We start from the raw sequence: 71,708 nt of genomic DNA on the forward strand, positions 1-71,708 counted from the left end.
AAAATCGGCGAGAAATCGTCGTTTTGCATCGAAATATGCGGTTTTCTGTAAGAATTTTGATGATTTCGTGCAGAATTCTGCTGTTTTCTTGCAATTCAGCCGTTGAATCTTGGTAAAAAGTCATGATTTTGTAGATTTCGTGCTCTTCTTTGCGAATTCAAGCCAGAAAACAACGAAAATCGGCGAGAAATCGTCGTTTTGCATCGAAATATGCGGTTTTCTGTAAGAATTTTGATGATTTCGTGCAGAATTCTGCTGTTTTCTTGCAATTCAGCCGTTGAATCTAGGTAAAAAGTCATGATTTTGTAGATTTCGTGCTCTTCTTGGCGAATTCAAGATAGAAAACAACGAAAATCGGCGAGAAATCGTTGTTTCGCATCGAAATATGCAGTTTTCTCTAAGAATTTTGATGATTTCGTGCAGAATTCTGCTGTTTTCTTGCAATTCAGCCGTTGAATCTTGGTAAAAAGTCATGATTTTGTAGATTTCGTGCTCTTCTTTGCGAATTCAAGCCAGAAAACAACGAAAATCGGCGAGAAATCGTCGTTTTGCATCGAAATATGCGGTTTTCTCTAAGAATTTTGATGATTTCGTGCAGAATTCTGCTGTTTTCTTGCAATTCAGCCGTTGAATCTTGGTAAAAAGTGATGATTTTGTAGATTTCGTGCTCTTCTTTGCGAATTCAAGCCAGAAAACAACGAAAATCGGCGAGAAATCGTCGATTTGCATCGAAATATGCGGTTTTCTCTAAGAATTTTGATAATTTCGTGCAGAATTCTACTGTTTTCTTGCAATTCAGCCGTTGAATCTTGGTAAAAAGTGATGATTTTGTAGATTTCGTGCTCTTCTTTGCGAATTCAAGCCAGAAAACAACGAAAATCGCCGAGAAATCGTCGTTTTGCATCGAAATATGCGGTTTTCTCTAAGAATTTTGATGATTTCGTGCAGAATTCTGCTGTTTTCTTGCAATTCAGCCGTTGAATCTTGGTAAAAAGTCATGATTTTGTAGATTTCGTGCTCTTCTTTGCGAATTCAAGATAGAAAACAACGAAAATCAGCGAGAAATCGTCGTTTTGCATCGAAATATGCGGTTTTCTCTAAGAATTTTGATGATTTCGTGCAGAATTCTGCTGTTTTCTTGCAATTCAGCCGTTGAATCTTGGTAAAAAGTCATGATTTTGTAGATTTCGTGCTCTTCTTTGCAAATTCATGCCAGAAAACAACGAAAATCGGCGAGAAATCGTCGTTTTGCATCGAAATATGCGGTTTTCTGTAAGAATTTTGATGATTTCGAGCAGAATTCTGCTGTTTTCTTGCAATTCAGCCGTTGAATCTTGGTAAAAAGTCATGATTTTGTACATTTCGTGCTCTTCTTTGCGAATTCAAGCGAGAAAACAACGAAAATCAGCGAGAAATCGTCGTTTTGCATCAAAATATGCGGTTTTCTCTAAGAATTTTGATGATTTCGAGCAGAATTCTGCTGTTTTCTTGCAATTCAGCCGTTGAATCTCGGTAAAAAGTCATGATTTTGTAGATTTCGTGCTCTTCTTTGCAAATTCATGCCAGAAAACAAGTAAAATCGGCGAGAAATCGTCGTTTTGCATCGAAATATGCGGTTTTCTGTAAGAATTTTGATGATTTCGTGCAGAATTCTGCTGTTTTCTTGCAATTTAGCCGTTGAATCTTGGTAAAAAGTCATGATTTTGTAGATTTCGTGCTCTTCTTTGCGAATTCAAGCGAGAAAACAACGAAAATCGGCGAGAAATCGTTGTTTTGCATCGAAATATGCGGTTTTCTGTAAGAATTTTGATGATTTCGTGCAGTATTCTGCTGTTTTCTTGCAATTCAGCCGTTGAATCTAGGTAAAAAGTCATGATCTTGTAGATTTCGTGCTCTTCTTGGCGAATACAAGATAGAAAACAACGAAAATCGGCGAGAATTCGTTGTTTTGCATCGAAATATGCAGTTTTCTCTAAGAATTTTGACCATTTCGGGCAGAATTCTGCTGTTTTCTTGCAATTCAGCCGTTGAATCTTGGTAAAAAGTCATGATTTTGTAGATTTCGTGCTCTATTTTGCGAATTCAAGCCAGAAAACCACAAAAATCGGCGAGAAATCGTCGTTTTGCATCGAAATATGCGGTTTTCTCTGAGAATTTTGATGATTTCGTGCAGAATTCTGCTGTTTTTTTGCAATTCAGCCGTTGAATCTTGGTAAAAAGTGATGATTTTGTAGATTTCGTGCTCTTCTTTGCGAATTCAAGCCAGAAAACAACGAAAATCGGCGAGAAATCGTCGTTTTGCATCGAAATATGCGGTTTTCTCTAAGAATTTTGACGATTTCGTGCAGAATTCTGCTGTTTTCTTGCAATTCAGCCGTTGAATCTTGGTAAAAAGTCATGATTTTGTAGATTTCGTGCTTTTCTTGGCGAATTCAAGATAGAAAACAACGAAAATCGGCGAGAAATCGTTGTTTTGCATCGAAATATGCAGTTTTCTCTAAGAATTTTGATGATTTCGTGCAGAATTCTGCTGTTTTCTTGCAATTCAGCCGTAGAATCTTGGTAAAAAGTGATGATTTTGTAGATTTCGTGCTCTTCCTTGCGAATTCAAGCCAGAAAACAACGAAAATCGGCGAGAAATCGTCGTTTTGCATCGAAATATGCGGTTTTCTCCAAGAATTTTGACGATTTCGTGCAGAATTCTGCTGTTTTCTTGCAATTCAGCCGTTGAATCTTGGTAAAAAGTAATGATTTTGTAGATTTCGTGCTTTTCTTGGCGAATTCAAGATAGAAAACAACGAAAATCGGCGAGAAATCGTTGTTTTGCATCGAAATATTCAGTTTTCTCTAAGAATTTTGATGATTTCGTGCAGAATTCTGCTGTTTTCTTGCAATTCAGCCGTAGAATCTTGGTAAAAAGTGATGATTTTGTAGATTTCGTGCTCTTCTTTGCGAATTCTAGCCAGAAAACAACGAAAATCGGCGAGAAATCGTCGTTTTGCATCGAAATATGCGGTTTTCTCTATGAATTTTGACGATTTCGTGCAGAATTCTGCTGTTTTCTTGCAATTCAGCCGTAGAATCTTGGTAGAAAGTGATGATTTTGTAGATTTCGTGCTCTTCTTTGCGAATTCAAGCGAGAAAACAACGAAAATCAGCGAGAAATCGTCGTTTTGCATCAAAATATGCGGTTTTCTCTAAGAATTTTGATGATTTCGAGCAGAATTCTGCTGTTTTCTTGCAATTCAGCCGTTGAATCTCGGTAAAAAGTCATGATTTTGTAGATTTCGTGCTCTTCTTTGCAAATTCATGCCAGAAAACAAGTAAAATCGGCGAGAAATCGTCGTTTTGCATCGAAATATGCGGTTTTCTGTAAGAATTTTGATGATTTCGTGCAGAATTCTGCTGTTTTCTTGCAATTTAGCCGTTGAATCTTGGTAAAAAGTCATGATTTTGTAGATTTCGTGCTCTTCTTTGCGAATTCAAGCGAGAAAACAACGAAAATCGGCGAGAAATCGTTGTTTTGCATCGAAATATGCGGTTTTCTGTAAGAATTTTGATGATTTCGTGCAGTATTCTGCTGTTTTCTTGCAATTCAGCCGTTGAATCTAGGTAAAAAGTCATGATCTTGTAGATTTCGTGCTCTTCTTGGCGAATACAAGATAGAAAACAACGAAAATCGGCGAGAATTCGTTGTTTTGCATCGAAATATGCAGTTTTCTCTAAGAATTTTGACCATTTCGGGCAGAATTCTGCTGTTTTCTTGCAATTCAGCCGTTGAATCTTGGTAAAAAGTCATGATTTTGTAGATTTCGTGCTCTATTTTGCGAATTCAAGCCAGAAAACCACAAAAATCGGCGAGAAATCGTCGTTTTGCATCGAAATATGCGGTTTTCTCTGAGAATTTTGATGATTTCGTGCAGAATTCTGCTGTTTTTTTGCAATTCAGCCGTTGAATCTTGGTAAAAAGTGATGATTTTGTAGATTTCGTGCTCTTCTTTGCGAATTCAAGCCAGAAAACAACGAAAATCGGCGAGAAATCGTCGTTTTGCATCGAAATATGCGGTTTTCTCTAAGAATTTTGACGATTTCGTGCAGAATTCTGCTGTTTTCTTGCAATTCAGCCGTTGAATCTTGGTAAAAAGTCATGATTTTGTAGATTTTGTGCTTTTCTTGGCGAATTCAAGATAGAAAACAACGAAAATCGGCGAGAAATCGTTGTTTTGCATCGAAATATGCAGTTTTCTCTAAGAATTTTGATGATTTCGTGCAGAATTCTGCTGTTTTCTTGCAATTCAGCCGTAGAATCTTGGTAAAAAGTGATGATTTTGTAGATTTCGTGCTCTTCCTTGCGAATTCAAGCCAGAAAACAACGAAAATCGGCGAGAAATCGTCGTTTTGCATCGAAATATGCGGTTTTCTCCAAGAATTTTGACGATTTCGTGCAGAATTCTGCTGTTTTCTTGCAATTCAGCCGTTGAATCTTGGTAAAAAGTAATGATTTTGTAGATTTCGTGCTTTTCTTGGCGAATTCAAGATAGAAAACAACGAAAATCGGCGAGAAATCGTTGTTTTGCATCGAAATATTCAGTTTTCTCTAAGAATTTTGATGATTTCGTGCAGAATTCTGCTGTTTTCTTGCAATTCAGCCGTAGAATCTTGGTAAAAAGTGATGATTTTGTAGATTTCGTGCTCTTCTTTGCGAATTCTAGCCAGAAAACAACGAAAATCGGCGAGAAATCGTCGTTTTGCATCGAAATATGCGGTTTTCTCTATGAATTTTGACGATTTCGTGCAGAATTCTGCTGTTTTCTTGCAATTCAGCCGTAGAATCTTGGTAGAAAGTGATGATTTTGTAGATTTCGTGCTCTTCTTTGCGAATTCAAGCCAGAAAACAACGAAAATCGGCGAGAAATCGTTGTTTTGCATCGAAATATGCGGTTTTCTGTAAGAATTTTGATGATTTCGTGCAGAAATCTGCTGTTTTCTTGCAATTCAGCCGTTGAATCTTGGTAAAAAGTCATGATTTTGTAGATTTCGTGCTCTTCTTTGCAAATTCATGCCAGAAAACAACGAAAATCGGCGAGAAATCGTCGTTTTGCATCGAAATATGCGGTTTTCTGTAAGAATTTTGATGATTTCGTGCAGAATTCTGCTGTTTTCTTGCAATTCAGCCGTTGAATCTTGGTAAAAAGTCATGATTTTGTAGATTTCGTGCTCTTCTTTGCGAATTCAAGCGAGAAAACAACGAAAATCGGCGAGAAATCGTTGTTTTGCATCGAAATATGCGGTTTTCTGTAAGAATTTTGATGATTTCGTGCAGAATTCTGCTGTTTTCTTGCAATTCAGCCGTTGAATCTAGGTAAAAAGTCATGATTTTGTTGATTTCGTGCTCTTCTTGGCGAATTCAAGATAGAAAACAACGAAAATCGGCGAGAAATCGTTGTTTTGCATCGAAATATGCAGTTTTCTCTAAGAATTTTGACCATTTCGGGCAGAATTCTGCTGTTTTCTTGCAATTCAGCCGTTGAATCTTGGTAAAAAGTCATGATTTTGTAGATTTCGTGCTCTTCTTTGCAAATTCAAGCCAGAAAACAACGAAAATCGGCGAGAAATCGTCGTTTTGCATCGAAATATGCGGTTTTCTGTAAGAATTTTGATGATTTCGTGCAGAATTCTGCTGTTCAGCCGTAGACTCTTGGTAAAAAGTGATGATTTTGTAGATTTCGTGCTTTTCTTTGCGAATTCAAGCCAGAAAACAACGAAAATCGGCGAGAAATCGTTGTTTTGCACCGAAATATGCGGTTTTCTGTAAGAATTTTGATGATTTCGTGCAGAATTCTGCTGTTTTCTTGCAATTCAGCGGTTGAATCTTGGTAAAAGGTCATGATTTTGTAGATTTCGTGCTCTTCTTTACGAATTCTAGCCAGAAAACAACGAAAATCGGCGAGAAATCGTCGTTTTGCATCGAAATATGCGGTTTTCTCCAAGAATTTTGACGATTTCGTGCAGAATTCTGCTGTTTTCTTGCAATTCAGCCGTTGAATCTTGGTAAAAAGTAATGATTTTGTAGATTTCGTGCTTTTCTTGGCGAATTCAAGATAGAAAACAACGAAAATCGGCGAGAAATCGTTGTTTTGCATCGAAATATTCAGTTTTCTCTAAGAATTTTGATGATTTCGTGCAGAATTCTGCTGTTTTCTTGCAATTCAGCCGTAGAATCTTGGTAAAAAGTGATGATTTTGTAGATTTCGTGCTCTTCTTTGCGAATTCTAGCCAGAAAACAACGAAAATCGGCGAGAAATCGTCGTTTTGCATCGAAATATGCGGTTTTCTCTATGAATTTTGACGATTTCGTGCAGAATTCTGCTGTTTTCTTGCAATTCAGCCGTAGAATCTTGGTAGAAAGTGATGATTTTGTAGATTTCGTGCTCTTCTTTGCGAATTCAAGCCAGAAAACAACGAAAATCGGCGAGAAATCGTTGTTTTGCATCGAAATATGCGGTTTTCTGTAAGAATTTTGATGATTTCGTGCAGAAATCTGCTGTTTTCTTGCAATTCAGCCGTTGAATCTTGGTAAAAAGTCATGATTTTGTAGATTTCGTGCTCTTCTTTGCAAATTCATGCCAGAAAACAACGAAAATCGGCGAGAAATCGTCGTTTTGCATCGAAATATGCGGTTTTCTGTAAGAATTTTGATGATTTCGTGCAGAATTCTGCTGTTTTCTTGCAATTCAGCCGTTGAATCTTGGTAAAAAGTCATGATTTTGTTGATTTCGTGCTCTTCTTGGCGAATTCAAGATAGAAAACAACGAAAATCGGCGAGAAATCGTTGTTTTGCATCGAAATATGCAGTTTTCTCTAAGAATTTTGACCATTTCGGGCAGAATTCTGCTGTTTTCTTGCAATTCAGCCGTTGAATCTTGGTAAAAAGTCATGATTTTGTAGATTTCGTGCTCTTCTTTGCAAATTCAAGCCAGAAAACAACGAAAATCGGCGAGAAATCGTCGTTTTGCATCGAAATATGCGGTTTTCTGTAAGAATTTTGATGATTTCGTGCAGAATTCTGCTGTTCAGCCGTAGACTCTTGGTAAAAAGTGATGATTTTGTAGATTTCGTGCTTTTCTTTGCGAATTCAAGCCAGAAAACAACGAAAATCGGCGAGAAATCGTTGTTTTGCACCGAAATATGCGGTTTTCTGTAAGAATTTTGATGATTTCGTGCAGAATTCTGCTGTTTTCTTGCAATTCAGCGGTTGAATCTTGGTAAAAGGTCATGATTTTGTAGATTTCGTGCTCTTCTTTACGAATTCAAGCCAGAAAACAACGAAAATCGGTGAGAAATCGTCGATTTGCATCGAAAAATGCGGTTTTCTGTAAGAATTTTGATGATTTCGTGCAGAAATCTGCTGTTTTCTTGCAATTCAGCCGTTGAATCTTGGTAAAAAGTCATGATTTTGTAGATTTCGTGCTCTTCTTTGCAAATTCATGCCAGAAAACAACGAAAATCGGCGAGAAATCGTCGTTTTGCATCGAAATATGCGGTTTTCTGTAAGAATTTTGATGATTTCGTGCAGAATTCTGCTGTTTTCTTGCAATTCAGCCGTTGAATCTTGGTAAAAAGTCATGATTTTGTAGATTTCGTGCTCTTCTTTGCGAATTCAAGCGAGAAAACAACGAAAATCGGCGAGAAATCGTCGTTTTGCATCGAAATATGCGGTTTTCTGTAAGAATTTTGATGATTTCGTGCAGAATTCTGCTGTTTTCTTGCAATTCAGCCGTAGAATCTTGGTAGAAAGTGATGATTTTGTAGATTTCGTGCTCTTCTTTGCGAATTCAAGCCAGAAAACAACGAAAATCGGCGAGAAATCGTTGTTTTGCATCGAAATATGCGGTTCTCTGTAAGAATTTTGATGATTTCGTGCAGAATTCTGCTGTTTTCTTGCAATTCAGCCGTAGAATCTTGGTAAAAAGTGATGATTTTGTAGATTTCGTGCTCTTCTTTGCGAATTCAAGCCAGAAAACAACGAAAATCGGCGAGAAATCGTCGTTTTGCATCGAAATATGCTGTTTTCTGTAAGAATTTTGATGATTTCGTGCAGAATTCTGCTGTTTTCTTGCAATTCAGCCGTTGAATCTTGGTAAAAAGTGATGATTTTGTAGATTTCGTGCTCTTCTTTGCGAATTCAAGCCAGAAAACAACGAAAATCGGCGAGAAATCGTCGTTTTGCATCGAAATATGCGGTTTTCTGTAAGAATTTTGATCATTTCGTGCAGAATTCTGCTGTTTTCTTGCAATTCAGCGGTTGAATCTTGGTAAAAGGTCATGATTTTGTAGATTTCGTGCTCTTCTTTACGAATTCTAGCCAGAAAACAACGAAAATCGGCGAGAAATCGTCGTTTTGCATCGAAATATGCGGTTTTCTCCAAGAATTTTGACGATTTCGTGCAGAATTCTGCTGTTTTCTTGCAATTCAGCCGTTGAATCTTGGTAAAAAGTAATGATTTTGTAGATTTCGTGCTTTTCTTGGCGAATTCAAGATAGAAAACAACGAAAATCGGCGAGAAATCGTTGTTTTGCATCGAAATATTCAGTTTTCTCTAAGAATTTTGATGATTTCGTGCAGAATTCTGCTGTTTTCTTGCAATTCAGCCGTAGAATCTTGGTAAAAAGTGATGATTTTGTAGATTTCGTGCTCTTCTTTGCGAATTCTAGCCAGAAAACAACGAAAATCGGCGAGAAATCGTCGTTTTGCATCGAAATATGCGGTTTTCTCTATGAATTTTGACGATTTCGTGCAGAATTCTGCTGTTTTCTTGCAATTCAGCCGTAGAATCTTGGTAGAAAGTGATGATTTTGTAGATTTCGTGCTCTTCTTTGCGAATTCAAGCCAGAAAACAACGAAAATCGGCGAGAAATCGTTGTTTTGCATCGAAATATGCGGTTTTCTGTAAGAATTTTGATGATTTCGTGCAGAAATCTGCTGTTTTCTTGCAATTCAGCCGTTGAATCTTGGTAAAAAGTCATGATTTTGTAGATTTCGTGCTCTTCTTTGCAAATTCATGCCAGAAAACAACGAAAATCGGCGAGAAATCGTCGTTTTGCATCGAAATATGCGGTTTTCTGTAAGAATTTTGATGATTTCGTGCAGAATTCTGCTGTTTTCTTGCAATTCAGCCGTTGAATCTTGGTAAAAAGTCATGATTTTGTAGATTTCGTGCTCTTCTTTGCGAATTCAAGCGAGAAAACAACGAAAATCGGCGAGAAATCGTTGTTTTGCATCGAAATATGCGGTTTTCTGTAAGAATTTTGATGATTTCGTGCAGAATTCTGCTGTTTTCTTGCAATTCAGCCGTTGAATCTAGGTAAAAAGTCATGATTTTGTTGATTTCGTGCTCTTCTTGGCGAATTCAAGATAGAAAACAACGAAAATCGGCGAGAAATCGTTGTTTTGCATCGAAATATGCAGTTTTCTCTAAGAATTTTGACCATTTCGGGCAGAATTCTGCTGTTTTCTTGCAATTCAGCCGTTGAATCTTGGTAAAAAGTCATGATTTTGTAGATTTCGTGCTCTTCTTTGCAAATTCAAGCCAGAAAACAACGAAAATCGGCGAGAAATCGTCGTTTTGCATCGAAATATGCGGTTTTCTGTAAGAATTTTGATGATTTCGTGCAGAATTCTGCTGTTCAGCCGTAGACTCTTGGTAAAAAGTGATGATTTTGTAGATTTCGTGCTTTTCTTTGCGAATTCAAGCCAGAAAACAACGAAAATCGGCGAGAAATCGTTGTTTTGCACCGAAATATGCGGTTTTCTGTAAGAATTTTGATGATTTCGTGCAGAATTCTGCTGTTTTCTTGCAATTCAGCGGTTGAATCTTGGTAAAAGGTCATGATTTTGTAGATTTCGTGCTCTTCTTTACGAATTCAAGCCAGAAAACAACGAAAATCGGTGAGAAATCGTCGATTTGCATCGAAAAATGCGGTTTTCTGTAAGAATTTTGATGATTTCGTGCAGAAATCTGCTGTTTTCTTGCAATTCAGCCGTTGAATCTTGGTAAAAAGTCATGATTTTGTAGATTTCGTGCTCTTCTTTGCAAATTCATGCCAGAAAACAACGAAAATCGGCGAGAAATCGTCGTTTTGCATCGAAATATGCGGTTTTCTGTAAGAATTTTGATGATTTCGTGCAGAATTCTGCTGTTTTCTTGCAATTCAGCCGTTGAATCTTGGTAAAAAGTCATGATTTTGTAGATTTCGTGCTCTTCTTTGCGAATTCAAGCGAGAAAACAACGAAAATCGGCGAGAAATCGTCGTTTTGCATCGAAATATGCGGTTTTCTGTAAGAATTTTGATGATTTCGTGCAGAATTCTGCTGTTTTCTTGCAATTCAGCCGTAGAATCTTGGTAGAAAGTGATGATTTTGTAGATTTCGTGCTCTTCTTTGCGAATTCAAGCCAGAAAACAACGAAAATCGGCGAGAAATCGTTGTTTTGCATCGAAATATGCGGTTCTCTGTAAGAATTTTGATGATTTCGTGCAGAATTCTGCTGTTTTCTTGCAATTCAGCCGTAGAATCTTGGTAAAAAGTGATGATTTTGTAGATTTCGTGCTCTTCTTTGCGAATTCAAGCCAGAAAACAACGAAAATCGGCGAGAAATCGTCGTTTTGCATCGAAATATGCTGTTTTCTGTAAGAATTTTGATGATTTCGTGCAGAATTCTGCTGTTTTCTTGCAATTCAGCCGTTGAATCTTGGTAAAAAGTGATGATTTTGTAGATTTCGTGCTCTTCTTTGCGAATTCAAGCCAGAAAACAACGAAAATCGGCGAGAAATCGTCGTTTTGCATCGAAATATGCGGTTTTCTGTAAGAATTTTGATCATTTCGTGCAGAATTCTGCTGTTTTCTTGCAATTCAGCTGTTGAATCTTGGTAAAAATCATGATTTTGTAGATTCCGTGCTCTTCTTTGCGAATTCAAGATAGAAAACAACGAAAATCAGCGAGAAATCGTCGTTTTGCATCGAAATATGCGGTTTTCTCTAAGAATTTTGATGATTTCGTGCAGAATTCTGCTGTTTTCTTGCAATTCAGCCGTTGAATCTTGGTAAAAAGTGATGATTTTGTAGATTTCGTGCTCTTCTTTGCGAATTCAAGCCAGAAAACAACGAAAATCGGCGAGAAATCGTCGTTTTGCATCGAAATATGCGGTTTTCTCTAAGAATTTTGACGATTTCGTGCAGAATTCTGCTGTTTACTTGCAATTCAGCCGTTGAATCTTGGTAAAAAGTCATGATTTTGTAGATTTCGTGCTCTTCTTTGCGAATTCATGATAGAAAACAACGAAAATCAGCGAGAAATCGTCGTTTTGCATCGAAATATGCGGTTTTCTCTAAGAATTTTGATGATTTCGTGCAGAATTCTGCTGTTGTCTTGCAATTCAGCCGTTGAATCTTGGTAAAAAGTCATGATTTTGTAGATTTCGTGCTCTTCTTTGCGAATTCAAGCCAGAAAACAACGAAAATCGGCGAGGAATCGTCGTTTTGCATCGAAATATGCGGTTTTCTGTAAGAATTTTGATGATTTCGTGCAGAATTCTGCTGTTTTCTTGCAATTCAGCTGTTGAATCTTGGTAAAAAGTCATGATTTTGTAGATTTCGTGCTCTTCTTTGCGAATTCAAGCCAGAAAACAACGAAAATCGGCGAGAAATCGTCGTTATGCATCGAAATATGCGGTTTTCTGTAAGAATTTTGATGATTTCGTGCAGAATTCTGCTGTTTTCTTGCAATTCAGCCGTTGAATCTAGGTAAAAAGTCATGATTTTGTAGATTTCGTGCTCTTCTTGGCGAATTGAAGATAGAAAACAACGACAATCGGCGAGAAATCGTCGTTTTGCATCGAAATATGCGGTTTTCTGTAAGAATTTTGATGATTTCGTGCAGAATTCTGCTGTTTTCTTGCAATTCAGCCGTTGAATCTTGGTAAAAAGTGATTATTTAGTAGATTTCGTGCTCTTCTTTGCGAATTCAAGCCTGAAAACAACGAAAATCGGCGAGAAATCGTCGTTTTGCATCGAAATATACGGTTTTCTGCAAGAATTTTCATGATTTCGTGCAGAATTCTGCTGTTTTCTTGCAATTCAGCCGTTGAATCTTGGTAAAAAGTCATGATTTTGTAGATTTCGTGCTCTTCTTTGCAAATTCAAGATACAAAACAACGAAAATCAGCGAGAAATCGTCGTTTTGCATCGAAATATGCGGTTTTCTCTAAGAATTCTGATGATTTCGTGCAGAATTCTGCTGTTTTTTTGCAATTCAGCCGTTGAATCTTGGTAAAAAGTAATGATTTTGTAGATTTCGTGCTCTTCTTTGCGAACTCAAGCCAGAAAACAACGAAAATCGGCGAGAAATCGTCGTTTTGCATCGAAATATGCGGTTTTCTCTAAGAATTTTGACGATTTCGTGCAGAATTCTGCTGTTTTCTTGCAATTCAGCCGTTGAATCTTGGTAAAAAGTGATTATTTAGTAGATTTCGTGCTCTTCTTTGCGAATTCAAGCCTGAAAACAACGAAAATCGGCGAGAAATCGTCGTTTTGCATCGAAATATGCGGTTTTCTGCAAGAATTTTCATGATTTCGTGCAGAATTCTGCTGTTTTCTTGCAATTCAGCCGTTGAATTTTGGTAAAAAGTCATGATTTTGTAGATTTCGTGCTCTTCTTAGCGAATTCAAGCCAGAAAACAACGAAAATCGGCGAGAAATCGTCGTTTTGCATCGAAATATGCGGTTTTCTGTAAGAATTTTGATGATTTCGTGCAGAATTCCGCTGTTTTCTTGCAATTCAGCCGTTGAATCTTGGTAAAAAGTGATTATTTAGTAGATTTCGTGCTCTTCAGTCCGAATTCAAGTCAGAAAACAACGAAAATCGGCGAGAAATCGTCGTTTTGCATCGAAATATGCGGTTTTCTGCAAGAATTTTGATGATTTCGTGCAGAATTCTGCTGTTTTCTTGCAATTCAGCTGTTGAATCTTGGTAAAAAGTCATGATTTTGTAGATTTCGTGCTCTTCTTTGCGAATTCAAGCCAGAAAACAACGAAAATCGGCGAGAAAACGTCGTTTTGCATCGAAAAATGCGGTTTTCTGTAAGAATTTTGATGATTTCGTGCAGAATTCTGCTGTTTTTTTGCAATTCAGCCGTTGGATCTTGGTAAAAAGTCATGATTTTGTAGTTTTCGTGCTCTTCTATGCGAATTCAAGATAGAAAACAACGATAATCAGCGAGAAATCGTCGTTTTGCATCGAAATATGCGGTTTTCTCTAAGAATTCTGATGATTTTGTGCAGAATTCTGCTGTTTTCTTGCAATTCAGCCGTTGAATCTTGGTAAAAAGTGATGATTTTGTAGATTTCGTGCTCTTTTTTGCGAATTCAAGCCAGAAAACAACGAAAATCGGCGAGAAATCGTCGTTTTGCCTCGAAATATGCGGTTTTCTCTAAGAATTTTGACGATTTCGTGCAGAATTCTGCTGTTTTCTTGCAATTCAGCCGTTGAATCTTGGTAAAAAGTGATTATTTAGTAGATTTCGTGCCCTTCTTTGCGAATTAAAGCCTGAAAACAACAAAAATCGGCGAGAAATCGTCGTTTTGCATCGAAATATGCGGTTTTCTGTAAGAATTTTGATGATTTCGTGCAGAATTCTGCTGTTTTCTTGCAATTCAGCCGTTGAATCTTGGTAAAATGTCATGATTTTGTAGATTTCGTGCTCTTCTTTGCGAATTCAAGATAGAAAACAACGAAAATCAGCGCGAAATCGTCGTTTTGCATCGAAATATGCGGTTTTCTCTAAGAATTCTGATGATTTCGTGCAGAATTCTGCTGTTTTCTTGCAATTCAGCCGTAGAATCTTGGTAAAAAGTGATGGTTTTGTAGATTTCGTGCTCTTCTTTGCGAATTCAAGCCAGAAAACAACGAAAATCGGCGAGAAATCGTCGTTTTGCATCGAAATATGCGGTTTTCTCTAAGAATTTTGACGATTTCGTGCAGAATTCTGCTGTTTTCTTGCAATTCAGCCGTTGAATCTTGGTAAAAAGTCATGATTTTGTAGATTTCGTGCTTTTCTTGGCGAATTCAAGATAGAAAACAACGAAAATCGGCGAGAAATCGTTGTTTTGCATCGAAATATGCAGTTTTCTCTAAGAATTTTGATGATTTCGTGCAGAATTCTGCTGTTTTCTTGCAATTCAGCCGTAGAATCTTGGTAAAAAGTGATGATTTTGTAGATTTCGTGCTCTTCTTTGCGAATTCAAGCCAGAAAACAACGAAAATCGGCGAGAAATCGTCGTTTTGCATCGAAATATGCGGTTTTCTCTAAGAATTTTGACGATTTCGTGCAGAATTCTGCTGTTTTCTTGCAATTCAGCCGTTGAATCTTGGTAAAAAGTCATGATTTTGTAGATTTCGTGCTTTTCTTGGCGAATTCAAGATAGAAAACAACGAAAATCGGCGAGAAATCGTTGTTTTGCATCGAAATATTCAGTTTTCTCTAAGAATTTTGATGATTTCGTGCAGAATTCTGCTGTTTTCTTGCAATTCAGCCGTAGAATCTTGGTAAAAAGTGATGATTTTGTAGATTTTGTGCTCTTCTTTGCGAATTCAAGCCAGAAAACAACGAAAATCGGCGAGAAATCGTCGTTTTGCATCGAAATATGCGGTTTTCTGTAAGAATTTTGATGATTTCGTGCAGAATTCTGCTGTTTTCTTGCAATTCAGCCGTAGAATCTTGGTAGAAAGTGATGATTTTGTAGATTTCGTGCTCTTCTTTGCGAATTCAAGCCAGAAAACAACGAAAATCGGCGAGAAATCGTTGTTTTGCATCGAAATATGCGGTTTTCTGTAAGAATTTTGATGATTTCGTGCAGAATTCTGCTGTTTTCTTGCAATTCAGCCGTTGAATCTTGGTAAAAAGTCATGATTTTGTAGATTTCGTGCTCTTCTTTGCAAATTCATGCCAGAAAACAACGAAAATCGGCGAGAAATCGTCGTTTTGCATCGAAATATGCGGTTTTCTGTAAGAATTTTGATGATTTCGTGCAGAATTCTGCTGTTTTCTTGCAATTCAGCCGTTGAATCTTGGTAAAAAGTCATGATTTTGTAGATTTCGTGCTCTTCTTTGCGAATTCAAGCGAGAAAACAACGAAAATCGGCGAGAAATCGTTGTTTTGCATCGAAATATGCGGTTTTCTGTAAGAATTTTGATGATTTCGTGCAGAATTCTGCTGTTTTCTTGCAATTCAGCCGTTGAATCTAGGTAAAAAGTCATGATTTTGTAGATTTCGTGCTCTTCTTGGCGAATTCAAGATAGAAAACAACGAAAATCGGCGAGAAATCGTCTTTTGCATCGAAATATGCAGTTTTCTCTAAGAATTTTGACCATTTCGGGCAGAATTCTGCTGTTTTCTTGCAATTCAGCCGTTGAATCTTGGTAAAAAGTCATGATTTTGTAGATTTCGTGCTCTTCTTTGCGAATTCAAGCCAGAAAACAACGAAAATCGGCGAGAAATCGTCGTTTTGCATCGAAATATGCGGTTTTCTGTAAGAATTTTGATGATTTCGTGCAGAATTCTGCTGTTCAGCCGTAGACTCTTGGTAAAAAGTGATGATTTTGTAGATTTCGTGCTTTTCTTTGCGAATTCAAGCCAGAAAACAACGAAAATCGCCGAGAAATCGTTGTTTTGCACCGAAATATGCGGTTTTCTGTAAGAATTTTGATGATTTCGTGCAGAATTCTGCTGTTTTCTTGCAATTCAGCGGTTGAATCTTGGTAAAAGGTCATGATTTTGTAGATTTCGTGCTCTTCTTTACGAATTCAAGCCAGAAAACAACGAAAATCGGTGAGAAATCGTCGATTTGCATCGAAAAATGCGGTTTTCTCTAAGAATTTTGACGATTTCGTGCAGAATTCTGCTGTTTTCTTGCAATTCAGCCGTTGAATCTTGGTAAAAAGTCATGATTTTGTAGATTTCGTGCTTTTCTTTGCGAATTCAAGCCAGAAAACAACGAAAATCGGCGAGAAATCGTCGTTTTGCATCGAAATATGCGGTTTTCTGTAAGAATTTTGATGATTTCGTGCAGAATTCTGCTGTTTTCTTGCAATTCAGCTGTTGAATCTAGGTAAAAAGTCATGATTTTGTAGATTTCGTGCTCTTCTTGGCGAATTCAAGATAGAAAACAACGAAAATCGGCGAGAAATCGTTGTTTTGCATCGAAATATGCAGTTTTCTCTAAGAATTTTGATGATTTCGTGCAGAATTCTGCTGTTTTCTTGCAATTCAGCCGTTGAATCTTGGTAAAAAGTCATGATTTTGTAGATTTCGTGCTCTTCTTTGCGAATTCAAGCCAGAAAACAACGAAAATCGGCGAGAAATCGTCGTTTTGCATCGAAATATGCGGTTTTCTCTAAGAATTTTGATGATTTCGTGCAGAATTCTGCTGTTTTCTTGCAATTCAGCCGTTGAATCTTGGTAAAAAGTGATGATTTTGTAGATTTCGTGCTCTTCTTTGCGAATTCAAGCCAGAAAACAACGAAAATCGGCGAGAAATCGTCGATTTGCATCGAAATATGCGGTTTTCTCTAAGAATTTTGATGATTTCGTGCAGAATTCTGCTGTTTTCTTGCAATTCAGCCGTTGAATCTTGGTAAAAAGTCATGATTTTGTAGATTTCGTGCTCTTCTTTGCAAATTCATGCCAGAAAACAACGAAAATCGGCGAGAAATCGACGTTTTGCATCGAAAAATGCGGTTTTCTGTAAGAATTTTGATGATTTCGTGCAGAATTCTGCTGTTTTCTTGCAATTCAGCAGTAGAATCTTGGTAAAAAGTGATGGTTTTGTAGATTTCGTGCTCTTCTTTGCGAATTCAAGCCAGAAAACAACGAAAATCGGCGAGAAATCGTTGTTATGCGTCGAAATATGCGGTTTTCTGTAAGAATTTTGATGATTTCGTGCAGAATTCTGCTGTTTTCTTGCAATTCAGCCGTAGAATCTTGGTAAAAAGTGATGATTTTGTAGATTTCGTGCTCTTCTTTGCGAATTCAAGCCAGAAAACAACGAAAATCGTCGAGAAATTGTCGTTTTGCATCGAAATATGCGGTTTCCTGTAAGAATTTTGATGATTTCGTGCAGAATTCTGCTGTTTTCTTGCAATTCAGCCGTAGAATCTTGGTAAAAAGTGATGATTTTGTAGATTTCGTGCTCTTCTTTGCGAATTCAAGCCAGAAAACAACGAAAATCGGCGAGAAATCGTTGTTTTGCATCGAAATATGCGGTTTTCTGTAAGAATTTTGATGATTTCGTGCAGAATTCTGCTGTTTTCTTGCAATTCAGCCGTTGAATCTTAGTAAAAAGTTATGATTTTGTAGATTTCGTGCTCTTCTTTGCGAATTCAAGCCAGAAAACAACGAAAATCGGCGAGAAATCGTCGTTTTGCATCGAAATATGCGGTTTTCTCTAAGAATTTTGACGATTTCGTGCAGAATTCTGCTGTTTACTTGCAATTCAGCCGTTGAATCTTGGTAAAAAGTCATGATTTTGTAGATTTCGTGCTCTTCTTTGCGAATTCAAGATAGAAAACAACGAAAATCAGCGAGAAATCGTCGTTTTGCATCGAAATATGCGGTTTTCTCTAAGAATTTTGATGATTTCGTGCAGAATTCTGCTGTTTTCTTGCAATTCAGCCGTTGAATCTTGGTAAAAAGTCATGATTTTGTAGATTTCGTGCTCTTCTTTGCAAATTCATGCCAGAAAACAACGAAAATCGGCGAGAAATCGTCGTTTTGCATCGAAATATGCGGTTTTCTGTAAGAATTTTGATGATTTCGAGCAGAATTCTGCTGTTTTCTTGCAATTCAGCCGTTGAATCTTGGTAAAAAGTCATGATTTTGTACATTTCGTGCTCTTCTTTGCGAATTCAAGCGAGAAAACAACGAAAATCAGCGAGAAATCGTCGTTTTGCATCGAAATATGCGGTTTTCTCTAAGAATTTTGATGATTTCGTGCAGAATTCTGCTGTTTTCTTGCAATTCAGCCGTTGAATCTTGGTAAAAAGTCATGATTTTGTAGATTTCGTGCTCTTCTTTGCAAATTCATGCCAGAAAACAACGAAAATCGGCGAGAAATCGTCGTTTTGCATCGAAATATGCGGTTTTCTGTAAGAATTTTGATGATTTCGTGCAGAATTCTGCTGTTTTCTTGCAATTCAGCCGTTGAATCTTGGTAAAAAGTCATGATTTTGTAGATTTCGTGCTCTTCTTTGCGAATTCAAGCTAGAAAACAACGAAAATCGGCGAGAAATCGTTGTTTTGCATCGAAATATGCGGTTTTCTGTAAGAATTTTGACCATTTCGGGCAGAATTCTGCTGTTTTCTTGCAATTCAGCCGTTGAATCTTGGTAAAAAGTCATGATTTTGTAGATTTCGTGCTCTTCTTTGCGAATTCAAGCCAGAAAACAACGAAAATCGGCGAGAAATCGTCGTTTTGCATCGAAATATGCGGTTTTCTGTAAGTATTTTGATGATTTCGTGCAGAATTCTGCTGTTCAGCCGTAGACTCTTGGTAAAAAGTGATGATTTTGTAGATTTCGTGCTCTTCTTTGCAAATTCATGCCAGAAAACAACGAAAATCGGCGAGAAATCGTCGTTTTGCATCGAAATATGCGGTTTTCTGTAAGAATTTTGATGATTTCGTGCAGAATTCTGCTGTTTTCTTGCAGTTCAGCGGTTGAATCTTGGTAAAAAGTCATGATTTTGTAGATTTCGTGCTCTTCTTTACGAATTCAAGCCAGAAAACAACGAAAATCGGTGAGAAATCGTCGATTTGCATCGAAAAATGCGGTTTTCTGTAAGAATTTTGATGATTTCGTGCAGAATTCTGCTGTTTTCTTGCAATTCAGCCGTTGAATCTTGGTAAAAAGTGATGATTTTGTAGATTTCGTGCTCTTCTTTGCGAATTCAAGCCAGAAAACAACGAAAATCGGCGAGAAATCGTCGTTTTGCATCGAAATATGCGGTTTTCTCTAAGAATTTTGATGATTTCGTGCAGAATTCTGCTGTTTTCTTGCAATTCAGCCGTTGAATCTTGGTAAAAAGTGATGATTTTGTAGATTTCGTGCTCTTCTTTGCGAATTCAAGCCAGAAAACAACGAAAATCGGCGTGAAATCGTCGTTTTTGATCGAAATATGCGGTTTTCTCTAAGAATTTTGACGATTTCGTGCAGAATTCTGCTGTTTACTTGCAATTCAGCCGTTGAATCTTGGTATAAAGTCATGATTTTGTAGATTTCGTGCTCTTCTTTGCGAATTCAAGATAGAAAACAACGAAAATCAGCGAGAAATCGTCGTTTTGCATCGAAATATGCGGTTTTCTCTAAGAATTTTGATGATTTCGTGCAGAATTCTGCTGTTTTCTTGCAATTCAGCCGTTGAATCTTGGTAAAAAGTCATGATTTTGTAGATTTCGTGCTCTTCTTTGCGAATTCAAGCCAGAAAACAACGAAAATCGGCGAGAAATCGTCGTTTTGCATCGAAATATGCGGTTTTCTGTAAGAATTTTGATGATTTCGTGCAGAATTCTGCTGTTTTCTTGCAATTCAGCCGTTGAATCTTGGTAAAAAGTCATGATTTTGTAGATTTCGTGCTCTTCTTTGCGAATTCAAGCCAGAAAACAACGAAAATCGGCGAGAAATCGTCGTTTTTGATCGAAATATGCGGTTTTCTCTAAGAATTTTGACGATTTCGTGCAGAATTCTGCTGTTTACTTGCAATTCAGCCGTTGAATCTTGGTATAAAGTCATGATTTTGTAGATTTCGTGCTCTTCTTTGCGAATTCAAGATAGAAAACAACGAAAATCAGCGAGAAATCGTCGTTTTGCATCGAAATATGCGGTTTTCTCTAAGAATTTTGATGATTTCGTGCAGAATTCTGCTGTTTTCTTGCAATTCAGCCGTTGAATCTTGGTAAAAAGTCATGATTTTGTAGATTTCGTGCTCTTCTTTGCGAATTCAAGCCAGAAAACAACGAAAATCGGCGAGAAATCGTCGTTTTGCATCGAAATATGCGGTTTTCTGTAAGAATTTTGATGATTTCGTGCAGAATTCTGCTGTTTTCTTGCAATTCAGCCGTTGAATCTTGGTAAAAAGTCATGATTTTGTAGATTTCGTGCTCTTCTTTGCGAATTCAAGCCAGAAAACAACGAAAATCGGCGAGAAATCGTCGTTTTGCATCGAAATATGCGGTTTTCTGTAAGAATTTTGATGATTTCGTGCAGAATTCTGCTGTTTTCTTGCAATTCAGCCGTTGAATCTAGGTAAAAAGTCATGATTTTGTAGATTTCGTGCTCTTCTTGGCGAATTCAAGATAGAAAACAACGAAAATCGGCGAGAAATCGTTGTTTTGCATCGAAATATGCAGTTTTCTCTAAGAATTTTGATGATTTCGTGCAGAATTCTGCTGTTTTCTTGCAATTCAGCCGTTGAATCTTGGTAAAAAGTCATGATTTTGTAGATTTCGTGCTCTTCTTTGCGAATTCAAGCCAGAAAACAACGAAAATCGGCGAGAAATCGTCGTTTTGCATCGAAATATGCGGTTTTCTGTAAGAATTTTGATGATTTCGTGCAGAATTCTGCTGTTTTCTTGCAATTCAGCAGTTGAATCTTGGTAAAAAGTCATGATTTTGTAGATTTCGTGCTCTTCTTTGCGAATTCAAGCCAGAAAACAACGAAAATCGGCGAGAAATCGTCGTTTTGCATCGAAATATGCGGTTTTCTCTAAGAATTTTGACGATTTCGTGCAGAATTCTGCTGTTTACTTGCAATTCAGCCGTTGAATCTTGGTAAAAAGTCATGATTTTGTAGATTTCGTGCTCTTCTTTGCGAATTCAAGCCAGAAAACAACGAAAATCGGCGAGAAATCGTCGTTTTGCATCGAATAATGCGGTTTTCTGTAAGAATTTTGATGATTTCGAGCAGAATTCTGCTGTTTTCTTGCAATTCAGCCGTTGAATCTTGGTAAAAAGTCATGATTTTGTAGATTTCGTGCTATTCTTTGCGAATTCAAGCCAGAAAACAACGAAAATCGGCGAGAAATAATCGTTTTGCATCGAAATATGCGGTTTTCTGTAAGAATTTTGATGATTTCGTGCAAAATTCTGCTGTTTTCTTGCAATTCAGCCGTTGAATCTTGGAAAAAAGTCATGATTTTGTAGATTTCGTGCTCTTCTTTGCGAATTCAAGCCAGAAAACAACGAAAATCGGCGAGAAATCGTTGTTTTGCATCGAAATATGCGGTTTTCTGTAAGAATTTTGATGATTTCGTGCAGAATTCTGCTGTTTTCTTGCAATTCAGCCGTTGAATCTTGGTAAAAAGTTATGATTTTGTAGATTTCGTGCTCTTCTTTGCGAATTCAAGCCAGAAAACAACGAAAATCGGCGAGAAATCGTCGTTTTGCATCGAAATATGCGGTTTTCTGAAAGAATTTTGATGATTTTGAACAGAATTCTGCTGTTTTCTTGCAATTCAGCCGTAGAATCTTGGTAAAAAGTGATGATTTTGTTGATTTCGTGCTCTTCTTTGCGAATTCAAGCCAGAAAACAACGAAAATCGGCGAGAAATCGTTGTTTTGCATCGAAATATGCGGTTTTCTGTAAGAATTTTGATGATTTCGTGCAGAATTCTGCTGTTTTCTTGCAATTCAGCCGCTGAATCTTGGTAAAAAGTTATGATTTTGTAGATTTCGTGCTCTTCTTTGCGAATTCAAGCCAGAAAACAACGAAAATCGGCGAGAAATCGTCGTTTTGCATCGAAAAATGCGGTTTTCTGTAAGAATTTTGATGATTTCGTGCAGAATTCTGCTGTTTTCTTGCAATTCAGCCGTTGAATCTTGGTAAAAAGTCATGATTTTGTAGATTTCGTGCTCTTCTTTGCGAATTCAAGCCAGAAAACAACGAAAATCGGCGAGAATTCGTCGTTTTGCATCGAAATATGCGGTTTTCTTTAAGAATTTTGATGATTTTGTGCAGAATTCTGCTGTTTTCTTGCAATTCAGCCGTTGAATCTTGGTAAAAAGTGATGATTTTGTAGATTTCGTGCTCTTCTTTGCGAATTCAAGCCAGAAAACAACGAAAATCGGCGAGAAATCGTCGTTTTGCATCGAAATATGCGGTTTTCTCTAAGAATTTTGATAATTTCGTGCAGAATTCTGCTGTTTTCTTGCAATTCAGCCGTTGAATCTTGGTAAAAAGTGATGAATTTGTAGATTTCGTGCTCTTCTTTGCGAATTCAAGCCAGAAAACAACGAAAATCGCCGAGAAATCGTCGTTTTGCATCGAAATATGCGGTTTTCTCTAAGAATTTTGATGATTTCGTGCAGAATTCTGCTGTTTTCTTGCAATTCAGCCGTTGAATCTTGGTAAAAAGTCATGATTTTGTAGATTTCGTGCTCTTCTTTGCAAATTCATGCCAGAAAACAACGAAAATCGGCGAGAAATCGTCGTTTTGCATCGAAAAATGCGGTTTTCTGTAAGAATTTTGATGATTTCGTGCAGAATTCTGCTGTTTTCTTGCAATTCAGCCGTTGAATCTTGGTAAAAAGTCATGATTTTGTAGATTTCGTGCTCTTCTTTGCAAATTCATGCCAGAAAACAACGAAAATCGGCGAGAAATCGTCGTTTTGCATCGAAATATGCGGTTTTCTGTAAGAATTTTGATGATTTCGAGCAGAATTCTGCTGTTTTCTTGCAATTCAGCCGTTGAATCTTGGTAAAAAGTCATGATTTTGTACATTTCGTGCTCTTCTTTGCGAATTCAAGCGAGGAAAACAACGAAAATCGGCGAGAAATCGTCGTTTTGCATCGAAATATGCGGTTTTCTCTAAGAATTTTGATGATTTCGTGCAGAATTCTGCTGTTTTCTTGCAATTCAGCCGTTGAATCTTGGTAAAAAGTCATGATTTTGTAGATTTCGTGCTCTTCTTTGCAAATTCATGCCAGAAAACAACGAAAATCGGCGAGAAATCGTCGTTTTGCATCGAAATATGCGGTTTTCTGTAAGAATTTTGATGATTTCGTGCAGAATTCTGCTGTTTTCTTGCAATTCAGCCGTTGAATCTTGGTAAAAAGTCATGATTTTGTAGATTTCGTGCTCTTCTTTGCGAATTCAAGCGAGAAAACAACGAAAATCGGCGAGAAATCGTTGTTTTGCATAGAAATATGCGGTTTTCTGTAAGAATTTTGATGATTTCGTGCAGAATTCTGCTGTTCAGCCGTAGACTCTTGGTAAAAAGTGATGATTTTGTAGATTTCGTGCTTTTCTTTGCGAATTCAAGCCAGAAAACAACGAAAATCGGCGAGAAATCGTTGTTTTGCACCGAAATATGCGGTTTTCTGTAAGAATTTTGATGATTTCGTGCAGAATTCTGCTGTTTTCTTGCAATTCAGCGGTTGAATCTTGGTAAAAAGTCATGATTTTGTAGATTTCGTGCTCTTCTTTACGAATTCAAGCCAGAAAACAACGAAAATCGGTGAGAAATCGTCGATTTGCATCGAAAAATGCGGTTTTCTGTAAGAATTTTGATGATTTCGTGCAGAATTCTGCTGTTTTCTTGCAATTCAGCCGTTGAATCTTGGTAAAAAGTAATGATTTTGTAGATTTCGTGCTCTTCTTTGCGAATTCAAGCCAGAAAACAACGAAAATCGGCGAGAAATCGTCGTTTTGCATCGAAATATGCGGTTTTCTCTAAGAATTTTGATGATTTCGTGCAGAATTCTGCTGTTTTCTTGCAATTCAGCCGTTGAATCTTGGTAAAAAGTGATGATTTTGTAGATTTCGTGCTCTTCTTTGCGAATTCAAGCCAGAAAACAACGAAAATCGGCGAGAAATCGTCGTTTTGCATCGAAATATGCGGTTTTCTCTAAGAATTTTTATGATTTCGTGCAGAATTCTGCTGTTTTCTTGCAATTCAGCCGTTGAATCTTGGTAAAAAGTGATGATTTTGTAGATTTCGTGCTCTTCTGTGCGAATTCAAGCCAGAAAACAACGAAAATCGGCGAGAAATCGTCGTTTTGCATCGAAATATGCGGTTTTCTCTAAGAATTTTGACGATTTCGTGCAGAATTCTGCTGTTTACTTGCAATTCAGCCGTTGAATCTTGGTAAAAAGTCATGATTTTGTAGATTTCGTCCTCTTCTTTGCGAATTCAAGATAGAAAACAACGAAAATCAGCGAGAAATCGTCGTTTTGCATCGAAATATGCGGTTTTCTCTAAGAATTTTGATGATTTCGTGCAGAATTCTGCTGTTTTCTTGCAATTCAGCCGTTGAATCTTGGTAAAAAGTCATGATTTTATAGATTTCGTGCTCTTCTTTGCAAATTCATGCCAGAAAACAACGAAAATCGGCGAGAAATCGTCGTTTTGCATCGAAATATGCGGTTTTCTGTAAGAATTTTGATGATTTAGTGCAGAATTCTGCTGTTTTCTTGCAATTCAGCCGTTGAATCTTGGTAAAAAGTCATGATTTTGTAGATTTCGTGCTCTTCTTTGCGAATTCAAGCGAGAAAACAACGAAAATCGGCGAGAAATCGTCGTTTTGCATCGAAATATGCGGTTTTCTGTAAGAATTTTGATGATTTCGTGCAGAATTCTGCTGTTTTCTTGCAATTCAGCCGTTGAATCTAGGTAAAAAGTCATGATTTTTTAGATTTCGTGCTCTTCTTGGCGAATTCAAGATAGAAAACAACGAAAATCGGCGAGAAATCGTTGTTTTGCATCGAAATATGCGGTTTTCTGTAAGAATTTTGATGATTTCGTGCAGAATTCTGCTGTTCAGCCGTAGACTCTTGGTAAAAAGTGATGATTTTGTAGATTTCGTGCTCTTCTTTGCGAATTCAAGCCAGAAAACAACGAAAATCGGCGAGAAATCGTCGATTTGCATCGAAAAATGCGGTTTTCTGTAAGAATTTTGATGATTTCGTGCAGAAATCTGCGGTTTTCTTGCAATTCAGCCGTTGAATCTTGGTAAAAAGTCATGATTTTGTAGATTTCGTGCTCTTCTTTGCGAATTCAAGCCAGAAAACAACGAAAATCGGCGAGAAATCGTCGTTTTGCATCGAAATATGCGGTTTTCTGTAAGAATTTTGATGATTTCGTGCAGAATTCTGCTGTTTTCTTGCAATTCAGCCGTTGAATCTTGGTAAAAAGTCATGATTTTGTAGATTTCGTGCTATTCTTTGCGAATTCAAGCCAGAAAACAACGAAAATCGGCGAAAAATAATCGTTTTGCATCGAAATATGCGGTTTTCTGTAAGAATTTTGATGATTTCGTGCAAAATTCTGCTGTTTTCTTGCAATTCAGCCGTTGAATCTTGGAAAAAAGTCATGATTTTGTAGATTTCGTGCTCTTCTTTGCGAATTCAAGCCAGAAAACCACGAAAATCGGCGAGAAATCGTCGTTTTGCATCGCAATATGCGGTTTTCTCTAAGAATTTTGATGATTTCGTGCAGAATTCTGCTGTTTTCTTGCAATTCAGCTGTTGAATCTTGGTAAAAAGTGATGATTTTGTAGATTTCGTGCTCTTCTTTGCGAATTCAAGCCAGAAAACAACGAAAATCGGCGAGAAATCGTCGTTTTGCATCGAAATATGCGGTTTTCTCTAAGAATTTTGACGATTTCGTGCAGAATTCTGCTGTTTTCTTGCAATTCAGCAGTTGAATCTTGGTAAAAAGTCATGATTTTGTAGATCTCGTGCTCTTCTTGGCGAATTCAAGATAGAAAACAACGAAAATCGGCGAGAAATCGTTGTTTTGCATCGAAATATGCAGTTTTCTCTAAGAATTTTCATGATTTCGTGCAGAATTCTGCTGTTTTCTTGCAATTCAGCTGTTGAATCTTGGTAAAAAGTCATGATTTTGTAGATTTCGTGCTCTTCTTTGCGAATTCAAGCCAGAAAACAACGAAAATCGGCGAGAAATCGTCGTTTGCATCGAAATATGCGGTTTTCTGTAAGAATTTTGATGATTTCGTGCAGAATTCTGCTGTTCAGCTGTAGACTCTTGGTAAAAAGTGATGATTTTGTAGATTTCGTGCTCTTCTTTGCGAATTCAAGCCAGAAAACCACGAAAATCGGCGAGAAATCGTCGTTTTGCATCGCAATATGCGGTTTTCTCTAAGAATTTTGATGATTTCGTGCAGAATTCTGCTGTTTTCTTGCAATTCAGCTGTTGAATCTTGGTAAAAAGTGATGATTTTGTACATTTCGTGGTCTTCTTTGCGAATTCAAGCCAGAAAACAACGAAAATCGGCGAGAAATCGTCGTTTTGCATCGAAATATGCGGTTTTCTGTAAGAATTTTGATGATTTCGTGCAGAATTCTGCTGTTTTCTTGCAATTCAGCCGCTGAATCTTGGTAAAAAGTTATGATTTTGTAGATTTCGTGCTCTTCTTTGCGAATTCAAGCCAGAAAACAACGAAAATCGGCGAGAAATCGTCGTTTTGCATCGAAAAATGCGGTTTTCTGTAAGAATTTTGATGATTTCGTGCAGAATTCTGCTGTTTTCTTGCAATTCAGCCGTTGAATCTTGGTAAAAAGTCATGATTTTGTAGATTTCGTGCTCTTCTTTGCGAATTCAAGCCAGAAAACAACGAAAATCGGCGAGAATTCGTCGTTTTGCATCGAAATATGCGGTTTTCTCTAAGAATTTTGATGATTTCGTGCAGAATTCTGCTGTTTTCTTGCAATTCAGCCGTTGAATCTTGGTAAAAAGTGATGATTTTGTAGATTTCGTGCTCTTCTTTGCGAATTCAAGCCAGAAAACAACGAAAATCGGCGAGAAATCGTCGTTTTGCATCGAAATATGCGGTTTTCTCTAAGAATTTTGATAATTTCGTGCAGAATTCTGCTGTTTTCTTGCAATTCAGCCGTTGAATCTTGGTAAAAAGTGATGAATTTGTAGATTTCGTGCTCTTCTTTGCGAATTCAAGCCAGAAAACAACGAAAATCGCCGAGAAATCGTCGTTTTGCATCGAAATATGCGGTTTTCTCTAAGAATTTTGATGATTTCGTGCAGAATTCTGCTGTTTTCTTGCAATTCAGCCGTTGAATCTTGGTAAAAAGTCATGATTTTGTAGATTTCGTGCTCTTCTTTGCAAATTCATGCCAGAAAACAACGAAAATCGGCGAGAAATCGTCGTTTTGCATCGAAAAATGCGGTTTTCTGTAAGAATTTTGATGATTTCGTGCAGAATTCTGCTGTTTTCTTGCAATTCAGCCGTTGAATCTTGGTAAAAAGTCATGATTTTGTAGATTTCGTGCTCTTCTTTGCAAATTCATGCCAGAAAACAACGAAAATCGGCGAGAAATCGTCGTTTTGCATCGAAATATGCGGTTTTCTGTAAGAATTTTGATGATTTCGAGCAGAATTCTGCTGTTTTCTTGCAATTCAGCCGTTGAATCTTGGTAAAAAGTCATGATTTTGTACATTTCGTGCTCTTCTTTGCGAATTCAAGCGAGGAAAACAACGAAAATCGGCGAGAAATCGTCGTTTTGCATCGAAATATGCGGTTTTCTCTAAGAATTTTGATGATTTCGTGCAGAATTCTGCTGTTTTCTTGCAATTCAGCCGTTGAATCTTGGTAAAAAGTCATGATTTTGTAGATTTCGTGCTCTTCTTTGCAAATTCATGCCAGAAAACAACGAAAATCGGCGAGAAATCGTCGTTTTGCATCGAAATATGCGGTTTTCTGTAAGAATTTTGATGATTTCGTGCAGAATTCTGCTGTTTTCTTGCAATTCAGCCGTTGAATCTTGGTAAAAAGTCATGATTTTGTAGATTTCGTGCTCTTCTTTGCGAATTCAAGCGAGAAAACAACGAAAATCGGCGAGAAATCGTTGTTTTGCATAGAAATATGCGGTTTTCTGTAAGAATTTTGATGATTTCGTGCAGAATTCTGCTGTTCAGCCGTAGACTCTTGGTAAAAAGTGATGATTTTGTAGATTTCGTGCTTTTCTTTGCGAATTCAAGCCAGAAAACAACGAAAATCGGCGAGAAATCGTTGTTTTGCACCGAAATATGCGGTTTTCTGTAAGAATTTTGATGATTTCGTGCAGAATTCTGCTGTTTTCTTGCAATTCAGCGGTTGAATCTTGGTAAAAAGTCATGATTTTGTAGATTTCGTGCTCTTCTTTACGAATTCAAGCCAGAAAACAACGAAAATCGGTGAGAAATCGTCGATTTGCATCGAAAAATGCGGTTTTCTGTAAGAATTTTGATGATTTCGTGCAGAATTCTGCTGTTTTCTTGCAATTCAGCCGTTGAATCTTGGTAAAAAGTAATGATTTTGTAGATTTCGTGCTCTTCTTTGCGAATTCAAGCCAGAAAACAACGAAAATCGGCGAGAAATCGTCGTTTTGCATCGAAATATGCGGTTTTCTCTAAGAATTTTGATGATTTCGTGCAGAATTCTGCTGTTTTCTTGCAATTCAGCCGTTGAATCTTGGTAAAAAGTGATGATTTTGTAGATTTCGTGCTCTTCTTTGCGAATTCAAGCCAGAAAACAACGAAAATCGGCGAGAAATCGTCGTTTTGCATCGAAATATGCGGTTTTCTCTAAGAATTTTTATGATTTCGTGCAGAATTCTGCTGTTTTCTTGCAATTCAGCCGTTGAATCTTGGTAAAAAGTGATGATTTTGTAGATTTCGTGCTCTTCTGTGCGAATTCAAGCCAGAAAACAACGAAAATCGGCGAGAAATCGTCGTTTTGCATCGAAATATGCGGTTTTCTCTAAGAATTTTGACGATTTCGTGCAGAATTCTGCTGTTTACTTGCAATTCAGCCGTTGAATCTTGGTAAAAAGTCATGATTTTGTAGATATCGTCCTCTTCTTTGCGAATTCAAGATAGAAAACAACGAAAATCAGCGAGAAATCGTCGTTTTGCATCGAAATATGCGGTTTTCTCTAAGAATTTTGATGATTTCGTGCAGAATTCTGCTGTTTTCTTGCAATTCAGCCGTTGAATCTTGGTAAAAAGTCATGATTTTGTAGATTTCGTGCTCTTCTTTGCAAATTCATGCCAGAAAACAACGAAAATCGGCGAGAAATCGTCGTTTTGCATCGAAATATGCGGTTTTCTCTAAGAATTTTGACGATTTCGTGCAGAATTCTGCTGTTTACTTGCAATTCAGCCGTTGAATCTTGGTAAAAAGTCATGATTTTGTAGATTTCGTCCTCTTCTTTGCGAATTCAAGATAGAAAACAACGAAAATCAGCGAGAAATCGTCGTTTTGCATCGAAATATGCGGTTTTCTCTAAGAATTTTGATGATTTCGTGCAGAATTCTGCTGTTTTCTTGCAATTCAGCCGTTGAATCTTGGTAAAAAGTCATGATTTTGTAGATTTCGTGCTCTTCTTTGCAAATTCATGCCAGAAAACAACGAAAATCGGCGAGAAATCGTCGTTTTGCATCGAAATATGCGGTTTTCTGTAAGAATTTTGATGATTTCGTGCAGAATTCTGCTGTTTTCTTGCAATTCAGCCGTTGAATCTTGGTAAAAAGTCATGATTTTGTAGATTTCGTGCTCTTCTTTGCGAATTCAAGCGAGAAAACAACGAAAATCGGCGAGAAATCGTCGTTTTGCATCGAAATATGCGGTTTTCTGTAAGAATTTTGATGATTTCGTGCAGAATTCTGCTGTTTTCTTGCAATTCAGCCGTTGAATCTAGGTAAAAAGTCATGATTTTTTAGATTTCGTGCTCTTCTTGGCGAATTCAAGATAGAAAACAACGAAAATCGGCGAGAAATCGTTGTTTTGCATCGAAATATGCGGTTTTCTGTAAGAATTTTGATGATTTCGTGCAGAATTCTGCTGTTCAGCCGTAGACTCTTGGTAAAAAGTGATGATTTTGTAGATTTCGTACTCTTCTTTGCGAATTCAAGCCAGAAAACAACGAAAATCGGCGAGAAATCGTCGATTTGCATCGAAAAATGCGGTTTTCTGTAAGAATTTTGATGATTTCGTGCACAAATCTGCGGTTTTCTTGCAATTCAGCCGTTGAATCTTGGTAAAAAGTCATGATTTTGTAGATTTCGTGCTCTTCTTTGCGAATTCAAGCCAGAAAACAACGAAAATCGGCGAGAAATCGTCGTTTTGCATCGAAATATGCGGTTTTCTGTAAGAATTTTGATGATTTCGTGCAGAATTCTGCTGTTCAGCCGTAGACTCTTCGTAAAAAGTGATGATTTTGTAGATTTCGTGCTCTTCTTTGCGAATTCAAGCCAGAAAACCACGAAAATCGGCGAGAAATCGTCGTTTTGCATCGCAATATTCGGTTTTCTCTAAGAATTTTGATGATTTCGTGCAGAATTCTGCTGTTTTCTTGCAATTCAGCTGTTGAATCTTGGTAAAAAGTGATGATTTTGTAGATTTCGTGCTCTTCTTTGCGAATTCAAGCCAGAAAACAACGAAAATCGGCGAGAAATCGTCGTTTTGCATCGAAATATGCGGTTTTCTCTAAGAATTTTGACGATTTCGTGCAGAATTCTGCTGTTTTCTTGCAATTCAGCAGTTGAATCTTGGTAAAAAGTCATGATTTTGTAGATCTCGTGCTCTTCTTGGCGAATTCAAGATAGAAAACAACGAAAATCGGCGAGAAATCGTTGTTTTGCATCGAAATATGCAGTTTTCTCTAAGAATTTTCATGATTTCGTGCAGAATTCTGCTGTTTTCTTGCAATTCAGCCGTTGAATATTGGTAAAAAGTGATGATTTTGTTGATTTCGTGCTCTTCTTTGCGAATTCAAGTCAGAAAACAACGAAAATCGGCGAGAAATCGTCGTTTTGCATCGAAATATGCGGTTTTCTGTAAGAATTTTGATGATTTCGTGCAGAATTCTGCTGTTTTCTTGCAATTCAGCCGTTGAATCTTGGTAAAAAGTCATGATTTTGTAGATTTCGTGCTATTCTTTGCGAATTCAAGCCAGAAAACAACGAAAATCGGCGAGAAATAATCGTTTTGCATCGAAATATGCGGTTTTCTGTAAGAATTTTGATGATTTCGTGCAAAATTCTGCTGTTTTCTTGCAATTCAGCCGTTGAATCTTGGAAAAAAGTCATGATTTTGTAGATTTCGTGCTCTTCTTTGCGAATTCAAGCCAGAAAACCACGAAAATCGGCGAGAAATCGTCGTTTTGCATCGCAATATGCGGTTTTCTCTAAGAATTTTGATGATTTCGTGCAGAATTCTGCAGTTTTCTTGCAATTCAGCTGTTGAATCTTGGTAAAAAGTGATGATTTTGTAGATTTCGTGCTCTTCTTTGCGAATTCAAGCCAGAAAACAACGAAAATCGGCGAGAAATCGTCGTTTTGCATCGAAATATGCGGTTTTCTCTAAGAATTTTGACGATTTCGTGCAGAATTCTGCTGTTTTCTTGCAATTCAGCCGTTGAATCTTGGAAAAAAGTCATGATTTTGTAGATTTCGTGCTCTTCTTTGCGAATTCAAGCCAGAAAACCACGAAAATCGGCGAGAAATCGTCGTTTTGCATCGCAATATGCGGTTTTCTCTAAGAATTTTCATGATTTCGTGCAGAATTCTGCTGTTTTCTTGCAATTCAGCTGTTGAATCTTGGTAAAAAGTCATGATTTTGTAGATTTCGTGCTCTTCTTTGCGAATTCAAGCCAGAAAACAACGAAAATCGGCGAGAAATCGTCGTTTTGCATCGAAATATGCGGTTTTCTGTAAGAATTTTGATGATTTCGTGCAGAATTCTGCTGTTCAGCCGTAGACTCTTGGTAAAAAGTGATGATTTTGTAGATTTCGTGCTCTTCTTTGCGAATTTAAGCCAGAAAACCACGAAAATCGGCGAGAAATCGTCGTTTTGCATCGCAATATGCGGTTTTCTCTAAGAATTTTGATGATTTCGTGCAGAATTCTGCTGTTTTCTTGCAATTCAGCTGTTGAATCTTGGTAAAAAGTGATGATTTTGTAGATTTCGTGCTCTTCTTTGCGAATTCAAGCCAGAAAACAACGAAAATCGGCGAGAAATCGTCGTTTTGCATCGAAATATGCGGTTTTCTCTAAGAATTTTGACGATTTCGTGCAGAATTCTGCTGTTTTCTTGCAATTCAGCAGTTGAATCTTGGTAAAAAGTCATGATTTTGTAGATCTCGTGCTCTTCTTGGCGAATTCAAGATAGAAAACAACGAAAATCGGCGAGAAATCGTTGTTTTGCATCGAAATATGCAGTTTTCTCTAAGAATTTTCATGATTTCGTGCAGAATTCTGCTGTTTTCTTGCAATTCAGCCGTTGAATCTTGGTAAAAAGTCATGATTTTGTAGATTTCGTGCTCTTCTTTGCGAATTCAAGCCAGAAAACAACGAAAATCGGCGAGAAATCGTCGTTTTGCATCGAAATATGCGGATTTCTGTAAGAATTTTGATGATTTCGTGTAGAATTCTGCTGTTTTCTTGCAATTCAGCCGTAGAATCTTGGTAAAAAGTGATGATTTTGTAGATTTCGTGCTCTTCTGTGCGAATTCAAGCCAGAAAACAACGAAAATCGGCGAGAAATCGTCGTTTTGCACCGAAATATGCGGTTTTCTCTAAGAATTTTGACGATTTCGTGCAGAATTCTGCTGTTTACTTGCAATTCAGCCGTTGAATCTTGGTAAAAAGTCATGATTTTGTAGATTTCGTGCTCTTCTTTGCGAATTCAAGATAGAAAACAACGAAAATCAGCGAGAAATCGTCGATTTGCATCGAAATATGCGGTTTTCTCTAAGAATTTTGATGATTTCGTGCAGAATTCTGCTGTTTTCTTGCAATTCAGCCGTTGAATCTTGGTAAAAAGTCATGATTTTGTAGATTTCGTGCTCTTCTTTCCAAATTTATGCCAGAAAACAACGAAAATCGGCGAGAAATCGTCGTTTTGCATCGAAATATGCGGTTTTCTGTAAGAATTTTGATGATTTCGTGCAGAATTCTGCTGTTTTCTTGCAATTCAGCGGTTGAATCTTGGTAAAAAGTCATGATTTTGTAGATTTCGTGCTCTTCTTTGCGAATTCAAGCGAGAAAACAACGAAAATCGGCGAGAAATCGTCGTTTTGCATCGAAATATGCGGTTTTCTGTAAGAATTTTGATGATTTCGTGCAGAATTCTGCTGTTTTCTTGCAATTCAGCCGTTGAATCTAGGTAAAAAGTCATGATTTTATAGATTTCGTGCTCTTCTTGGCGAATTCAAGATAGAAAACAACGAAAATCGGCGAGAAATCGTTGTTTTGCATCGAAAAATGCGGTTTTCTGTAAGAATTTTGATGATTTCGTGCAGAATTCTGCTGTTCAGCCGTAGACTCTTGGTAAAAAGTGATGATTTTGTAGATTTCGTGCTCTTCTTTGCGAATTCAAGCCAGAAAACAACGAAAATCGGCGAGAAATCGTCGATTTGCATCGAAAAATGCGGTTTTCTGTAAGAATTTTGATGATTTCGTGCAGAAATCTGCGGTTTTCTTGCAATTCAGCCGTTGAATCTTGGTAAAAAGTCATGATTTTGTAGATTTCGTGCTCTTCTTTGCGAATTCAAGCCAGAAAACAACGAAAATCGGCGAGAAATCGTCGTTTTGCATCGAATAATGAGGTTTTCTGTAAGAATTTTGATGATTTCGTGCAGAATTCTGCTGTTTTCTTGCAATTCAGCCGTTGAATCTTGGAAAAAAGTCATGATTTTGTAGATTTCGTGCTCTTCTTTGCGAATTCAAGCCAGAAAACCACGAAAATCGGCGAGAAATCGTCGTTTTGCATCGCAATATGCGGTTTTCTCTAAGAATTTTGATGATTTCGTGCAGAATTCTGCTGTTTTCTTGCAATTCAGCTGTTGAATCTTGGTAAAAAGTGATGATTTTGTAGATTTCGTGCTCTTCTTTGCGAATTCAAGCCAGAAAACAACGAAAATCGGCGAGAAATCGTCGTTTTGCATCGAAATATGCGGTTTTCTCTAAGAATTTTGACGATTTCGTGCAGAATTCTGCTGTTTTCTTGCAATTCAGCAGTTGAATCTTGGTAAAAAGTCATGATTTTGTAGATCTCGTGCTCTTCTTGGCGAATTCAAGATAGAAAACAACGAAAATCGGCGAGAAATCGTTGTTTTGCATGGAAATATGCAGTTTTCTCTAAGAATTTTCATGATTTCGTGCAGAATTCTGCTGTTTTCTTGCAATTCAGCCGTTGAATCTTGGTAAAAAGTCATGATTTTGTAGATTTCGTGCTCTTCTTTGCGAATTCAAGCCAGAAAACAACGAAAATCGGCGAGAAATCGTCGTTTTGCATCGAAATATGCGGTTTTCTGTAAGAATTTTGATGATTTCGTGTAGAATTCTGCTGTTTTCTTGCAATTCAGCCGTAGAATCTTGGTAAAAAGTGATGATTTTGTAGATTTCGTTCTCTTCTTTGCGAATTCACGCCAGAAAACAACGAAAATCGGCGAGAAATCGTTGTTATGCGTCGAAATATGCGGTTTTCTGTAAGAATTTTGATGATTTCGTGCAGAATTCTGCTGTTTTCTTGCAATTCAGCCGTAGAATCTTGGTAAAAAGTGATGATTTTGTAGATTTCGTGCTCTTCTTTGCGAATTCAAGCCAGAAAACAACGAAAATCGGCGAGAAATCGTCGTTTTGCATCGAAATATGCGGTTTTCTCTAAGAATTTTTATAATTTCGTGCAGAATTCTGCTGTTTTCTTGCAATTCAGCCGTTGAATCTTGGTAAAAAGTGATGATTTTGTAGATTTCGTGCTCTTCTTTGCGAATTCAAGCCAGAAAACAACGAAAATCGCCGAGAAATCGTCGTTTTGCATCGAAATATGCGGTTTTCTGTAAGAATTTTGATGATTTCGTGCAGAATTCTGCTGTTTTCTTGCAATTCAGCCGTAGAATCTTGGTAAAAAGTGATGATTTTGTAGATTTCGTGCTCTTCTTTGCAAATTCATGCCAGAAAACAACGAAAATCGGCGAGAAATCGTCGTTTTGCATCGAAAAATGCGGTTTTCTGTAAGAATTTTGATGATTTCGTGCAGAATTCTGCTGTTTTCTTGCTGTTCAGCCGTAGACTCTTGGTAAAAAGTGATGATTTTGTAGATTTCGTGCTCTTCTTTGCGAATTCAAGCCAGAAAACAACGAAAATCGGCGAGAAATCGTTGTTTTGCATCGAAATATGCGGTTTTCTGTAAGAATTTTGATGATTTCGTGCAGAATTCTGCTGTTTTCTTGCAATTCAGCCGTTGAATCTTGGTAAAAAGTTATGATTTTGTAGATTTCGTGCTCTTCTTTGCGAATTCAAGCCAGAAAACAACGAAAATCGGCGAGAAATCGTCGTTTTGCATCGAAATATGCGGTTTTCTGTAAGAATTTTGATGATTTCGTGCTCTTCTTTGCGAATTCAAGATAGAAAACAACGAAAATCAGCGAGAAATCGTCGTTTTGCATCGAAATATGCGGTTTTCTCTAAGAATTTTGATGATTTCGTGCAGAATTCTGCTGTTTTCTTACAATTCAGCCGTTGAATCTTGGTAAAAAGTCATGATTTTGTAGATTTCGTGCTCTTCTTTGCAAATTCATGCCAGAAAACAACGAAAATCGGCGAGAAATCGTCGTTTTGCATCGAAATATGCGGTTTTCTGTAAGAATTTTGATGATTTCGTGCAGAATTCTGCTGTTTTCTTGCAATTCAGCCGTTGAATCTTGGTAAAAAGTCATGATTTTGTAGATTTCGTGCTCTTCTTTGCGAATTCAAGCGAGAAAACAACGAAAATCGGCGAGAAATCGTTGTTTTGCATCGAAATATGCGGTTTTCTGTAAGATTTTTAATGATATCGTGCAGAATTCTGCTGTTTTCTTGCAATTCAGCCGTTGAATCTTGGTAAAAAGTGATGATTTTGTAGATTTCGTGCTCTTCTGTGCGAATTCAAGCCAGAAAACAACGAAAATCGGCGAGAAATCGTCGTTTTGCATCGAAATATGCGGTTTTCTCTAAGAATTTTGACGATTTCGTGCAGAATTCTGCTGTTTACTTGCAATTCAGCCGTTGAATCTTGGTAAAAAGTCATGATTTTGTAGATTTCGTGCTCTTCTTTGCGAATTCAAGATAGAAAACAACGAAAATCAGCGAGAAATCGTCGTTTTGCATCGAAATATGCGGTTTTCTCTAAGAATTTTGATGATTTCGTGCAGAATTCTGCTGTTTTCTTGCAATTCAGCCGTTGAATCTTGGTAAAAAGTCATGATTTTGTAGATTTCGTGCTCTTCTTTGCAAATTCATGCCAGAAAACAACGAAAATCGGCGAGAAATCGTCGTTTTGCATCGAAATATGCGGTTTTCTGTAAGAATTTTGATGATTTCGTGCAGAATTCTGCTGTTTTCTTGCAATTCAGCCGTTGAATCTTGGTAAAAAGTCATGATTTTGTAGATTTCGTGCTCTTCTTTGCGAATTCAAGCGAGAAAACAACGAAAATCGGCGAGAAATCGTCGTTTTGCATCGAAATATGCGGTTTTCTGTAAGAATTTTGATGATTTCGTGCAGAATTCTGCTGTTTTCTTGCAATTCAGCCGTTGAATCTAGGTAAAAAGTCATGATTTTATAGATTTCGTGCTCTTCTTGGCGAATTCAAGATAGAAAACAACGAAAATCGGCGAGAAATCGTTGTTTTGCATCGAAATATGCGGTTTTCTGTAAGAATTTTGATGATTTCGTGCAGAATTCTGCTGTTCAGCCGTAGACTCTTATAAAAAGTGATGATTTTGTAGATTTCGTGCTCTTCTTTGCGAATTCAAGCCAGAAAACAACGAAAATCGGCGAGAAATCGTCGATTTGCATCGAAAAATGCGGTTTTCTGTAAGAATTTTGATGATTTCGTGCAGAAATCTGCGGTTTTCTTGCAATTCAGCCGTTGAATCTTGGTAAAAAGTCATGATTTTGTAGATTTCGTGCTCTTCTTTGCGAATTCAAGCCAGAAAACAACGAAAATCGGCGAGAAATCGTCGTTTTGCATCGAATAATGCGGTTTTCTGTAAGAATTTTGATGATTTCGTGCAGAATTCTGCTGTTTTCTTGCAATTCAGCCGTTGAATCTTGGTAAAAAGTCATGATTTTGTAGATTTCGTGCTATTCTTTGCGAATTCAAGCCAGAAAACAACGAAAATCGGCGAGAAATAATCGTTTTGCATCGAAATATGCGGTTTTCTGTAAGAATTTTGATGATTTCGTGCAAAATTCAGCTGTTTTCTTGCAATTCAGCCGTTGAATCTTGGAAAAAAGTCATGATTTTGTAGATTTCGTGCTCTTCTTTGCGAATTCAAGCCAGAAAACCACGAAAATCGGCGAGAAATCGTCGTTTTGCATCGCAATATGCGGTTTTCTCTAAGAATTCTGATGATTTCGTGCAGAATTCTGCTGTTTTCTTGCAATTCAGCTGTTGAATCTTGGTAAAAAGTGATGATTTTGTAGATTTCGTGCTCTTCTTTGCGAATTCAAGCCAGAAAACAACGAAAATCGGCGAGAAATCGTCGTTTTGCATCGAAATATGCGGTTTTCTCTAAGAATTTTGACGATTTCGTGCAGAATTCTGCTGTTTTCTTGCAATTCAGCAGTTGAATCTTGGTAAAAAGTCATGATTTTGTAGATCTCGTGCTCTTCTTGGCGAATTCAAGATAGAAAACAACGAAAATCGGCGAGAAATCGTTGTTTTGCATCGAAATATGCAGTTTTCTCTAAGAATTTTGATGATTTCGTGCAGAATTCTGCTGTTTTCTTGCAATTCAGCTGTTGAATCTTGGTAAAAAGTGATGATTTTGTAGATTTCGTGCTCTTCTTTGCGAATTCAAGCCAGAAAACAACGAAAATCGGCGAGAAATCGTCGTTTTGCATCGAAATATGCGGTTTTCTCTAAGAATTTTGACGATTTCGTGCAGAATTCTGCTGTTTTCTTGCAATTCAGCAGTTGAATCTTGGTAAAAAGTCATGATTTTGTAGATCTCGTGCTCTTCTTGGCGAATTCAAGATAGAAAACAACGAAAATCGGCGAGAAATCGTTGTTTTGCATCGAAATATGCAGTTTTCTCTAAGAATTTTCATGATTTCGTGCAGAATTCTGCTGTTTTCTTGCATTCAGCCGTTGAATCTTGGTAAAAAGTCATGATTTTGTAGATTTCGTGCTCTTCTTTGCGAATTCAAGCCAAAAAACAACGAAAATCGGCGAGAAATCGTCGTTTTGCATCGAAATATGCGGTTTTCTGTAAGAATTTTGATGATTTCGTGTAGAATTCTGCTGTTTTCTTGCAATTCAGCCGTAGAATCTTGGTAAAAAGTGATGATTTTGTAGATTTCGTGCTCTTCTGTTCGAATTCAAGCCAGAAAACAACGAAAATCGGCGAGAAATCGTCGTTTTGCATCGAAATATGCGGATTTCTCTAAGAATTTGGACGATTTCGTGCAGAATTCTGCTGTTTACTTGCAATTCAGCCGTTGAATCTTGGTAAAAAGTCATGATTTTGTAGATTTCGTGCTCTTCTTTGCGAATTCAAGATAGAAAACAACGAAAATCAGCGAGAAATCGTCGTTTTGCATCGAAATATGCGGTTTTCTCTATGAATTTTGATGATTTCGTGCAGAATTCTGCTGTTCAGCCGTAGACTCTTGGTAAAAAGTGATGATTTTGTAGATTTCGTGCTCTTCTTTGCGAATTCAAGCCAGAAAACAACGAAAATCGGCGAGAAATCGTCGATTTGCATCGAAAAATGCGGTTTTCTGTAAGAATTTTGATGATTTCGTGCAGAAATCTGCGGTTTTCTTGCAATTCAGCCGTTGAATCTTGGTAAAAAGTCATGATTTTGTAGATTTCGTGCTCTTCTTTGCGAATTCAAGCCAGAAAACAACGAAAATCGGCGAGAAATCGTCGTTTTGCATCGAATAATGCGGTTTTCTGTGAGAATTTTGATGATTTCGTGCAGAATTCTGCTGTTTTCTTGCAATTCAGCCGTTGAATCTTGGTAAAAAGTCATGATTTTGTAGATTTCGTGCTATTCTTTGCGAATTCAAGCCAGAAAACAACGAAAATCGGCGAGAAATAATCGTTTTGCATCGAAATATGCGGTTTTCTGTAAGAATTTTGATGATTTCGTGCAAAATTCTGCTGTTTTCTTGCAATTCAGCCGTTGAATCTTGGAAAAAAGTCATGATTTTGTAGATTTCGTGCTCTTCTTTGCGAATTCAAGCCAGAAAACCACGAAAATCGGCGAGAAATCGTCGTTTTGCATCGCAATATGCGGTTTTCTCTAAGAATTTTGATGATTTCGTGCAGAATTCTGCTGTTTTCTTGCAATTCAGCTGTTGAATCTTGGTAAAAAGTGATGATTTTGTAGATTTCGTGCTATTCTTTGCGAATTCAAGCCAGAAAACAACGAAAATCGGCGAGAAATCGTCGTTTTGCATCGAAATATGCGGTTTTCTCTAAGAATTTTGACGATTTCGTGCAGAATTCTGCTGTTTTCTTGCAATTCAGCAGTTGAATCTTGGTAAAAAGTCATGATTTTGTAGATCTCGTGCTCTTCTTGGCGAATTCAAGATAGAAAACAACGAAAATCGGGGAGAAATCGTTGTTTTGCATCGAAATATGCAGTTTTCTCTAAGAATTTTCATGATTTCGTGCAGAATTCTGCTGTTTTCTTGCAATTCAGCCGTTGAATCTTGGTAAAAAGTCATGATTTTGTAGATTTCGTGCTCTTCTTTGCGAATTCACGCCAGAAAACAACGAAAATCGGCGAGAAATCGTTGTTATGCGTCGAAATATGCGGTTTTCTGTAAGAATTTTGATGATTTCGTGCAGAATTCTGCTGTTTTCTTGCAATTCAGCCGTAGAATCTTGGTAAAAAGTGATGATTTTGTAGATTTCGTGCTCTTCTTTGCGAATTCAAGCCAGAAAACAACGAAAATCGGCGAGGAATCGTCGTTTTGCATCGAAATATGCGGTATTCTCTAAGAATTTTTATAATTTCGTGCAGAATTCTGCTGTTTTCTTGCAATTCAGCCGTTGAATCTTGGTAAAAAGTGATGATTTTGTAGATTTCGTGCTCTTCTTTGCGAATTCAAGCCAGAAAACAACGAAAATCGCCGAGAAATCGTCGTTTTGCATCGAAATATGCGGTTTTCTCTAAGAATTTTGATGATTTCGTGCAGAATTCTGCTGTTTTCTTGCAATTCAGCCGTTGAATCTTGGTAAAAAGTCATGATTTTGTAGATTTCGTGCTCTTCTTTGCAAATTCATGCCAGAAACAACGAAAATCGGCGAGAAATCGTCGTTTTGCATCGAAAAATGCGGTTTTCTGTAAGAATTTTGATGATTTCGTGCAGAATTCTGCTGTTTTCTTGCAATTCAGCCGTAGAATCTTGGTAAAAAGTGATGATTTTGTAGATTTCGTGCACTTCTTTGCGAATTCAAGCCAGAAAACAACGAAAATCGGCGAGAAATCGTTGTTATGCGTCGAAATATGCGGTTTTCTGTTAGAATTTTGATGATTTCGTGCAGAATTCTGCTGTTTTCTTGCAATTCAGCCGTAGAATCTTGGTAAAAAGTGATGATTTTGTAGATTTCGTGCTCTTCTTTGCGAATTCAAGCCAGAAAACAACGAAAATCGTCGAGAAATTGTCGTTTTGCATCGAAATTTGCGGTTTTCTGTAAGAATTTTGATGATTTCGTGCAGAATTCTGCTGTTTTCTTGCAATTCAGCCGTAGAATCTTGGTAAAAAGTGATGATTTTGTAGATTTCGTGCTCTTCTTTGCAAATTCAAGCCAGAAAACAACGAAAATCGGCGAGAAATCGTCGATTTGCATCGAAAAATGCGGTTTTCTGTAAGAATTTTGATGATTTCGTGCAGAAATCTGCGGTTTTCTTGCAATTCAGCCGTTGAATCTTGGTAAAAAGTCATGATTTTGTAGATTTCGTGCTCTTCTTTGCGAATTCAAGCCAGAAAACAACGAAAATCGGCGAGAAATCGTCGTTTTGCATCGAATAATGCGGTTTTCTGTAAGAATTTTGATGATTTCGTGCAGAATTCTGCTGGTTTCTTGCAATTCAGCCGTAGAATCTTGGTAAAAAGTCATGATTTTGTAGATTTCGTGCTCTTCTTTGCGAATTCAAGATCGAAAACAACGAAAATCAGCGAGAAATCGTCGTTTTGCATCGAAATATGCGGTTTTCTCTAAGAATTTTGATGATTTCGTGCAGAATTCTGCTGTTTTCTTGCAATTCAGCCGTTGAATCTTGGTAAAAAGTCATGATTTTGTAGATTTCGTGCTCTTCTTTGCAAATTCATGCCAGAAAACAACGAAAATCGGCGAGAAATCGTCGTTTTGCATCGAAATATGCGGTTTTCTGTAAGAATTTTGATGATTTCGTGCAGAATTCTGCTGTTCAGCCGTAGACTCTTGGTAAAAAGTGATGATTTTGTAGATTTCGTGCTCTTCTTTGCAAATTCAAGCCAGAAAACAACGAAAATCGGCGAGAAATCGTCGATTTGCATCGAAAAATGCGGTTTTCTGTAAGAATTTTGATGATTTCGTGCAGAAATCTGCGGTTTTCTTGCAATTCAGCCGTTGAATCTTGGTAAAAAGTCATGATTTTGTAGATTTCGTGCTCTTCTTTGCGAATTCAAGCCAGAAAACAACGAAAATCGGCGAGAAATCGTCGTTTTGCATCGAATAATGCGGTTTTCTGTAAGAATTTTGATGATTTCGTGCAGAATTCTGCTGGTTTCTTGCAATTCAGCCGTTGAATCTTGGTAAAAAGTCATGATTTTGTAGATTTCGTGCTATTCTTTGCGAATTCAAGCCAGAAAACAACGAAAATCGGCGAGAAATAATCGTTTTGCATTGAAATATGCGGTTTTCTGTAAGAATTTTGATGATTTCGTGCAAAATTCTGCTGTTTTCTTGCAATTCAGCCGTTGAATCTTGGAAAAAGTCATGATTTTGTAGATTTCGTGCTCTTCTTTGCGAATTCAAGCCAGAAAACCACGAAAATCGGCGAGAAATCGTCGTTTTGCATCGCAATATGCGGTTTTCTCTAAGAATTTTGATGATTTCGTGCAGAATTCTGCTGTTTTCTTGCAATTCAGCTGTTGAATCTTGGTAAAAAGTGATGATTTTGTAGATTTCGTGCTCTTCTTTGCGAATTCAAGCCAGAAAACAACGAAAATCGGCGAGAAATCGTCGTTTTGCATCGAAATATGCGGTTTTCTCTAAAAATTTTGACGATTTCGTGCAGAATTCTGCTGTTTTCTTGCAATTCAGCAGTTGAATCTTGGTAAAAAGTCATGATTTTGTAGATCTCGTGCTCTTCTTGGCGAATTCAAGATAGAAAACAACGAAAATCGGCGAGAAATCGTTGTTTTGCATCGAAATATGCAGTTTTCTCTAAGAATTTTCATGATTTCGTGCAGAATTCTGCTGTTTTCTTGCAATTCAGCCGTTGAATCTTGGTAAAAAGTCATGATTTTGTAGATTTCGTGCTCTTCTTTGCGAATTCAAGCCAGAAAACAACGAAAATCGGCGAGAAATCGTCGTTTTGCATCGAAATATGCGGTTTTCTGTAAGAATTTTGATGATTTCGTGTAGAATTCTGCTGTTTTCTTGCAATTCAGCCGTAGAATCTTGGTAAAAAGTGATGATTTTGTAGATTTCGTTCTCTTCTTTGCGAATTCAAGCCAGAAAACAACGAAAATCGGCGAGAAATCGTTGTTATGCGTCGAAATATGCGGTTTTCTGTAAGAATTTTGATGATTTCGTGCAGAATTCTGCTGTTTTCTTGCAATTCAGCCGTAGAATCTTGGTAAAAAGTGATGATTTTGTAGATTTCGTGCTCTTCTTTGCGAATTCAAGCCAGAAAACAACGAAAATCGGCGAGAAATCGTCGTTTTGCATCGAAATATGCGGTTTTCTCTAAGAATTTTTATAATTTCGTGCAGAATTCTGCTGTTTTCTTGCAATTCAGCCGTTGAATCTTGGTAAAAAGTGATGATTTTGTAGATTTCGTGCTCTTCTTTGCGAATTCAAGCCAGAAAACAACGAAAATCGCCGAGAAATCGTCGTTTTGCATCGAAATATGCGGTTTTCTCTAAGAATTTTGATGATTTCGCGCAGAATTCTGCTGTTTTCTTGCAATTCAGCCGTTGAATCTTGGTAAAAAGTCATGATTTTGTAGATTTCGTGCTCTTCTTTGCAAATTCATGCCAGAAAACAACGAAAATCGGCGAGAAATCGTCGTTTTGCATCGAAAAATGCGGTTTTCTGTGAGAATTTTGATGATTTCGTGCAGAATTCTGCTGTTTTCTTGCAATTCAGCCGTAGAATCTTGGTAAAAAGTGATGATTTTGTAGATTTCGTGCTCTTCTTTGCGAATTCAAGCCAGAAAACAACGAAAATCGGCGAGAAATCGTTGTTTTGCATCGAAATATGCGGTTTTCTGTAAGAATTTTGATGATTTCGTGCAGAATTCTGCTGTTTTCTTGCAATTCAGCCGTTGAATCTTGGTAAAAAGTTATGATTTTGTAGATTTCGGGCTCTTCTTTGCGAATTCAAGCCAGAAAACAACGAAAATCGGCGAGAAAACGTCGTTTTGCATCGAAATATGCGGTTTTCTCTAAGAATTTTGACGATTTCGTGCAGAATTCTGCTGTTTACTTGCAATTCAGCCGTTGAATCTTGGTAAAAAGTCATGATTTTGTAGATTTCGTGCTCTTCTTTGCGAATTCAAGATAGAAAACAACGAAAATCAGCGAGAAATCGTCGTTTTGCATCGAAATATGCGGTTTTCTCTAAGAATTTTGATGATTTCGTGCAGAATTCTGCTGTTTTCTTGCAATTCAGCCGTTGAATCTTGGTAAAAAGTCATGATTTTGTAGATTTCGTGCTCTTCTTTGCAAATTCATGCCAGAAAACAACGAAAATCGGCGAGAAATCGTCGTTTTGCATCGAAATATGCGGTTTTCTGTAAGAATTTTGATGATTTCGAGCAGAATTCTGCTGTTTTCTTGCAATTCAGCCGTTGAATCTTGGTAAAAAGTCATGATTTTGTACATTTCGTGCTCTTCTTTGCAAATTCAAGCGAGAAAACAACGAAAATCAGCGAGAAATCGTCGTTTTGCATCGAAATATGCGGTTTTCTCTAAGAATTTTGATGATTTCGTGCAGAATTCTGCTGTTTTCTTGCAATTCAGCCGTTGAATCTTGGTAAAAAGTCATGATTTTGTAGATTTCGTGCTCTTCTTTGCAAATTCATGCCAGAAAACAACGAAAATCGGCGAGAAATCGTCGTTTTGCATCGAAATATGCGGTTTTCTGTAAGAATTTTGATGATTTCGTGCAGAATTCTGCTGTTTTCTTGCAATTCAGCCGTTGAATCTTGGTAAAAAGTCATGATTTTGTAGATTTCGTGCTCTTCTTTGCGAATTCAAGCGAGGAAAACAACGAAAATCGGCGAGAAATCGTTGTTTTGCATCGAAATATGCGGTTTTCTGTAAGAATTTTGATGATTTCGTGCAGAATTCTGCTGTTTTCTTGCAATTCAGCCGTTGAATCTAGGTAAAAAGTCATGATTTTGTAGATTTCGTGCTCTTCTTGGCGAATTCAAGATAGAAAACAACGAAAATCGGCGAGAAATCGTTGTTTTGCATCGAAATATGCAGTTTTCTCTAAGAATTTTGACCATTTCGGGCAGAATTCTGCTGTTTTCGTGCAATTCAGCCGTTGAATCTTGGTAAAAAGTCATGATTTTGTAGATTTCGTGCTCTTCTTTGCGAATTCAAGCCAGAAAACAACGAAAATCGGCGAGAAATCTTCGTTTTGCATCGAAATATGCGGTTTTCTGTAAGAATTTTGATGATTTCGTGCAGAATTCTGCTGTTCAGCCGTAGACTCTTGGTAAAAAGTGATGATTTTGTAGATTTCGTGCTTTTCTTTGCGAATTCAAGCCAGAAAACAACGAAAATCAGCGAGAAATCGTTGTTTTGCACCGAAATATGCGGTTTTCTGTAAGAATTTTGATGATTTCGTGCAGAATTCTGCTGTTTTCTTGCAATTCAGCGGTTGAATCTTGGTAAAAAGTCATGATTTTGTAGATTTCGTGCTCTTCTTTACGAATTCAAGCCAGAAAACAACGAAAATCGGTGAGAAATCGTCGATTTGCATCGAAAAATGCGGTTTTCTGTAAGAATTTTGATGATTTCGTGCAGAATTCTGCTGTTTTCTTGCAATTCAGCCGTTGAATCTTGGTAAAAAGTGATGATTTTGTAGATTTCGTGCTCTTCTTTGCGAATTCAAGCCAGAAAACAACGAAAATCGGCGAGAAATCGTCGTTTTGCATCGAAATATGCGGTTTTCTCTAAGAATTTTGATGATTTCGTGCAGAATTCTGCTGTTTTCTTGCAATTCAGCCGTTGAATCTTGGTAAAAAGTGATGATTTTGTAGATTTCGTGCTCTTCTTTGCGAATTCAAGCCAGAAAACAACGAAAATCGGCGAGAAATCGTCGTTTTGCATCGAAATATGCGGTTTTCTCTAAGAATTTTTATGATTTCGTGCAGAATTCTGCTGTTTTCTTGCAATTCAGCCGTTGAATCTTGGTAAAAAGTGATGATTTTGTAGATTTCGTGCTCTTCTGTGCGAATTCAAGCCAGAAAACAACGAAAATCGGCGAGAAATCGTCGTTTTGCATCGAAATATGCGGTTTTCTCTAAGAATTTTGACGATTTCGTGCAGAATTCTGCTGTTTTCTTGCAATTCAGCCGTTGAATCTTGGTGAAAAGTGATGATTTTGTAGATTTCGTGCTCTTCTTTGCGAATTCAAGCCAGAAAACAACGAAAATCGGCGAGAAATCGTTGTTATGCGTCGAAATATGCGGTTTTCTGTAAGAATTTTGATGATTTCGTGCAGAATTCTGCTGTTTTCTTGCAATTCAGCCGTAGAATCTTGGTAAAAAGTGATGATTTTGTAGATTTCGTGCTCTTCTTTGCGAATTCAAGCCAGAAAACAACGAAAATCGGCGAGGAATCGTCGTTTTGCATCGAAATATGCGGTATTCTCTAAGAATTTTTATAATTTCGTGCAGAATTCTGCTGTTTTCTTGCAATTCAGCCGTTGAATCTTGGTAAAAAGTGATGATTTTGTAGATTTCGTGCTCTTCTTTGCGAATTCAAGCCAGAAAACAACGAAAATCGCCGAGAAATCGTCGTTTTGCATCGAAATATGCGGTTTTCTCTAAGAATTTTGATGATTTCGTGCAGAATTCTGCTGTTTTCTTGCAATTCAGCCGTTGAATCTTGGTAAAAAGTCATGATTTTGTAGATTTCGTGCTCTTCTTTGCAAATTCATGCCAGAAATCAACGAAAATCGGCGAGAAATCGTCGTTTTGCATCGAAAAATGCGGTTTTCTGTAAGAATTTTGATGATTTCGTGCAGAATTCTGCTGTTTTCTTGCAATTCAGCCGTAGAATCTTGGTAAAAAGTGATGATTTTGTAGATTTCGTGCTCTTCTTTGCGAATTCAAGCCAGAAAACAACGAAAATCGGCGAGAAATCGTTGTTATGCGTCGAAATATGCGGTTTTCTGTTAGAATTTTGATGATTTCGTGCAGAATTCTGCTGTTTTCTTGCAATTCAGCCGTAGAATCTTGGTAAAAAGTGATGATTTTGTAGATTTCGTGCTCTTCTTTGCGAATTCAAGCCAGAAAACAACGAAAATCGTCGAGAAATTGTCGTTTTGCATCGAAATTTGCGGTTTTCTGTAAGAATTTTGATGATTTCGTGCAGAATTCTGCTGTTTTCTTGCAATTCAGCCGTAGAATCTTGGTAAAAAGTGATGATTTTGTAGATTTCGTGCTCTTCTTTGCGAATTCAAGCCAGAAAACAACGAAAATCGGCGAGAAATCGTTGTTTTGCATCGAAATATGCGGTTTTCTGTAAGAATTTTAATGATTTCGTGCAGAATTCTGCTGTTTTCTTGCAATTCAGCCGTTGAATCTTGGTAAAAAGTTATGATTTTGTAGATTTCGTGCTCTTCTTTGCGAATTCAAGCCAGAAAACAACGAAAATCGGCGAGAAATCGTCGTTTTGCATCGAAATATGCGGTTTTCTGTAAGAATTTTGATGATTTCGTGCAGAATTCTGCTGTTTTCTTGCAATTCAGCTGTAGAATCTTGGTAAAAAGTCATGATTTTGTAGATTTCGTGCTCTTCTTTGCGAATTCAAGATCGAAAACAACGAAAATCAGCGAGAAATCGTCGTTTTGCATCGAAATATGCGGTTTTCTCTAAGAATTTTGATGATTTCGTGCAGAATTCTGCTGTTTTCTTGCAATTCAGCCGTTGAATCTTGGTAAAAAGTCATGATTTTGTAGATTTCGTGCTCTTCTTTGCAAATTCATGCCAGAAAACAACGAAAATCGGCGAGAAATCGTCGTTTTGCATCGAAATATGCGGTTTTCTGTAAGAATTTTGATGATTTCGTGCAGAATTCTGCTGTTCAGCCGTAGACTCTTGGTAAAAAGTGATGATTTTGTAGATTTCGTGCTCTTCTTTGCAAATTCAAGCCAGAAAACAACGAAAATCGGCGAGAAATCGTCGATTTGCATCGAAAAATGCGGTTTTCTGTAAGAATTTTGATGATTTCGTGCAGAAATCTGCGGTTTTCTTGCAATTCAGCCGTTGAATCTTGGTAAAAAGTCATGATTTTGTAGATTTCGTGCTCTTCTTTGCGAATTCAAGCCAGAAAACAACGAAAATCGGCGAGAAATCGTCGTTTTGCATCGAATAATGCGGTTTTCTGTAAGAATTTTGATGATTTCGTGCAGAATTCTGCTGGTTTCTTGCAATTCAGCCGTTGAATCTTGGTAAAAAGTCATGATTTTGTAGATTTCGTGCTATTCTTTGCGAATTCAAGCCAGAAAACAACGAAAATCGGCGAGAAATAATCGTTTTGCATTGAAATATGCGGTTTTCTGTAAGAATTTTGATGATTTCGTGCAAAATTCTGCTGTTTTCTTGCAATTCAGCCGTTGAATCTTGGAAAAAAGTCATGATTTTGTAGATTTCGTGCTCTTCTTTGCGAATTCAAGCCAGAAAACCACGAAAATCGGCGAGAAATCGTCGTTTTGCATCGCAATATGCGGTTTTCTCTAAGAATTTTGATGATTTCGTGCAGAATTCTGCTGTTTTCTTGCAATTCAGCTGTTGAATCTTGGTAAAAAGTGATGATTTTGTAGATTTCGTGCTCTTCTTTGCGAATTCAAGCCAGAAAACAACGAAAATCGGCGAGAAATCGTCGTTTTGCATCGAAATATGCGGTTTTCTCTAAGAATTTTGACGATTTCGTGCAGAATTCTGCTGTTTTCTTGCAATTCAGCAGTTGAATCTTGGTAAAAAGTCATGATTTTGTAGATCTCGTGCTCTTCTTGGCGAATTCAAGATAGAAAACAACGAAAATCGGCGAGAAATCGTTGTTTTGCATCGAAATATGCAGTTTTCTCTAAGAATTTTCATGATTTCGTGCAGAATTCTGCTGTTTTCTTGCAATTCAGCCGTTGAATCTTGGTAAAAAGTCATGATTTTGTAGATTTCGTGCTCTTCTTTGCGAATTCAAGCCAGAAAACAACGAAAATCGGCGAGAAATCGTTGTTATGCGTCGAAATATGCGGTTTTCTGTAAGAATTTTGATGATTTCGTGCAGAATTCTGCTGTTTTCTTGCAATTCAGCCGTAGAATCTTGGTAAAAAGTGATGATTTTGTAGATTTCGTGCTCTTCTTTGCGAATTCAAGCCAGAAAACAACGAAAATCGGCGAGAAATCGTCGTTTTGCATCGAAATATGCGGTTTTCTCTAAGAATTTTTATAATTTCGTGCAGAATTCTGCTGTTTTCTTGCAATTCAGCCGTTGAATCTTGGTAAAAAGTGATGATTTTGTAGATTTCGTGCTCTTCTTTGCGAATTCAAGCCAGAAAACAACGAAAATCGCCGAGAAATCGTCGTTTTGCATCGAAATATGCGGTTTTCTCTAAGAATTTTGATGATTTCGTGCAGAATTCTGCTGTTTTCTTGCAATTCAGCCGTTGAATCTTGGTAAAAAGTCATGATTTTGTAGATTTCGTGCTCTTCTTTGCAAATTCATGCCAGAAAACAACGAAAATCGGCGAGAAATCGTCGTTTTGCATCGAAAAATGCGGTTTTCTGTGAGAATTTTGATGATTTCGTGCAGAATTCTGCTGTTTTCTTGCAATTCAGCCGTAGAATCTTGGTAAAAAGTGATGATTTTGTAGATTTCGTGCTCTTCTTTGCGAATTCAAGCCAGAAAACAACGAAAATCGGCGAGAAATCGTTGTTATGCGTCGAAATATGCGGTTTTCTGTAAGAATTTTGATGATTTCGTGCAGAATTCTGCTGTTTTCTTGCAATTCAGCCGTAGAATCTTGGTAAAAAGTGATGATTTTGTAGATTTCGTGCTCTTCTTTGCGAATTCAAGCCAGAAAACAACGAAAATCGGCGAGAAATCGTTGTTTTGCATCGAAATATGCGGTTTTCTGTAAGAATTTTGATGATTTCGTGCAGAATTCTGCTGTTTTCTTGCAATTCAGCCGTAGAATCTTGGTAAAAAGTGATGATTTTGTAGATTTCGTGCTCTTCTTTGCGAATTCAAGCCAGAAAACAACGAAAATCGGCGAGAAATCGTTGTTTTGCATCGAAATATGCGGTTTTCTGTAAGAATTTTGATGATTTCGTGCAGAATTCTGCTGTTTTCTTGCAATTCAGCCGTTGAATCTTGGTAAAAAGTTATGATTTTGTAGATTTCGTGCTCTTCTTTGCGAATTCAAGCCAGAAAACAACGAAAATCGGCGAGAAATCGTCGTTTTGCATCGAAATATGCGGTTTTCTCTAAGAATTTTGACGATTTCGTGCAGAATTCTGCTGTTTACTTGCAATTCAGCCGTTGAATCTTGGTAAAAAGTCATGATTTTGTAGATTTCGTGCTCTTCTTTGCGAATTCAAGATAGAAAACAACGAAAATCAGCGAGAAATCGTCGTTTTGCATCGAAATATGCGGTTTTCTCTAAGAATTTTGATGATTTCGTGCAGAATTCTGCTGTTTTCTTGCAATTCAGCCGTTGAATCTTGGTAAAAAGTCATGATTTTGTAGATTTCGTGCTCTTCTTTGCAAATTCATGCCAGAAAACAACGAAAATCGGCGAGAAATCGTCGTTTTGCATCGAAATATGCGGTTTTCTGTAAGAATTTTGATGATTTCGAGCAGAATTCTGCTGTTTTCTTGCAATTCAGCCGTTGAATCTTGGTAAAAAGTCATGATTTTGTACATTTCGTGCTCTTCTTTGCAAATTCAAGCGAGAAAACAACGAAAATCAGCGAGAAATCGTCGTTTTGCATCGAAATATGCGGTTTTCTCTAAGAATTTTGATGATTTCGTGCAGAATTCTGCTGTTTTCTTGCAATTCAGCCGTTGAATCTTGGTAAAAAGTCATGATTTTGTAGATTTCGTGCTCTTCTTTGCAAATTCATGCCAGAAAACAACGAAAATCGGCGAGAAATCGTCGTTTTGCATCGAAATATGCGGTTTTCTGTAAGAATTTTGATGATTTCGTGCAGAATTCTGCTGTTTTCTTGCAATTCAGCCGTTGAATCTTGGTAAAAAGTCATGATTTTGTAGATTTCGTGCTCTTCTTTGCGAATTCAAGCGAGAAAACAACGAAAATCGGCGAGAAATCGTTGTTTTGCATCGAAATATGCGGTTTTCTGTAAGAATTTTGATGATTTCGTGCAGAATTCTGCTGTTTTCTTGCAATTCAGCCGTTGAATCTAGGTAAAAAGTCATGATTTTGTAGATTTCGTGCTCTTCTTGGCGAATTCAAGATAGAAAACAACGAAAATCGGCGAGAAATCGTTGTTTTGCATCGAAATATGCAGTTTTCTCTAAGAATTTTGACCATTTCGGGCAGAATTCTGCTGTTTTCTTGCAATTCAGCCGTTGAATCTTGGTAAAAAGTCATGATTTTGTAGATTTCGTGCTCTTCTTTGCGAATTCAAGCCAGAAAACAACGAAAATCGGCGAGAAATCTTCGTTTTGCATCGAAATATGCGGTTTTCTGTAAGAATTTTGATGATTTCGTGCAGAATTCTGCTGTTCAGCCGTAGACTCTTGGTAAAAAGTGATGATTTTGTAGATTTCGTGCTTTTCTTTGCGAATTCAAGCCAGAAAACAACGAAAATCAGCGAGAAATCGTTGTTTTGCACCGAAATATGCGGTTTTCTGTAAGAATTTTGATGATTTCGTGCAGAATTCTGCTGTTTTCTTGCAATTCAGCGGTTGAATCTTGGTAAAAAGTCATGATTTTGTAGATTTCGTGCTCTTCTTTACGAATTCAAGCCAGAAAACAACGAAAATCGGTGAGAAATCGTCGATTTGCATCGAAAAATGCGGTTTTCTGTAAGAATTTTGATGATTTCGTGCAGAATTCTGCTGTTTTCTTGCAATTCAGCCGTTGAATCTTGGTAAAAAGTGATGATTTTGTAGATTTCGTGCTCTTCTTTGCGAATTCAAGCCAGAAAACAACGAAAATCGGCGAGAAATCGTCGTTTTGCATCGAAATATGCGGTTTTCTCTAAGAATTTTGATGATTTCGTGCAGAATTCTGCTGTTTTCTTGCAATTCAGCCGTTGAATCTTGGTAAAAAGTGATGATTTTGTAGATTTCGTGCTCTTCTTTGCGAATTCAAGCCAGAAAACAACGAAAATCGGCGAGAAATCGTCGTTTTGCATCGAAATATGCGGTTTTCTCTAAGAATTTTTATGATTTCGTGCAGAATTCTGCTGTTTTCTTGCAATTCAGCCGTTGAATCTTGGTAAAAAGTGATGATTTTGTAGATTTCGTGCTCTTCTGTGCGAATTCAAGCCAGAAAACAACGAAAATCGGCGAGAAATCGTCGTTTTGCATCGAAATATGCGGTTTTCTCTAAGAATTTTGACGATTTCGTGCAGAATTCTGCTGTTAACTTGCAATTCAGCCGTTGAATCTTGGTAAAAAGTCATGATTTTGCAGATTTCGTGCTCTTCTTTGCAAATTCATGCCAGAAAACAACGAAAATCGGCGAGAAATCGTCGTTTTGCATCGAAATATGCGGTTTTCTGTAAGAATTTTGATGATTTCGTGCAGAATTCTGCTGTTTTCTTGCAATTCAGCCGTAGAATCTTGGTAAAAAGTGATGATTTTGTAAATTTCGTGCTCTTCTTTGCGAATTCAAGCCAGAAAACAACGAAAATCGGCGAGAAATCGTTGTTATGCGTCGAAATATGCGGTTTTCTGTAAGAATTTTGATGATTTCGTGCAGAATTCTGCTGTTTTCTTGCAATTCAGCCGTAGAATCTTGGTAAAAAGTGATGATTTTGTAGATTTCGTGCTCTTCTTTGCGAATTCAAGCCAGAAAACAACGAAAATCGTCGAGAAATTGTCGTTTTGCATCGAAATATGCGGTTTTCTGTAAGAATTTTGATGATTTCGTGCAGAATTCTGCTGTTTTCTTGCAATTCAGCCGTAGAATCTTGGAAAAAAGTGATGATTTTGTAGATTTCGTGCTCTTCTTTGCGAATTCAAGCCAGAAAACAACGAAAATCGGCGAGAAATCGTTGTTTTGCATCGAAATATGCGGTTTTCTGTAAGAATTTTGATGATTTCGTGCAGAATTCTGCTGTTTTCTTGCAATTCAGCCGTTGAATCTTGGTAAAAAGTTATGATTTTGTAGATTTCGTGCTCTTCTTTGCGAATTCAAGCCAGAAAACAACGAAAATCGGCGAGAAATCGTCGTTTTGCATCGAAATATGCGGTTTTCTCTAAGAATTTTGACGATTTCGTGCAGAATTCTGCTGTTTACTTGCAATTCAGCCGTTGAATCTTGGTAAAAAGTCATGATTTTGTAGATTTCGTGCTCTTCTTTGCGAATTCAAGATAGAAAACAACGAAAATCAGCGAGAAATCGGCGTTTTGCATCGAAATATGCGGTTTTCTCTAAGAATTTTGATGATTTCGTGCAGAATTCTGCTGTTTTCTTGCAATTCAGCCGTTGAATCTTGGTAAAAAGTCATGATTTTGTAGATTTCGTGCTCTTCTTTGCAAATTCATGCCAGAAAACAACGAAAATCGGCGAGAAATCGTCGTTTTGCATCGAAATATGCGGTTTTCTGTAAGAATTTTGATGATTTCGAGCAGAATTCTGCTGTTTTCTTGCAATTCAGCCGTTGAATCTTGGTAAAAAGTCATGATTTTGTACATTTCGTGCTCTTCTTTGCGAATTCAAGCGAGAAAACAACGAAAATCAGCGAGAAATCGTCGTTTTGCATCGAAAAATGCGGTTTTCTGTAAGAATTTTGATGATTTCGTGCAGAATTCTGCTGTTTTCTTGCAATTCAGCCGTAGAATCTTGGTAAAAAGTGATGATTTTGTAGATTTCGTGCTCTTCTTTGCGAATTCAAGCCAGAAAACAACGAAAATCGGCGAGAAATCGTTGTTATGCGTCGAAATATGCGGTTTTCTGTAAGAATTTTGATGATTTCGTGCAGAATTCTGCTGTTAACTTGCAATTCAGCCGTTGAATCTTGGTAAAAAGTCATGATTTTGTAGATTTCGTGCTCTTCTTTACGAATTCAAGCCAGAAAACAACGAAAATCGGTGAGAAATCGTCGGTTTGCATCGAAAAATGCGGTTTTCTGTAAGAATTTTGATGATTTCGTGCAGAATTCTGCTGTTTTCTTGCAATTCAGCCGTTGAATCTTGGTAAAAAGTGATGATTTTGTAGATTTCGTGCTCTTCTTTGCGAATTCAAGCCAGAAAACAACGAAAATCGGCGAGAAATCGTCGTTTTGCATCGAAATATGCGGTTTTCTCTAAGAATTTTGATGATTTCGTGCAGAATTCTGCTGTTTCCATGCAATTCAGCCGTTGAATCTTGGTAAAAAGTGATGATTTTGTAGATCTCGTGCTCTTCTTTGCGAATTCAAGCCAGAAAACAACGAAAATCGGCGAGAAATCGTCGTTTTGCATCGAAATATGCGGTTTTCTCTAAGAATTTTTATGATTTCGTGCAGAATTCTGTTGTTTTCTTGCAATTCAGCCGTTGAATCTTGGTAAAAAGTGATGATTTTGTATATTTCGTGCTCTTCTGTGCGAATTCAAGCCAGAAAACAACGAAAATCGGCGAGAAATCGTCGTTTTGCATCGAAATATGCGGTTTTCTCTAAGAATTTTGACGATTTCGTGCAGAATTCTGCTGTTAACTTGCAATTCAGCCGTTGAGTCTTGGTAAAAAGTCATGATTTTGTAGATTTCGTGCTCTTCTTTGCAAATTCATGCCAGAAAACAACGAAAATCGGCGAGAAATCGTCGTTTTGCATCGAAAAATGCGGTATTCTGTAAGAATTTTGATGATTTCGTGCAGAATTCTGCTGTTTTCTTGCAATTCAGCCGTAGAATCTTGGTAAAAAGTGATGATTTTGTAGATTTCGTGCTCTTCTTTGCGAATTCAAGCCAGAAAACAACGAAAATCGGCGAGAAATCGTTGTTATGCGTCGAAATATGCGGTTTTCTCTAAGAATTTTGACGATTTCGTGCAGAATTCTGCTGTTTTCTTGCAATTCAGCAGTTGAATCTTGGTAAAAAGTCATGATTTTGTAGATCTCGTGCTCTTCTTGGCGAATTCAAGATAGAAAACAACGAAAATCGGCGAGAAATCGTTGTTTTGCATCGAAATATGCAGTTTTCTCTAAGAATTTTCATGATTTCGTGCAGAATTCTGCTGTTTTCTTGCAATTCAGCAGTTGAATCTTGGTAAAAAGTCATGATTTTGTATATTTCGTGCTCTTCTGTGCGAATTCAAGCCAGAAAACAACGAAAATCGGCGAGAAATCGTCGTTTTGCATCGAAATATGCGGTTTTCTCTAAGAATTTTGACGATTTCGTGCAGAATTCTGCTGTTTTCTTGCAATTCAGCAGTTGAATCTTGGTAAAAAGTCATGATTTTGTAGATCTCGTGCTCTTCTTGGCGAATTCAAGATAGAAAACAACGAAAATCGGCGAGAAATCGTTGTTTTGCATCGAAATATGCAGTTTTCTCTAAGAATTTTCATGATTTCGTGCAGAATTCTGCTGTTTTCTTGCAATTCAGCCGTTGAATCTTGGTAAAAAGTCATGATTTTGTAGATTTCGTGCTCTTCTTTGCGAATTCAAGCCAGAAAACAACGAAAATCGGCGAGAAATCGTCGTTTTGCATCGAAATATGCGGTTTTCTGTAAGAATTTTGATGATTTCGTGTAGAATTCTGCTGTTTTCTTGCAATTCAGCCGTAGAATCTTGGTAAAAAGTGATGATTTTGTAGATTTCGTTCTCTTCTTTGCAAATTCAAGCCAGAAAACAACGAAAATCGGCGAGAAATCGTTGTTATGCGTCGAAATATGCGGTTTTCTGTAAGAATTTTGATGATTTCGTGCAGAATTCTGCTGTTTTCTTGCAATTCAGCCGTAGAATCTTGGTAAAAAGTGATGATTTTGTAGATTTCGTGCTCTTCTTTGCGAATTCAAGCCAGAAAACAACGAAAATCGGCGAGAAATCGTCGTTTTGCATCGAAATATGCGGTTTTCTCTAAGAATTTTTATAATTTCGTGCAGAATTCTGCTGTTTTCTTGCAATTCAGCCGTTGAATCTTGGTAAAAAGTGATGATTTTGTAGATTTCGTGCTCTTCTTTGCGAATTCAAGCCAGAAAACAACGAAAATCGCCGAGAAATCGTCGTTTTGCATCGAAATATGCGGTTTTCTCTAAGAATTTTGATGATTTCGTGCAGAATTCTGCTGTTTTCTTGCAATTCAGCCGTTGAATCTTGGTAAAAAGTCATGATTTTGTAGATTTCGTGCTCTTCTTTGCAAATTCATGCCAGAAAACAACGAAAATCGGCGAGAAATCGTCGTTTTGCATCGAAAAATGCGGTTTTCTGTGAGAATTTTGATGATTTCGTGCAGAATTCTGCTGTTTTCTTGCAATTCAGCCGTAGAATCTTGGTAAAAAGTGATGATTTTGTAGATTTCGTGCTCTTCTTTGCGAATTCAAGCCAGAAAACAACGAAAATCGGCAAGAAATCGTTGTTATGCGTCGAAATATGCGGTTTTCTGTAAGAATTTTGATGATTTCGTGCAGAATTCTGCTGTTTTCTTGCAATTCAGCCGTAGAATCTTGGTAAAAAGTGATGATTTTGTAGATTTCGTGCTCTTCTTTGCGAATTCAAGCCAGAAAACAACGAAAATCGGCGAGAAATCGTTGTTTTGCATCGAAATATGCGGTTTTCTGTAAGAATTTTGATGATTTCGTGCAGAATTCTGCTGTTTTCTTGCAATTCAGCCGTAGAATCTTGGTAAAAAGTGATGATTTTGTAGATTTCGTGCTCTTCTTTGCGAATTCAAGCCAGAAAACAACGAAAATCGGCGAGAAATCGTTGTTTTGCATCGAAATATGCGGTTTTCTGTAAGAATTTTGATGATTTCGTGCAGAATTCTGCTGTTTTCTTGCAATTCAGCCGTTGAATCTTGGTAAAAAGTTATGATTTTGTAGATTTCGTGCTCTTCTTTGCGAATTCAAGCCAGAAAACAACGAAAATCGGCGAGAAATCGTCGTTTTGCATCGAAATATGCGGTTTTCTCTAAGAATTTTGACGATTTCGTGCAGAATTCTGCTGTTTACTTGCAATTCAGCCGTTGAATCTTGGTAAAAAGTCATGATTTTGTAGATTTCGTGCTCTTCTTTGCGAATTCAAGATAGAAAACAACGAAAATCAGCGAGAAATCGTCGTTTTGCATCGAAATATGCGGTTTTCTCTAAGAATTTTGATGATTTCGTGCAGAATTCTGCTGTTTTCTTGCAATTCAGCCGTTGAATCTTGGTAAAAAGTCATGATTTTGTAGATTTCGTGCTCTTCTTTGCAAATTCATGCCAGAAAACAACGAAAATCGGCGAGAAATCGTCGTTTTGCATCGAAATATGCGGTTTTCTGTAAGAATTTTGATGATTTCGAGCAGAATTCTGCTGTTTTCTTGCAATTCAGCTGTTGAATCTTGGTAAAAAGTCATGATTTTGTACATTTCGTGCTCTTCTTTGCAAATTCAAGCGAGAAAACAACGAAAATCAGCGAGAAATCGTCGTTTTGCATCGAAATATGCGGTTTTCTCTAAGAATTTTGATGATTTCGTGCAGAATTCTGCTGTTTTCTTGCAATTCAGCCGTTGAATCTTGGTAAAAAGTCATGATTTTGTAGATTTCGTGCTCTTCTTTGCAAATTCATGCCAGAAAACAACGAAAATCGGCGAGAAATCGTCGTTTTGCATCGAAATATGCGGTTTTCTGTAAGAATTTTGATGATTTCGTGCAGAATTCTGCTGTTTTCTTGCAATTCAGCCGTTGAATCTTGGTAAAAAGTCATGATTTTGTAGATTTCGTGCTCTTCTTTGCGAATTCAAGCGAGAAAACAACGAAAATCGGCGAGAAATCGTTGTTTTGCATCGAAATATGCGGTTTTCTGTAAGAATTTTGATGATTTCGTGCAGAATTCTGCTGTTTTCTTGCAATTCAGCCGTTGAATCTAGGTAAAAAGTCATGATTTTGTAGATTTCGTGCTCTTCTTGGCGAATTCAAGATAGAAAACAACGAAAATCGGCGAGAAATCGTTGTTTTGCATCGAAATATGCAGTTTTCTCTAAGAATTTTGACCATTTCGGGCAGAATTCTGCTGTTTTCTTGCAATTCAGCCGTTGAATCTTGGTAAAAAGTCATGATTTTGTAGATTTCGTGCTCTTCTTTGCGAATTCAAGCCAGAAAACAACGAAAATCGGCGAGAAATCTTCGTTTTGCATCGAAATATGCGGTTTTCTGTAAGAATTTTGATGATTTCGTGCAGAATTCTGCTGTTCAGCCGTAGACTCTTGGTAAAAAGTGATGATTTTGTAGATTTCGTGCTTTTCTTTGCGAATTCAAGCCAGAAAACAACGAAAATCAGCGAGAAATCGTTGTTTTGCACCGAAATATGCGGTTTTCTGTAAGAATTTTGATGATTTCGTGCAGAATTCTGCTGTTTTCTTGCAATTCAGCGGTTGAATCTTGGTAAAAAGTCATGATTTTGTAGATTTCGTGCTCTTCTTTACGAATTCAAGCCAGAAAACAACGAAAATCGGTGAGAAATCGTCGATTTGCATCGAAAAATGCGGTTTTCTGTAAGAATTTTGATGATTTCGTGCAGAATTCTGCTGTTTTCTTGCAATTCAGCCGTTGAATCTTGGTAAAAAGTGATGATTTTGTAGATTTCGTGCTCTTCTTTGCGAATTCAAGCCAGAAAACAACGAAAATCGGCGAGAAATCGTCGTTTTGCATCGAAATATGCGGTTTTCTCTAAGAATTTTGATGATTTCGTGCAGAATTCTGCTGTTTTCTTGCAATTCAGCCGTTGAATCTTGGTAAAAAGTGATGATTTTGTAGATTTCGTGCTCTTCTTTGCGAATTCAAGCCAGAAAACAACGAAAATCGGCGAGAAATCGTCGTTTTGCATCGAAATATGCGGTTTTCTCTAAGAATTTTTATGATTTCGTGCAGAATTCTGCTGTTTTCTTGCAATTCAGCCGTTGAATCTTGGTAAAAAGTGATGATTTTGTAGATTTCGTGCTCTTCTGTGCGAATTCAAGCCAGAAAACAACGAAAATCGGCGAGAAATCGTCGTTTTGCATCGAAATATGCGGTTTTCTCTAAGAATTTTGACGATTTCGTGCAGAATTCTGCTGTTAACTTGCAATTCAGCCGTTGAATCTTGGTAAAAAGTCATGATTTTGCAGATTTCGTGCTCTTCTTTGCAAATTCATGCCAGAAAACAACGAAAATCGGCGAGAAATCGTCGTTTTGCATCGAAATATGCGGTTTTCTGTAAGAATTTTGATGATTTCGTGCAGAATTCTGCTGTTTTCTTGCAATTCAGCCGTAGAATCTTGGTAAAAAGTGATGATTTTGTAGATTTCGTGCTCTTCTTTGCGAATTCAAGCCAGAAAACAACGAAAATCGGCGAGAAATCGTTGTTATGCGTCGAAATATGCGGTTTTCTGTAAGAATTTTGATGATTTCGTGCAGAATTCTGCTGTTTTCTTGCAATTCAGCCGTAGAATCTTGGTAAAAAGTGATGATTTTGTAGATTTCGTGCTCTTCTTTGCGAATTCAAGCCAGAAAACAACGAAAATCGTCGAGAAATTGTCGTTTTGCATCGAAATATGCGGTTTTCTGTAAGAATTTTGATGATTTCGTGCAGAATTCTGCTGTTTTCTTGCAATTCAGCCGTAGAATCTTGGAAAAAAGTGATGATTTTGTAGATTTCGTGCTCTTCTTTGCGAATTCAAGCCAGAAAACAACGAAAATCGGCGAGAAATCGTTGTTTTGCATCGAAATATGCGGTTTTCTGTAAGAATTTTGATGATTTCGTGCAGAATTCTGCTGTTTTCTTGCAATTCAGCCGTTGAATCTTGGTAAAAAGTTATGATTTTGTAGATTTCGTGCTCTTCTTTGCGAATTCAAGCCAGAAAACAACGAAAATCGGCGAGAAATCGTCGTTTTGCATCGAAATATGCGGTTTTCTCTAAGAATTTTGACGATTTCGTGCAGAATTCTGCTGTTTACTTGCAATTCAGCCGTTGAATCTTGGTAAAATTCATGATTTTGTAGATTTCGTGCTCTTCTTTGCGAATTCAAGATAGAAAACAACGAAAATCAGCGAGAAATCGGCGTTTTGCATCGAAATATGCGGTTTTCTCTAAGAATTTTGATGATTTCGTGCAGAATTCTGCTGTTTTCTTGCAATTCAGCCGTTGAATCTTGGTAAAAAGTCATGATTTTGTAGATTTCGTGCTCTTCTTTGCAAATTCATGCCAGAAAACAACGAAAATCGGCGAGAAATCGTCGTTTTGCATCGAAATATGCGGTTTTCTGTAAGAATTTTGATGATTTCGAGCAGAATTCTGCTGTTTTCTTGCAATTCAGCCGTTGAATCTTGGTAAAAAGTCACGATTTTGTACATTTCGTGCTCTTCTTTGCGAATTCAAGCGAGAAAACAACGAAAATCAGCGAGAAATCGTCGTTTTGCATCGAAAAATGCGGTTTTCTGTAAGAATTTTGATGATTTCGTGCAGAATTCTGCTGTTTTCTTGCAATTCAGCCGTAGAATCTTGGTAAAAAGTGATGATTTTGTAGATTTCGTGCTCTTCTTTGCGAATTCAAGCCAGAAAACAACGAAAATCGGCGAGAAATCGTTGTTATGCGTCGAAATATGCGGTTTTCTGTAAGAATTTTGATGATTTCGTGCAGAATTCTGCTGTTAACTTGCAATTCAGCCGTTGAATCTTGGTAAAAAGTCATGATTTTGTAGATTTCGTGCTCTTCTTTACGAATTCAAGCCAGAAAACAACGAAAATCGGTGAGAAATCGTCGGTTTGCATCGAAAAATGCGGTTTTCTGTAAGAATTTTGATGATTTCGTGCAGAATTCTGCTGTTTTCTTGCAATTCAGCCGTTGAATCTTGGTAAAAAGTGATGATTTTGTAGATTTCGTGCTCTTCTTTGCGAATTCAAGCCAGAAAACAACGAAAATCGGCGAGAAATCGTCGTTTTGCATCGAAATATGCGGTTTTCTCTAAGAATTTTGATGATTTCGTGCAGAATTCTGCTGTTTTCATGCAATTCAGCCGTTGAATCTTGGTAAAAAGTGATGATTTTGTAGATCTCGTGCTCTTCTTTGCGAATTCAAGCCAGAAAACAACGAAAATCGGCGAGAAATCGTCGTTTTGCATCGAAATATGCGGTTTTCTCTAAGAATTTTTATGATTTCGTGCAGAATTCTGCTGTTTTCTTGCAATTCAGCCGTTGAATCTTGGTAAAAAGTGATGATTTTGTATATTTCGTGCTCTTCTGTGCGAATTCAAGCCAGAAAACAACGAAAATCGGCGAGAAATCGTCGTTTTGCATCGAAATATGCGGTTTTCTCTAAGAATTTTGACGATTTCGTGCAGAATTCTGCTGTTAACTTGCAATTCAGCCGTTGAGTCTTGGTAAAAAGTCATGATTTTGTAGATTTCGTGCTCTTCTTTGCAAATTCATGCCAGAAAACAACGAAAATCGGCGAGAAATCGTCGTTTTGCATCGAAAAATGCGGTATTCTGTAAGAATTTTGATGATTTCGTGCAGAATTCTGCTGTTTTCTTGCAATTCAGCCGTAGAATCTTGGTAAAAAGTGATGATTTTGTAGATTTCGTGCTCTTCTTTGCGAATTCAAGCCAGAAAACAACGAAAATCGGCGAGAAATCGTTGTTATGCGTCGAAATATGCGGTTTTCTGTAAGAATTTTGATGATTTCGTGCAGAATTCTGCTGTTTTCTTGCAATTCAGCCGTAGAATCTTGGTAAAAAGTGATGATTTTGTAGATTTCGTGCTCTTCTTTGCGAATTCAAGCCAGAAAACAACGAAAATCGTCGAGAAATTGTCGTTTTGCATCGAAATATGCGGTTTTCTGTAAGAATTTTGATGATTTCGTGCAGAATTCTGCTGTTTTTTTGCAATTCAGCCGTAGAATCTTGGTAAAAAGTGATGATTTTGTAGATTTCGTGCTCTTCTTTGCGAATTCAAGCCGGAAAACAACGAAAATCGGCGAGAAATCGTTGTTTTGCATCGAAATATGCGGTTTTCTGTAAGAATTTTGATGATTTCGTGCAGAATTCTGCTGTTTTCTTGCAATTCAGCCGTTGAATCTTGGTAAAAAGTTATGATTTTGTAGATTTCGTGCTCTTCTTTGCGAATTCAAGCCAGAAAACAACGAAAATCGGCGAGAAATCGTCGTTTTGCATCGAAATATGCGGTTTTCTGTAAGAATTTTGATGATTTCGTGCAGAATTCTGCTGTTTTCTTGCAATTCAGCCGTAGAATCTTGGTGAAAAGTCATGATTTTGTAGATTTCGTGCTCTTCTTTGCGAATTCAAGATAGAAAACAACGAAAATCAGCGAGAAATCGTCGTTTTGCATCGAAATATGCGGTTTTCTGTAAGAATTTTGATGATTTCGTGCAGAATTCTGCTGTTCAGCCGTAGACTCTTGGTAAAAAGTGATGATTTTGTAGATTTCGTGCTCTTCTTTGCGAATTCAAGCCAGAAAACAACGAAAATCGGCGAGAAATCGTCGATTTGCATCGAAAAATGCGGTTTTCTGTAAGAATTTTGATGATTTCGTGCAGAAATCTGCGGTTTTCTTGCAATTCAGCCGTTGAATCTTGGTAAAAAGTCATGATTTTGTAGATTTCGTGCTCTTCTTTGCGAATTCAAGCCAGAAAACAACGAAAATCGGCGAGAAATCGTCGTTTTGCATCGAATAATGCGGTTTTCTGTAAGAATTTTGATGATTTCGTGCAGAATTCTGCTGTTTTCTTGCAATTCAGCCGTTGAATCTTGGTAAAAAGTCATGATTTTGTAGATTTCGTGCTATTCTTTGCGAATTCAAGCCAGAAAACAACGAAAATCGGCGAGAAATAATCGTTTTGCATTGAAATATGCGGTTTTCTGTAAGAATTTTGATGATTTCGTGCAAAATTCTGCTGTTTTCTTGCAATTCAGCCGTTGAATCTTGGAAAAAAGTCATGATTTTGTAGATTTCGTGCTCTTCTTTGCGAATTCAAGCCAGAAAACCACGAAAATCGGCGAGAAATCGTCGTTTTGCATCGCAATATGCGGTTTTCTCTAAGAATTTTGATGATTTCGTGCAGAATTCTGCTGTTTTCTTGCAATTCAGCTGTTGAATCTTGGTAAAAAGTGATGATTTTGTAGATTTCGTGCTCTTCTTTGCGAATTCAAGCCAGAAAACAACGAAAATCGGCGAGAAATCGTCGTTTTGCATCGAAATATGCGGTTTTCTCTAAGAATTTTGACGATTTCGTGCAGAATTCTGCTGTTTTCTTGCAATTCAGCAGTTGAATCTTGGTAAAAAGTCATGATTTTGTAGATCTCGTGCTCTTCTTGGCGAATTCAAGATAGAAAACAACGAAAATCGGCGAGAAATCGTTGTTTTGCATCGAAATATGCAGTTTTCTCTAAGAATTTTCATGATTTCGTGCAGAATTCTGCTGTTTTCTTGCAATTCAGCCGTTGAATCTTGGTAAAAAGTCATGATTTTGTAGATTTCGTGCTCTTCTTTGCGAACTCAAGCCAGAAAACAACGAAAATCGGCGAGAAATCGTCGTTTTGCATCGAAATATGCGGTTTTCTGTAAGAATTTTGATGATTTCGTGTAGAATTCTGCTGTTTTCTTGCAATTCAGCCATAGAATCTTGGTAAAAAGTGATGATTTTGTAGATTTCGTTCTCTTCTTTGCGAATTCAAGCCAGAAAACAACGAAAATCGGCGAGAAATCGTTGTTATGCGTCGAAATATGCGGTTTTCTGTAAGAATTTTGATGATTTCGTGCAGAATTCTGCTGTTTTCTTGCAATTCAGCCGTAGAATCTTGGTAAAAAGTGATGATTTTGTAGATTTCGTGCTCTTTCTTGCGAATTCAAGCCAGAAAACAACGAAAATCGGCGAGAAATCGTCGTTTTGCATCGAAATATGCGGTTTTCTCTAAGAATTTTTATAATTTCGTGCAGAATTCTGCTGTTTTCTTGCAATTCAGCCGTTGAATCTTGGTAAAAAGTGATGATTTTGTAGATTTCGTGCTCTTCTTTGCGAATTCAAGCCAGAAAACAACGAAAATCGCCGAGAAATCGTCGTTTTGCATCGAAAAATGCGGTTTTCTGTAAGAATTTTGATGATTTCGTGCAGAATTCTGCTGTTTTCTTGCAATTCAGCCGTAGAATCTTGGTAAAAAGTGATGATTTTGTAGATTTCGTGCTCTTCTTTGCGAATTCAAGCCAGAAAACAACGAAAATCGGCGAGAAATCGTTGTTATGCGTCGAAATATGCGGATTTCTGTAAGAATTTTGATGATTTCGTGCAGAATTCTGCTGTTTTCTTGCAATTCAGCCGTAGAATCTTGGTAAAAAGTGATGATTTTGTAGATTTCGTGCTCTTCTTTGCGAATTCAAGCCAGAAAACAACGAAAATCGTCGAGAAATTGTCGTTTTGCATCGAAATATGCGGTTTTCTCTAAGAAATTTGATGATTTCGTGCAGAATTCTGCTGTTTTCTTGCAATTCAGCCGTTGAATCTTGGTAAAAAGTCATGATTTTGTAGATTTCGTGCTCTTCTTTGCAAATTCATGCCAGAAAACAACGAAAATCGGCGAGAAATCGTCGTTTTGCATCGAAAAATGCGGTTTTCTGTAAGAATTTTGATGATTTCGTGCAGAATTCTGCTGTTTTCTTGCAATTCAGCCGTAGAATCTTGGTAAAAAGTGATGATTTTGTAGATTTCGTGCTCTTCTTTGCGAATTCAAGCCAGAAAACAACGAAAATCGGCGAGAAATCGTTGTTATGCGTCGAAATATGCGGTTTTCTGTAAGAATTTTGATGATTTCGTGCAGAATTCTGCTGTTTTCTTGCAATTCAGCCGTAGAATCTTGGTAAAAAGTGATGATTTTGTAGATTTCGTGCTCTTCTTTGCGAATTCAAGCCAGAAAACAACGAAAATCGTCGAGAAATTGTCGTTTTGCATCGAAATATGCGGTTTTCTGTAAGAATTTTGATGATTTCGTGCAGAATTCTGCTGTTTTCTTGCAATTCAGCCGTAGAATCTTGGTAAAAAGTGATGATTTTGTAGATTTCGTGCTCTTCTTTGCGAATTCAAGCCAGAAAACAACGAAAATCGGCGAAAAATCGTTGTTTTGCTTCGAAATATGCGGTTTTCTGTAAGAATTTTGATGATTTCGTGCAGAATTCTGCTGTTTTCTTGCAATTCAGCCGTTGAATCTTGGTAAAAAGTTATGATTTTGTAGATTTCGTGCTCTTTTTTGCGAATTCAAGCCAGAAAACAACGAAAATCGGCGAGAAATCGTCGTTTTGCATCGAAATATGCGGTTTTCTCTAAGATTTTTGACGATTTCGTGCAGAATTCTGCTGTTTACTTGCAATTCAGCCGTTGAATCTTGGTAAAAAGTCATGATTTTGTAGATTTCGTGCTCTTCTTTGCGAATTCAAGATAGAAAACAACGAAAATCAGCGAGAAATCGTCGTTTTGCATCGAAATATGCGGTTTTCTCTAAGAATTTTGATGATTTCGTGCAGAATTCTGCTGTTTTCTTGCAATTCAGCCGTTGAATCTTGGTAAAAAGTCATGATTTTGTAGATTTCGTGCTCTTCTTTGCAAATTCATGCCAGAAAACAACGAAAATCGGCGAGAAATCGTCGTTTTGCATCGAAATATGCGGTTTTCTGTAAGAATTTTGATGATTTCGAGCAGAATTCTGCTGTTTTCTTGCAATTCAGCCGTTGAATCTTGGTAATAAGTCATGATTTTGTACATTTCGTGCTCTTCTTTGCGAATTCAAGCGAGAAAACAACGAAAATCAGCGAGAAATCGTCGTTTTGCATCGAAATATGCGGTTTTCTCTAAGAATTTTGATGATTTCGTGCAGAATTCTGCTGTTTTCTTGCAATTCAGCCGTTGAATCTTGGTAAAAAGTCATGATTTTGTAGATTTCGTGCTCTTCTTTGCAAATTCATGCCAGAAAACAACGAAAATCGGCGAGAAATCGTCGTTTTGCATCGAAATATGCGGTTTTCTGTAAGAATTTTGATGATTTCGTGCAGAATTCTGCTGTTTTCTTGCAATTCAGCCGTTAAATCTTGGTAAAAAGTCATGATTTTGTAGATTTCGTGCTCTTCTTTGCGAATTCAAGCGAGAAAACAACGAAAATCGGCGAGAAATCGTTGTTTTGCATCGAAATATGCGGTTTTCCGTAAGAATTTTGATGATTTCGTGCAGAATTCTGCTGTTTTCTTGCAATTCAGCCGTTGAATCTAGGTAAAAAGTCATGATTTTGTAGATTTCGTGCTCTTCTTGGCGAATTCAAGATAGAAAACAACGAAAATCGGCGAGAAATCGTTGTTTTGCATCGAAATATGCAGTTTTCTCTAAGAATTTTGACCATTTCGGGCAGAATTCTGCTGTTTTCTTGCAATTCAGCCGTTGAATCTTGGTAAAAAGTCATGATTTTGTAGATTTCGTGCTCTTCTTTGCGAATTCAAGCCAGAAAACAACGAAAATCGGCGAGAAATCGTCGTTTTGCATCGAAATATGCGGTTTTCTGTAGGAATTTTGATGATTTCGTGCAGAATTCTGCTGTTCAGCCGTAGACTCTTGGTAAAAAGTGATGATTTTGTAGATTTCGTGCTTTTCTTTGCGAATTCAAGCCAGAAAACAACGAAAATCGGCGAGAAATCGTCGTTTTGCATCGAAATATGCGGTTTTCTCTAAGAATTTTGATGATTTCGTGCAGAATTCTGCTGTTCTCTTGCAATTCAGCGGTTGAATCTTGGTAAAAAGTCATGATTTTGTAGATTTCGTGCTCTTCTTTGCAAATTCATGCCAGAAAACAACGAAAATCGGCAAGAAATCGTCGTTTTGCATCGAAATATGCGGTTTTCTGTAAGAATTTTGACGATTTCGTGCAGAATTCTGCTGTTTTCTTGCAATTCAGCCGTTGAATCTTGGTAAAAAGTTATGATTTTGTAGATTTCGTGCTCTTTTTTGCGAATTCAAGCCAGAAAACAACGAAAATCGGCGAGAAATCGTCGTTTTGCATCGAAATATGCGGTTTTCTCTAAGAATTTTGACGATTTCGTGCAGAATTCTGCTGTTTACTTGCAATTCAGCCGTTGAATCTTGGTAAAAAGTCATGATTTTGTAGATTTCGTGCTCTTCTTTGCGAATTCAAGATAGAAAACAACGAAAATCAGCGAGAAATCGTCGTTTTGCATCGAAATATGCGGTTTTCTCTAAGAATTTTGATGATTTCGTGCAGAATTCTGCTGTTTTCTTGCAATTCAGCCGTTGAATCTTGGTAAAAAGTCATGATTTTGTAGATTTCGTGCTCTTCTTTGCAAATTCATGCCAGAAAACAACGAAAATCGGCGAGAAATCGTCGTTTTGCATCGAAATATGCGGTTTTCTGTAAGAATTTTGATGATTTCGAGCAGAATTCTGCTGTTTTCTTGCAATTCAGCCGTTGAATCTTGGTAATAAGTCATGATTTTGTACATTTCGTGCTCTTCTTTGCGAATTCAAGCGAGAAAACAACGAAAATCAGCGAGAAATCGTCGTTTTGCATCGAAATATGCGGTTTTCTCTAAGAATTTTGATGATTTCGTGCAGAATTCTGCTGTTTTCTTGCAATTCAGCCGTTGAATCTTGGTAAAAAGTCATGATTTTGTAGATTTCGTGCTCTTCTTTGCAAATTCATGCCAGAAAACAACGAAAATCGGCGAGAAATCGTCGTTTTGCATCGAAATATGCGGTTTTCTGTAAGAATTTTGATGATTTCGTGCAGAATTCTGCTGTTTTCTTGCAATTCAGCCGTTGAATCTTGGTAAAAAGTCATGATTTTGTAGATTTCGTGCTCTTCTTTGCGAATTCAAGCGAGAAAACAACGAAAATCGGCGAGAAATCGTTGTTTTGCATCGAAATATGCGGTTTTCCGTAAGAATTTTGATGATTTCGTGCAGAATTCTGCTGTTTTCTTGCAATTCAGCCGTTGAATCTAGGTAAAAAGTCATGATTTTGTAGATTTCGTGCTCTTCTTGGCGAATTCAAGATAGAAAACAACGAAAATCGGCGAGAAATCGTTGTTTTGCATCGAAATATGCAGTTTTCTCTAAGAATTTTGACCATTTCGGGCAGAATTCTGCTGTTTTCTTGCAATTCAGCCGTTGAATCTTGGTAAAAAGTCATGATTTTGTAGATTTCGTGCTCTTCTTTGCGAATTCAAGCCAGAAAACAACGAAAATCGGCGAGAAATCGTCGTTTTGCATCGAAATATGCGGTTTTCTGTAAGAATTTTGATGATTTCGTGCAGAATTCTGCTGTTCAGCCGTAGACTCTTGGTAAAAAGTGATGATTTTGTAGATTTCGTGCTTTTCTTTGCGAATTCAAGCCAGAAAACAACGAAAATCGGCGAGAAATCGTCGTTTTGCATCGAAATATGCGGTTTTCTCTAAGATTTTTGATGATTTCGTGCAGAATTCTGCTGTTCTCTTGCAATTCAGCGGTTGAATCTTGGTAAAAAGTCATGATTTTGTAGATTTCGTGCTCTTCTTTGCAAATTCATGCCAGAAAACAACGAAAATCGGCAAGAAATCGTCGTTTTGCATCGAAAAATGCGGTTTTCTGTAAGAATTTTGATGATTTCGTGCAGAATTCTGCTGTTTTCTTGCAATTCAGCCGTAGAATCTTGGTAAAAAGTGATAATTTTGTAGATTTCGTGGTCTTCTTTGCAAATTCATGCCAGAAAACAACGAAAATCGGCGAGAAATCGTCGTTTTGCATCGAAAAATGCGGTTTTCTGTAAGAATTTTGATGATTTCGTGCAGAATTCTGCTGTTTTCTTGCAATTCAGCCGTAGAATCTTGGTAAAAAGTGATGATTTTGTAGATTTCGTGCTCTTCTTTGCGAATTCAAGCCAGAAAACAACGAAAATCGGCGAGAAATCGTTGTTTTGCATCGAAATATGCGGTTTTCTGTAAAAATTTTGATGATTTCGTGCAGAATTCTGCTGTTTTCTTGCAATTCAGCCGTTGAATCTTGGGTAAAAAGTTATGATTTTGTAGATTTCGTGCTCTTCTTTGCGAATTCAAGCCAGAAAACATCGAAAATCGGCGAGAAATCGTCGTTTTGCATCGAAATATGCGGTTTTCTCTAAGAATTTTGACGATTTCGTGCAGAATTCTGCGGTTTACTTGCAATTCAGCCGTTGAATCTTGGTAAAAAGTCATGATTTTGTAGATTTCGTGCTCTTCTTTGCGAATTCAAGATAGAAAACAACGAAAATCAGCGAGAAATCGGCGTTTTGCATCGAAATATGCGGTTTTCTCTAAGAATTTTGATGATTTCGTGCAGAATTCTGCTGTTTTCTTGCAATTCAGCCGTTGAATCTTAGTAAAAAGTCATGATTTTGTAGATTTCGTGCTCTTCTTTGCAAATTCATGCCAGAAAACAACGAAAATCGGCGAGAAATCGTCGTTTTGCATCGAAATATGCGGTTTTCTGTAAGAATTTTGATGATTTCGAGCAGAATTCTGCTGTTTTCTTGCAATTCAGCCGTTGAATCTTGGTAAAAAGTCATGATTTTGTACATTTCGTGCTCTTCTTTGCGAATTCAAGCGAGAAAACAACGAAAATCAGCGAGAAATCGTCGTTTTGCATCGAAATATGCGGTTTTCTCTAAGAATTTTGATGATTTCGTGCAGAATTCTGCTGTTCAGCCGTAGACTCTTGGTAAAAAGTGATGATTTTGTAGATTTCGTGCTTTTCTTTGCGAATTCAAGCCAGAAAACATCGAAAATCGGCGAGAAATCGTTGTTTTGCACCGAAATATGCGGTTTTCTGTAAGAATTTTGATGATTTCGTGCAGAATTCTGCTGTTTTCTTGCAATTCAGCGGTTGAATCTTGGTAAAAAGTCATGATTTTGTAGATTTCGTGCTCTTCTTTACGAATTCAAGCCAGAAAACAACGAAAATCGGTGAGAAATCGTCGATTTGCATCGAAAAATGCGGTTTTCTGTAAGAATTTTGATGATTTCGTGCAGAATTCTGCTGTTTTCTTGCAATTCAGCCGTTGAATCTTGGTAAAAAGTGATGATTTTGTAGATTTCGTGCTCTTCTTTGCGAATTCAAGCCAGAAAACAACGAAAATCGGCGAGAAATCGTCGTTTTGCATCGAAATATGCGGTTTTCTCTAAGAATTTTGATGATTTCGTGCAGAATTCTGCTGTTTTCTTGCAATTCAGCCGTTGAATCTTGGTAAAAAGTGATGATTTTGTAGATTTCGTGCTCTTCTTTGCGAATTCAAGCCAGAAAACAACGAAAATCGGCGAGAAATCGTCGTTTTGCATCGAAATATGCGGTTTTCTCTAAGAATTTTTATGATTTCGTGCAGAATTCTGCTGTTTTCTTGCAATTCAGCCGTTGAATCTTGGTAAAAAGTGATGATTTTGTATATTTCGTGCTCTTCTGTGCGAATTCAAGCCAGAAAACAACGAAAATCGGCGAGAAATCGTCGTTTTGCATCGAAATATGCGGTTTTCTCTAAGAATTTTGACGATTTCGTGCAGAATTCTGCTGTTAACTTGCAATTCAGCCGTTGAATCTTGGTAAAAAGTCATGATTTTGTAGATTTCGTGCTCTTCTTTGCAAATTCATGCCAGAAAACAACGAAAATCGGCGAGAAATCGTCGTTTTGCATCGAAAAATGCGGTTTTCTGTAAGAATTTTGATGATTTCGTGCAGAATTCTGCTGTTTTCTTGCAATTCAGCCGTAGAATCTTGGTAAAAAGTGATGATTTTGTAGATTTCGTGCTCTTCTTTGCAAATTCAAGCCAGAAAACAACGAAAATCGGCGAGAAATCGTTGTTTTGCATCGAAATATGCGGTTTTCTGTAAGAATTTTGATGATTTCGTGCAGAATTCTGCTGTTTTCTTGCAATTCAGCCGTTGAATCTTGGTAAAAAGTTATGATTTTGTAGATTTCGTGCTCTTCTTTGCGAATTCAAGCCAGAAAACAACGAAAATCGGCGAGAAATCGTCGTTTTGCATCGAAATATGCGGTTTTCTCTAAGAATTTTGACGATTTCGTGCAGAATTCTGCTGTTTACTTGCAATTCAGCCGTTGAATCTTGGTAAAAAGTCATGATTTTGTAGATTTCGTGCTCTTCTTTGCGAATTCAAGATAGAAAACAACGAAAATCAGCGAGAAATCGTCGTTTTGCATCGAAATATGCGGTTTTCTCTAAGAATTTTGATGATTTCGTGCAGAATTCTGCTGTTTTCTTGCAATTCAGCCGTTGAATCTTGGTAAAAAGTCATGATTTTGTAGATTTCGTGCTCTTCTTTGCAAATTCATGCCAGAAAACAACGAAAATCGGCGAGAAATCGTCGTTTTGCATCGAAATATGCGGTTTTCTGTAAGAATTTTGATGATTTCGAGCAGAATTCTGCTGTTTTCTTGCAATTCAGCCGTTGAATCTTGGTAAAAAGTCATGATTTTGTACATTTCGTGCTCTTCTTTGCGAATTCAAGCGAGAAAACAACGAAAATCAGCGAGAAATCGTCGTTTTGCATCGAAATATGCGGTTTTCTCTAAGAATTTTGATGATTTCGTGCAGAAATCTGCTGTTTTCTTGCAATTCAGCCGTTGAATCTTGGTAAAAAGTCATGATTTTGTAGATTTCGTGCTCTTCTTTGCAAATTCATGCCAGAAAACAACGAAAATCGGCGAGAAATCGTCGTTTTGCATCGAAATATGCGGTTTTCTGTAAGAATTTTGATGATTTCGTGCAGAATTCTGCTGTTTTCTTGCAATTCAGCCGTTGAATCTTGGTAAAAAGTCA

The sequence above is a fragment of the Gnatocerus cornutus genome, chromosome 8, assembly GCF_029298725.1.
Source record: "Gnatocerus cornutus isolate USDA-ARS CGAHR chromosome 8, icGnaCorn1.1, whole genome shotgun sequence".
Taxonomy (NCBI): Eukaryota; Metazoa; Arthropoda; class Insecta; order Coleoptera; family Tenebrionidae; genus Gnatocerus; species Gnatocerus cornutus.